This window comes from Triplophysa dalaica, chromosome 18 (assembly GCF_015846415.1).
Source record: "Triplophysa dalaica isolate WHDGS20190420 chromosome 18, ASM1584641v1, whole genome shotgun sequence".
Taxonomy (NCBI): Eukaryota; Metazoa; Chordata; class Actinopteri; order Cypriniformes; family Nemacheilidae; genus Triplophysa; species Triplophysa dalaica.
This window is the reverse complement of record NC_079559.1, coordinates 16,761,919-16,822,866: the sequence shown is the minus strand read 5'-3', so window position 1 is coordinate 16,822,866 and position 60,948 is coordinate 16,761,919. Positions and strand designations below refer to the sequence as shown.

General features: G+C 39.2%; 1 protein-coding gene and 1 long non-coding RNA gene across 4 annotated transcripts; one reads left to right on the top strand and one right to left on the bottom strand.

Moving 5' to 3' along the window:
• Positions 1 to 8,888: 8,888 nt before the first annotated feature.
• On the bottom strand, positions 8,889 to 40,376 carry adrb3a (adrenoceptor beta 3a). Of its 3 annotated transcripts, none has more exons than XR_008909505.1 (3): positions 38,535 to 40,376; positions 38,130 to 38,271; positions 8,889 to 9,977 (listed from the first exon to the last, which is right to left on the bottom strand). XR_008909505.1 is itself a non-coding variant. In XM_056772419.1 (3 exons), the coding sequence occupies exons 1-2, from the start codon at positions 39,821 to 39,823 to the stop codon at positions 38,208 to 38,210; spliced, it is 1,353 nt and encodes a 450-aa protein (XP_056628397.1). In that variant the 5' UTR covers positions 39,824 to 40,376; the 3' UTR covers positions 8,889 to 9,977; positions 38,168 to 38,207. The 3 variants fall into 3 exon arrangements, 2 of the variants coding, with proteins under 2 accessions (XP_056628397.1, XP_056628398.1); XM_056772419.1 differs by having other exon boundaries at positions 38,168 to 38,271; XM_056772420.1 differs by lacking the exon at positions 38,130 to 38,271 and having other exon boundaries at positions 38,535 to 40,373.
• An 11,543-nt stretch (positions 40,377 to 51,919) lies between these two features.
• LOC130439833 (uncharacterized) lies at positions 51,920 to 57,654 on the top strand. The gene is made up of 4 exons (XR_008909506.1): positions 51,920 to 52,306; positions 52,552 to 52,654; positions 52,866 to 52,988; positions 53,148 to 57,654. It is a non-coding gene; the product is annotated as an uncharacterized LOC130439833 (long non-coding RNA).
• The last annotated feature ends 3,294 nt before the right edge of the window (positions 57,655 to 60,948 follow it).

Genomic DNA, 60,948 nt, shown 5'->3' with positions numbered 1-60,948 from the left:
TACGACGTGCTTCAAAAGCTAAATTCCACAAATTACGAGATCTCCATGCCTGATCGTAGGAAAAAGACTCAGATTTTTCATATTAATCTTTTGAGGCCTTGGAAAGAGAGAGTGCAGGCGCTTGGTCTGAACAGTTATGGGCAAGGACAGTGGAAGACGAAGAGGAATTGGAGGAACAATATTTTCGTGTTAGTCCTAAGTCTACTTTCATCCTTGAAAGGAGAGGTGCAAATGATGCTAGAAGCAGACATTATAGAACCGTCAATAAGTGAATGGTGCAGTCCAGTGGTACTAGTGCCTAAGAAAGATGGTTCGTTAAGATTCTGTGTGGACTTTTTAAAACTGAATGCAGTGTCAGCTTTTGACCCATACCCAATGCCGAGAATAGATGAGTTGATCGAGTGTCTGGGCAAAGCTAAGTACCTTACAACTTTAGATCTGTGTAAAGGATTTTGGCAAGTGCCATTGACTGAGTCAGCGAAGAACTTGACAGCTTTTCGTGTCTCTTCAGGATTGTAACATTTCAAGTATATGCCATTCGGCCTGCACGGAGCAGCGGCGACCTTCCAACGCTTGGTGGATCAAGTACTACGAGGTCTGGAAAACTGTGCGGCAGCGTATATCGATTATATCGTCATCTTCAGTGAGACATGGGATATTTGTCCTTAAAAATAGCCTGTAGTATACTATACCTTAGTATTAACTACAGCAAACTGCAATAAAATGTCTAGGTACTAAAGTGTTTTTGAACCTTACTTTAGTAAATATTAAAGTGTACTATAGTGTTTACTACAGGTTATCAATTTACTACAAGTAAATTGTTTTTTCATCTGCTTCAAATTTACCTAACTTTTGAGGGTTGTCGCTAAGACGCTGTTTGTTTGACGACAGCTTTTCAAATAGTGAAATGTTCCTTAAATAAACTTTTTGAACAGTTCTTGAGATGTAGCATGGTCGTTCATGTCCTCATACAGTGATATGCAGACAAATCCACGAGGGAAACGGCTGTTGTATTTAAAACTGAGCAATTTATTCACTCACACGCAAAACAGGGAGATGCATATTTAAATAGGAGGCTTTCGGGATTCCTTCCACTTATTCAAACAAATCATCACATCAAACAAAGCATAGGGCTCCAGATATATGGACTCAATTCAGCCAGAAAACTAAAATAAATAGCTGTGCGCCATCAGTTAACCTTACATACCAACAAGCACAAAGTTAAACAATTAGACTTCACATTACAAGGAGCTCCTCCTAACGCCCCGTTCAGACCGCCAGAAAGTAGCAGTGGCAGAGCGACACGATCTCATTAATTTCAAAGGAGGGCTGGTGACCGTTGGCGACAGAAAGTGGGCGTTTCCAGCGACGGGAGTCAAGTGACAAAATTTGAGAATTGTTCAACTTTATGCAAACAATGACCGACTTTCGCAATTTGACTACAAAAAGGAGTAAATCAGTTGAGCTTACGTCATCCGTCTCTCGGCAGTTACTGCAGGGTTTATTCAAACTGTTACTAGAACAACCTATCATATGCTTACATTGTCCTCCTATATATATATATATATATATGGTACATTAACGTCCATTCAGACTGTTGCTGAATATTACTTACAACGGCAGTTTTGTCTGGTTCAGTCGGTCTCGATCACTCTTGAGGAACAACTTTGATTGTGCTGTCCCAGATAGATTGAGGGGCTGTAACATTATAATAAAATCCGCTTTGAACATCACAACCGGAGTGAAATCTGAACGGCTCAATTTCTCACATGCTTGCAGGCAAAGGCCAGCCCCGGATTGGCTAATCGGGACCACCGGGAGAATTCCCGGTGGGCCGGTCTATTTTTTTGGCCGCGAGGGCCGGTGTTGTCAAGGCACGGTTGAAATGTGGATGCTGCTGTCCCTAGGCTGCCTGCACTCACAGCAGCCCTTATCTTTTTATTTATTATTTTACTGCAGCCCCACTCTTTTTTATTTAATATTTTTTCGCAGCCCCACTCAGAGTGCAGCCTGCAGGTTAATGATGACGTGATTCTCTTTTGACTCCCTGGCCCCGCCCCCGACAGCGGCACTGCAAGTTGCTCAAAATAAAAAACGTCAGAAATAAAGATGAATAACAGAAAGCGCAAAGGTGGCGCTGAAAAGGCCAGAATAAAAAAGAAGAAAGCTCTGGAAACTGACGCGGCCAAATGTTCTAAACTGACCACATTTTTTCTCAAAACAAATGAAGACGACGAGACGGCCGGTAAGCTCACATTAAGGTAGTTAGGAATAGGAGCACTGCATAGGATGCTAGCGGCTGTGCAAAACAAAGTTGTCTGCAAACCACCGTTCATGTATCAAACTTTTTCTTGTAGCTCTTCAGCAGCAGCCGCCTCTAGTCCAGTTTGCTGATAACAGTGATGAAGAGCCAGGCCCAGTAACATTACCAAGCTCCAGTCATGAGCCCAATACACCAGAATGGGCAGGTAGGATTGTCATTCAGAAGAACTAGTAATGAAGAGCCCTGAAAAATGCCCTGAGATAATTAATGATATTTGTGGTAACAGAAATAAATGTTTAAAATTGTATTTAGTGTCAGAAACAGAGCCAGGACCCAGTTGTATAATGCCAGAGACTCTCACTGTGAAAGATACAGCAGGTAAGCTGTTATTGTACCACAGTCACATGATCACTGCAAAAAATGATTTTCTTACTTATTATTTTTGTCTTGTTTCCAGTTCAAATATCTAAATATTCTTAATTCAAGATACATTTACTAGACAAGTGAAATGGCATAAGAAATTGTATTGTTTTTCAAAAAAAAACACCTAAAAAGGTTTTTGCTTAAAACAAGCTAAATCTTAATTCAAATGGAAACACAATTATTTTTCTTCCCCATTGGCAGATAATGTAGGGTAGCTTGTTTTAAGCAAAAAATGTTTTTTTCAGAAAACAAGACTTTTTACTTGTTTTGTAAATGATATAAGATTTTTTTGATATTTGGACTGGAAATGAGACAAAAATTCTAAGTAAGAAAAGCATTTTTTTTTTGCAGTGATCACATTAGTTACAATATAACAACTCTCTATGCCCAAGTGTTACTAATGACCCTTTATGTTTTTAATCAAACGATAGTTACAAAGCCCACAATTGAAAGGGAATAGAATAAAAGCCATATGAATTAAGCCTGCATATTTTGACATTTGGAAATTTTAATTTGCTTTGATTTTATTTAATTTCATTTGAACGTGCTTTCCATGTCAAATATGTAAAAGATTATAGATTGCTTTTATTGTAATTAAATACAGGTGCACTTGAGTCTAGGGATACAGAAGGAAGTGTGAAAGTAATAATTATCATTATTTTAATATAGTCAGTCGTAAACTAAAGTGGGCCGGCCTAAGGCATGAAACTCCAGGGCTGAAAATGAGTCCCAATCCGGCCCTGGCAAAGGCACACCAAAACAAATTTACTGGGTTCCTATTTTTCACGTTTTCTGGGTGCTAGATGGACCGGGATTATAGCACTTAATCACAGAAAAAGTGGGGTTTTCATAAAATGTCACCTTTAACAAATATGTTTATGGACAAGCTAATGCTTTCTCCATCGGGTTCTTACATTTCTGACTGTGTGTGTGATTATTGTGTGTCTGTCAATAAGATGTATAAAACCCCACACTCTGTTAAAAACATATTAACCTTTACATGACCTCTAAAGATTTTTTATTGCCTTATGATTCTCACATTTGCGAGGGGCGGAATTTGTGTAAGCATAGTTGTACTGGGCGAGTTGAACTGGTGACTGTTGCTTATCAGATGGCTAACCAATCTAGCCTGCTTTATGACATTTTAATCTCTGTTTACGTGTAAAATTATCTACATTCTGTTTTTATTCATTTTCAAAAGAACACACTCGCGCTGCAGTCATGCTACTCTTGTTTTCACCTGTGCTGCTGTTATCCGGGGTTTCATCATCTTGACCGAACCCGCAGTTTATTTGAGGAAGATAAATAAATAAAAAATGTTTTATTATTATAAAAATTAACAATTCAAAATATTGTTTAAAAATAAAAAGAATAAATTGAATTAGCTTTCATTCCATTTTTAAGTTACACTTAAGTTTTTTTTTTGTATAGTATAGTTAAAGCACATCTGCAACCGTTTCATTTTGGGCATCGATAGTTGAATCCTTAGCTGAATCCCGAATCCCCTTCATTCAACCATTTATTTGTTTTAAAGATCCTGACCAGCTCTGTGTTCAAGCATGATCTGATAGACCTCTTTAGGAAAACTCCTAAACTTGTCCTCCCTCCTGACTTGACGCTGTTTATTATGGCTTTGAGCTGCATGGGAGGTTTGAAGATCAGTATCTGCAGAGATGAAATGTTTTTTCACTGCTTAGACTGGACAGGGTGAAGGTCAATGACCCATAGCAGTTTGCCGTGGATGTAGCAACACTCTGAAGCTAACGTTTTTAGTAATTGATCCCGTTGTAGAAATACACAAGATGTGTTTATTTAGGAAGCAAATGTGTCAAATAATGGACTGGTTACAGAGATAAAGTGAGAATTATTCAAGTGGTCAAATGATGTCAACATGAGATGAAAATCTCCATGTAGAATTAATCAGCTTTATTTAGGCTTCTGATATAAATTCATAACATGTGAGGGTATGTAATCTTAAACATAGTAACATTAAGTTCCCTTTCTGTCGGTCTCTCGACGTTGTGTCGAGCCGACAGAGGTTCGCCCTTGAGAACCAATCAACTCTGACTACTATAGAAAAGGCCAATGAAATTTGGCGAATGAAATTTGCATGCCGGTCTCTGCCCCCGGATATCCGGTGTAAAAGGAAGACGGCGTGCAGCATTCACTTACCGTTTGTTCTTCAGAGCCTTCGCTCATGACTATGAATAAGACAAATTCAAGCGGTTCGTCCCAACCTGCAGCGACCTTCCCCTGGGCGTCTCGGCGGTTCCAGAGATGTTAGAGATATTTTCCAAAAGGTCCTTTTCAGGGCTGAGCATTCTCCAGTGTGGCATGTCCCGCTGTTCTCTTAGGTGTGGTACCCTCATCGAGGAGGGGGATTGACACGATAGCTATGTCAAGTGTCCAGCATGCTGAGGCAGCTTTCGTTTACACATCTTGCCGCACTGCGGTGCGGTCACGGTTGGCTGTCTTCCTCCGGGAACCAGCCACCATTTCGTCTGCTTCCCGGGCTGTGACGTCGGCAGCTTAGGCCCCGATGTCCGCCAGTGTTAGCAGCATTAGTGATGTGGGGACCTCTGCGAACGTAAACCTGCCAGACAAGTGCTCCCGGCCACACATGGGCCCCTCACACGCCGACTCGCTCTTCTGACTGTTCCCCATCAGGCGGTGGCATACCGTCAGAATCCTCAGGCACACACTCGGAAACGATGCGTGACGTAGATGAGATGTCGCTCGCAGCATCGGAGGGACCCTTTCTGGCATCCAACACTGACGACTCCGAGCTCCCTCCGCCAGGGGGTTTGAGCTCAGGAGGACGCAGGAGGAAGCAGAGGTGATGCAAACCAGCTCCGGCTCCCTCACTTTCAGTTTCTCCCTGTGAGCCACGCACATCCCAGGCGAACTGAACCAGACAGCCGACGAACTTTCTCATCAGTATACGCCTCGCGGAGAGTGGCCAACTCATTGGGGTGCTGTTCAGGCAGGCACAGGTAGACCGGTTCACCTTCCACGACACCACCCGTTGCCCGCTTTGGTACTTCCTGTCCGAGCCCAACCCTCGACACCGATGCCCTGGCGCACAGCTGGCCGCGGGACAAGCGGAAGTACGCCTCCCCCCCCAGTGAGCCTCCTTGCACAGACACTGTGCAAGGTCAGGGAAGAGGAGCATCAAGTGTTACTGGTTGCGCCTGACTGGCCCAACCGCACTTGATTCTCGTAGCTAATGCTCCTGACAATGACTTCCCCCTGGCCCATTCCCCTGAGAGAGGACCTGCTCTCTCAGGGGAAGGGCACGTTCTGGCATCCCAGACCAGACCTATGGAACCTCCATGTCTGGACTCTAGATGGGACAAGAAAACCTGAGTAGGCTACTCCCCCTCTGTGGCGGAGACCATCACCCAGGCTAGGGCCCCATCTACTAGGCGGTTATACGTCTCTAGATGGCCCCTCTTCTCCTCCTGTTTCTCTCACAGAGAAGACCCACTGAGGTGCTCAATCGGGATTGTGTTGTCCTTCTTAAGAAACTCGAGGCTAAGATCTCCCCTCCACACTCAATGTGTATGTAGTTCCCCATCGGGAAGGAAGACCCAAACCCATCCTTGTTGTGTCCAGTACGCGCACTGCACCTCTACTTGGACCGCACGCAGAGCCTCAGGAGCTCTGACCAGCTCTTTGTCTGTTTTGGAGGACTGCAGAAGGGGAAGGCTGTCCCCAAGCAGAGACTGGCGCACTGGATCGTGGATGCTGTCACACTGTCCTGGGCACTGGCTAGAGGCGCCTCTCTGGCAGACATTGTAGAGCTGCGGGTTAGCCAACACCAAACACCTTCGCAAGGTTTCACAACCTTTGTGTAAACCCAGTGTCAGCCCACGACCTGCGTGACGACATGTAGGACTAGCATCCGCCGGGGCGTATGCCTGCGAAAGCACCTCCCCACCCTCCAGCAGGTCGGGTCAGTGTGCTATCTGCCTCTCTTCTTACCAAAACACATGGCTAAGAACAGGTATCCCATCTACCTTCCTACCTACCCAAACACTGGTTAAGAACATGCATTCCATCCATCACTAAGCAAGCACCCCCTGAGGGTCGGCTGGGCAGAGCAGCCTTCCCCCTTAGACCTTCACCTCGCGGTTAACTACTCAGTCCGCACGTTCCATGCGATCTCCCCCAAGGGCGAGACCATACCTATATCAATTGTATTCCTCCCCCCGGGTAGGAAGTGGCCTCTGCAGCGCATCCCTAATTAAAGAAAGTCGCCAGTAGAGAGCCAAGGCCTCCATCCGTGAAAAGTTACCGGTCAAGGCTGTACCCTTAGGAACCCCATCTGTCGACGTCACGAGACCGACAAAAAAGGGAACATCTTTGGTTATGTCCGTAACCTTGGTTCCCTGATGGAGGGAACGAGACGTTGTGTCCCTTATGCCACTACACGTATCATCCTCTGCTGTAGTCGTGAGAGGCTTTCAGGCTCTTCAGAACAAAAGGTAAGTGAATGCTGCATGCCGTCTTGCTTTTATACCGGATTTCCGGGGGCGGAGACTGGCATGCAAATTTCATTGGACGGTCCTAAATGTAGTTCTTGCTCTCTTCAACTCAACTTTATTTATATAGCGCTTTTTACAATTTTCATTGTTACAAAGCAATGAAAATTGCTTTGTAACAAAGCAATTATATACAATCTTATACAATCACTGACACACATTTTGAGACCCACACCAGTGTCTTTAAAAGCTTTTTATTGTATCGTTTCGAGCCCTTCTGCAGCTCAATTTTTTTTGCCCCACACACATACAATGAAACGCATTAAGGAGGATATATTGTGCAGAGCTCAACAGACAGATTCTAAACTGTTTTTTTACATGTCTAGTTAGGACAAGCGATGGTTCACCCAAAGCTGAAAATTCTGTCATCGATTACTTAAAAGTGATATTTTGATGCTGTTTTTAAATCTCTACCAGTATCTAATTATAAAGTGTACCTTAAATCTCTCACATTTGTCCTGTCAACATCGCATCAGAACTCTATCATTAAATCAACATTTTCGATCATCATATTTCAAAGCAACACAGTCTCAAGGGAATTTGTGACATTGTCACAAACTGTAATGTCAAGTCAAGGACAAACATTTTCCCCCTTTTTTCATGTCAGTCAGCACGACTTCCAATAAAGGATTTTAATACACAATATCTTTCATATATATAAATGTATATCAACACAAACTGATGGGAATACTCACCTTTTTAACAAGGTGGGTACCTCCTATCTCATATATGTTTTGTTATGATTTGACTTTTCCCCTGTGACATTAGGTTTAGGGGCAGGGTTAGGGTAGCCATTTATCCTCGCTTTGCTACCTCGCGAAACTCACGTTTTTAGCTTAATTTGCATTTGCAGTTGTGATTTTAGGGTTTGTGGTGAGGTAAGGAGTTGGTTAGCACACTCCTAAAATATTTGCAACTTCTTCTGATATCAGGTAGAAATATATCAAGTTAAAGTTGTTGTGCTGTTTGACACAAAAAAAATGGAAAAAAATTACACAAATTAATAGATTTCAAATTCCATGCCTACGCCACAAACTGCCTTGACACTTGGTTGTTCGATAGTTCTCGCACCGTGCTGTTAGAATCTAGAATGCAAATAAAACCTGCTAAATAAGTAAACCTGCTAAATTTCGTTCTCCCCAGTGAAGTGAAGGAGGGAGTGTTTCTAATTTATAAGAAAAGGATGAGATGGAATTGCAATCAGTAGAAACATGAAAAATACTAAAATTAGTTTTTGATTTTCAATTTTTGTTTGTAAAGAAGCTAGACTGTACTACAACAACTTACTGGATGCGATACCACACGGTTAAAATATAGCTTTCCTGTGGCTCAGTGGTAAGAGCATGGAGTTAACAACGCCAAGGTCATGGGTTTGATCCCAGGGGATTGCACATACTTAGAAACAAATGAATGGGATAATGCAATGTATGACACTTTGGATAAAAGCGAGTGACAAATACATTCTAGCATATTTGGCTTCAACTGTTTGCTTGTAAGCCTACATTAGTGCAATACAAAGCAGTATGTGCTTCATGTACATAAGAATGGATGAAGGGGCGTAGTCATTTTTTCAAAGAAACTTAAAAAATAGCAGCAACAAAAAACATGAACACGAATACACATCAGATGTAAGATGTAAAAGAGGATTTTTGAGTATATAATTTGACTTCTTTTTATTATCTGCTGGATTTTTTGACACGTCTACACAGCAAGCAAAATGTCTTGTGACCAACCCAAATGCTACATTTAACTATACTACTGAAGATGGCTACATACACTTCGATTATCGTTCACAGTGCTCTCAAGAGCTTTCAAATTTTGTCATACCTCTTTGCAGTATCGACGGGGTGACCCAGAAGTCTTGTAGCTTATACTGTTGATAGACGGTTGATAGACTGCTTAAAGTGATAGTTCACCCCAAAATGAAAATTCTGTTATCGTTTACTCACACTCATGTCATTTCAAACCTGTATGACTTCTATTCTTATTAAGAAAGTAAGATATTTTGAAGAATGTTGGTAACAAAAAACGTTGGTCCCATTCAATAGAAGTGAATTAGGACCAACGGTTTCTGTTTAATAACATTCTTCAAAATATCTTCTTTTGTGCTTTGCAGAAGAAAGAAAGTAATACAGGTTTGAAATTATGAGAGGGTGGATAAATGATGACAGAATTTTCATCTCGGGGAGAACTTTCCTTTTTAAATGAACAATGGTATTTGAAAAAACACAGATATGTTAATGTGGTAAGATTTTCGTACATTCACAGCTAAAATGTGGGGAGTAAAATAAATAGAAAATAATTTAATATATTGTACAAAATCTGTCTAATTCCTATATTTGAAATCATCAACAACATATGTGTGCATAAACTAACAAAGTCTTTCAAAATTAAGTCCTACAGGTTGGATTCATTGTTTGCCATACAGACTGGACCAACCAAGGCCAACGCCTGTACTCCTCGCCTTAATGGAATGTAACCAGTACGGATCACTCCATTATTCCTAGTAAGCAGTACCAGTTCAGGCTCTTTCTCTTGGGCCAGCGCTTGTTTGTAGTTTGCCTCCTTCTGATCTTTCTGTCATTTTTTAGAGGAGGCTCCCCTTATTGCTTTATTGGGTATTTCTCTGGTCCCTTGTGGTCCCTGCTGGGGAAGGTCAGCCAACTGTGACCGAGGTCTTCATATCCTCCTCAGCTTCTTTCAACCATTTTTGATGAGCTCAGGCATCCTGCTCTTGTAGGTTACAGCTAAGGGTAACAAACACAAAATTTATGTTAAAAAGAACATTTCTAATATGCAAAAATTAAATTCACAGTTGAAATCTGTCATTGTAGATGATGGATTTTAAGGAACCCTCCAGCTACAACTACACTATATAGTACTATAGATGAAATTAAAGTGGTGTGAAAAGGAATTTGCCTCCTTCCTGATTTTTTGTTTTTTTGCATATTTGTCATGCTTAAATCCAGATCATCAAACACATTTTTATATTACACAAAGAAAACCAGAGTAAACCCAAAATGAAGTTTTTAAATTATGGTTTTATTTATTAAGGGAAATAACAACCCAAACATTTCTGACCCTATGTGAAAACGTAATTACCCCCTAAACCTAAAAACTAGTTGTGCCTCCCACTGCGGCAACAACTGCAATCCAGTGTTTGCAAAAGTCCTTTACATCGCTGTGGAGGAATTTTGGCCCACTCTTTTTGGAAGAATTGGAGGGTCTTTGAGCATGACCAGCCTTTTTAAGGTCATGCCTCCAAAACCTTTATTTTGGGTTTTTTAGCCATTCAGAGGTGGAATTGCTGGTGTGTTGGATAATTGTCATGCTGCATAACCCAAGTGCGTTTAAGCTTGAGGTCACAAACCAATGGCCAGACATTCTCTTTTAGGAATTTCTGGTAGAGCGCAGAATTCATGGTTCCATCAATTATGGTCAGTCATCCAGGTCCTGATGCTGCAAAGCAGTATCACACTACCTCCGCCATGTTTGACTGTTGGTATGATGTTCTTTTTATGAATACTGTGTTAGTTTTATGGCAGATGTAAAGGGACGCACACCTTCCAAAAAGTTCCACCTTTGTCTCATCTGTCATGAGTTTGAGGCAGAAGATCCCACTTGCAGGCAGACACAGGGATGAAGCGGTTAACACAAATTTATTAAGACAAAACCCAAAGCAAAAACCCACAAGTGGATAAAACAGGAACGAGATTAATGATAAACACAGGCAACACAGGAACAGAAACTGACTACACTTACATTAGACTAAAACACTAGACAGGATTACAATGACCTAACACCAACTACACTTTCTTGAGAGGAAGACACCACAGGCAGGAGCAATACTAGAAAATCCAAGAAATGGACTAAATCATGGACTGGATACAAACACGTTCAGATACATACAGATACAATGCACGAGCACAGGACAAAAGACATGATGATTATATAGGCCTATAGGGAGACAAAGGATATTTAACGAAGGGTAGGTGTGGGTAATGAAACACTCGGGGAGAGTTAATGAGGAAACGAGATGGCAGGAACAGAGACGCAGACCGGAGAGAGAGTATAGAAGTGGCTAGGTAAACTATCTCTCCCTCCGCAAAAAACCTAAGGGTATGCCATGACTCCACTGCAAGAACAAGATTAAACATGACATGATGGCAGAATCATGACACTCATCAGTCCACAGAATATTTGCCCAAAAGTTTTGGGGATCATCTAGATGTTTTTAGCAAATGTGAGACGAGCCTTTGTGTTCTTTTTGGTCAGCAGTGGTTTTCACCTTGGAACTCGCCCATGGATGGTATATTCTTATTGTAGAATCATGAACACTGACCTTAACTGAAGCAAGAGAGGCCTGCAGTTCTTTAGATGTCGTTCTGGGATCTTTTATGACCTTTTGGACGAGTCGTCGTTGTGCTCTTGGAGTAATTTTGGTAGGCCGGCCACTCCTGGGACAGTTTACCACTGATTCATGTTTTCTTCATTTGTGGATTATGGCTCTCAATGTGGAATTTCTTTAGATCGCGGCATGATGTGTTGCTATTTGAAATCTTTAAGACTACTTCAGTTTGTCAGACAGGTTCTACTTAAGTGATTTCTTGATTCAACAGATCTGGCATTATTAATGCTTGAGTGTGGCTAGTGAAATTTAACTCAATTTTATTCAATTCATCACAGTTAATTCATGATTTACAAAGGGGGGCAATTACTTTTTCACATAGGGTCAGGAATGTTTGGATTGTCTTAATAAATAAAACCATCATTTAAAAAATGCATTTTGTATTTACTCTGTTTGTGTTTGAGGAATACAAAAATTTGTTTGATGAACTGAGTCTTTTAAGCATGACAAATATGCAAAAAATGAAATAGTTATTCACACCACTGTATGTAAATGTTTGATTAACGTGTCCAGCTATTTCATCTACACTCATTAGTAACAGGTGCCTAAGCTCAAGCATACGTGCAATTTTAAACAAATAATTTAGTACAAAGGAGGGCCTTTTCCATTCCAGTAAGATAATGCACAGTCCATGAAGAAATTAATTAATGAGTGAAAAGAATTGAGTGATTGGTCTGCACAATACAGACCTGGACCTCTGGGATACGCAGAATTGGTATGCAGAGTATGAGCCAGTATCCAACATTACTGGTGCAATGAATGTATTGTAAGAAAATCCCCACAGACATTTTCTAGTGGAAAGGTCTTCCCAGAAGAGCAAAGGCTGAACAGAACTTAATGCCAATTATTTTGAAATGAAAATGTTCGGTGTGCACGTACGGCTGTGGTAATTGGGTGTCCACATACTTTGGCAATGAATAGTGCTTCAGCAGCTGATACTATAGAAGTCAAGACTACACTTGTTGCACAAGTAATCCTTTTGCTTTTACAAGTGATGAAGTATTAAGTCATAATTTGCCTATTTTACCCAAACTAACTTGACGTGTAGTAAGCCAACAACTTGATTGATCTCTCTTTAGGAATCTGGGTAATATTTGGTTAAGTCATAATTTGCCTATTTTACCCAAACTAACTTGACGTGTAGTAAGCCAACAACTTGATTGATCTCTCTTTAGGAATCTGGGTAATATTTGGTTGCCCAAGGGTAGAGTCGTGATGGTTTATGGCTCGGTAGTTTATGACTCGCTCCTTGACCTTTTACCTCTTCACCACCCTATGAAGAAACTGAGCAAATGTCAAAAATCTGTTGTTTTCAGTGTGCTGAATGGAAAGTACAGTACTCAAACGTAGTTTCATGTATTCAAATCTACCAAAAAACTATAGTATGGGTATTGTATTTATACATTTAGTTTGAGATATTTAAAAAAATCTGTTTTCTATAATGTATTTCGGTTGCAAAAAGAGAATAACAGTAAAATGCGTTAGGGGGGAAATTAATGCTTCTGCAGATGTTGGGTTTGTTTGCATTTTAGGATCTCTTTTAGTTTTACTACTTGAAAGGACGGTCAAACTATGTAATCTCCAAATTTACAAAAATTCCCATGTTGGATGGGATGATCAAGTTTATGGCCACAGCGTCAATGTTGGTCCTATAAGTTTGAGACCACTAGAGAAATTCTGTCTATTTTCCAAATATTATCAGCATAAAAAGGGCACAGTTTACTTTAAAAAAAAAACTGCCATAATTTACATTTCAAAATCTTTTTATGACACTTTTTTCTTCGGAACACAAAAGATGATGTTTTAAAAAATGTCTCCGGGGTTTTTGAACGGAAGTCAAGGATGTCCCAATGTTCACCAACATTCTTTAAACGATCTTGTATGGTGTTCTGCATGAGAAAGAAAGTTCCACAGCTTTGGAATGACATGAGGGTGAACAAATAATGACAGGATTTTGTTGCAGCCTTATTTGTCAGCCTGGGGAATCCTATCCTTTCAATATATGACAAATTTCACCTTCACATTACTTTTCATCTCTCTGAGTGTCCCTCGTGCCACACCACCCACCCGTGACCCCTGCCTCTCCTTCTCCACTATTTTCTTTCACTTTAAATGCCTGACATTCTGATCCTATCACAGCTACTGTACATGTCTCCACAGGAACACATAAACAATACGGTGCATTTATGCGCTATCTGGCAGAAGAGGAAAAAACAAAATGTGAAATGTTCTGAGAGTGCCAGGCGCACCGCTCAACCCTCAGGGGATCAACATGAAGACAAAAGATGACACATTTCCAAGGTAAAGACTCTCTCTGTCTCCAAAATCAAATACTTCCACACTATATAGTAGGCAAAAATGAGTATAAGACATGACTAGTATGTCGGTAACATCAGAATGCAAAAAAACAGTAGGCAAGAAATACCCGGTCTACTAGTTCCACCGAGATTTGTCAGTGTGAATCGAATGGAAACTTCTCTATCCCATAATGTCATGGGAGCTGGGCAACGGCCAAATTTCAAACGTAAATCAAATAAATATAGCAGAAAACTTAAAGGTGGGCGTCCTTTTTTTAAATAGTAAGTAGCATATGATTTTTAAGGTCCTATTTTGTTTTATGGAGTGTCCAAAAACAAGTTTATCAACATAGAAGGTGTAAAAACACTATTATGTCATAATAATTGGTAATTATTCTTACCTTACTTCTTGACTGACTCTCAAATGATTCGTTCCACGATTCATCTGTTATATTCCCTCCTTTCCACTAGCCTAGTGTCATGTGATTGGTCAGATGGTGTAGTCTGTTGTGATTGGTCAAACACATTTGTAACGAGCAAGGCGGGACGAGAGCCCTGAGGGAATGAAGCGAGTGATGATAATGAGTGTCAGCTGTGTTACACGGGTATCTCATCTCTTTGGAGGAGATCGGAAGCATAAAGGACGAGCAACCGGAGTGTACAACGAGAGAGGACCAGCCCTAGATTTTATGTTATGGTTTATTATATTTGTGTGGCCGGCAGTCTATTAAATTTGTGTGGCCGGCAGTCGACTGTCACGGATCTACGTCACTTTGTCTGCATTCCTGTAGCCCAGTGGTAAGAGCATTGCGTTAACAACGCAAGGCTGTGGGTTCGATCCCAGGAGATTGCAGATACCTAAGTATAAATGTATAGAATAATGCAATGTACGTTGCTTTGGATAAAAGCGTCTGCCAAAATGCATAAATGTAAATGTACTAGTTCACGTCTCGTTTGCGTGATTTAGAGTCGACTCCCTTTTTACAAGCCAATAACTTTCTTATTTATTCACCTTCAGGCTTAAAACTTGGCAGACTGCTTACTTTCAAACACGGTAACATAACATACTGGATGAAATGTAATTTTCATGATCTAATGCTACTTACTCTTTAATGCAAGTGCCAATCAATGAATTCTCATGACTAAATTATGTTTTTATCAACGTTCACGTATAGGTTGTTGTAAATATGTCCTAGGTCAAAGAACATACGGGTCATATGACCCTAAAAAATGTATTTGTGACCAAAATCTAGTCATACTACTTCCACTCATACTACAAAGAACAGTAATATGTACTGTTTAAACTGCCAATAGGTACTTATTCAAAATCAGAACGTACTGCCACAGTATGCGGTTTCGGACGCAGCTTCTCTGTTTTAAAGAATTGATCAACCAATGAAGTTTGACAAAACTATATGCTGTCTTTTGCCACTTCAGCTTAAATTTTGGTTTATTCTGTTTGTTCATTTAGACCAGTGACCAACAGTTTGCAGGTTTAACATTTTTGGCTTTCCGTTTCAATGCACATGAAATATGCATTGTCCACACTTGAGGTCAGTAGCGCCCTAGCCTTGCTTCTGTTTTTGAATTTGGCTGATCCTCTAGAGTTAGTCCGTGAAAACATGTTAAGTGCAAAACACATGATGATTTTCACAGCATTTTATATGCTGTGTATTTAGTTTAAAATGTCTTTCCCTCAGTATAGTTTGGCTAGTTTGTAGAAGCAGTATTGGCTGGCGCTTTATTTGGGAAAATGGTCCAGTGAAATGTCAGATTTTCAACATAAAACATTGTCAACCTCAGTGATTGATGAGCTGAAAATATTTAAATCGCGTCTGGCCTCGCCGCCATGCCCAGAAAGGCCACCTGGAACTTGTATAGCGTTTCTTCATTTTGAGATCTCGCTAACTCAGCGTGCGCCTATCCCTCTTGTCATGTTTCCACTGCTGTTTTTCTTACAAACCTATTCATTAAAACGGAGAGCTTTGAGGGCTAACCGACACCGTAAGGGTCAAAGGGGTCTGTTATGTTATAATTTTAAATTGGAGGTGGGCTTTTCCCAGTGTAATTGTTCAAATTAATCGTCAAACCTATGTCACGACAGGACTGCAGAATTTTCCATTCCGATAAACTTTACATTACATATAGCTACATCCGCCTATCAAGAATTGTTTCGTGGTGACACTTCATTCTGTATCTCATTCATCTCTTTCTTTATCTCTGTCGGTCTCTCTCTCTGAGTTGTTATGAATTCATTGGCGATTACATCATAAAGGAATTTAAAGGGGTATTTTTAACCTTTGTTTTTGATCTGATGTGGCATCTATTTGTCTGCCGCCATCCGTGTAAATGCAAGGACAGTGAAAACCTCCACCTCAGAATAGCAGGAGTCTGTTCATTTCCGTTTAACAGTCGATTTAAATGTGTCGATTTAAAGGGATAGGTCACCCAAAAACGAAAATTCTGTCCTCATTTACTCACCTTGGAGTTGTTTCAAATCTGTATAAATGTCTTTGTTCTGATGAACTCTGAGAAAGATACTTGGAAGAATGCTTTCTTTCAAATATCTTTCTCTGAGTTCATCAGAACAAAGAATTGTATACAGATTTTGAACAACTCGAAGGTGAGTAAATAATGACAGAATTTTAATTTTTAGGTGAACTATTCCTTTAAAGTGGCAGTCCCGTAAGTTATTTTGAGTAAAAATGAGGTAAAACCAATTATTGAGCAAGTACATGAAAGAACGGTGTTTAAAACTGTGTCACTACCCTTGCGGGATTCACCACGGCAAGCTTGTAATAATGGTTTGTAATTTGCCCTGTCGGGTCATCTTTCCCAAAGATCCTTATTTGGTGTCTTTCGTCTATGTGTCATTTCGTCACATTTATACACAGAACAAACAAAGAGGATCAATGATTCATGACCATATTTGTCAGCATTTAAGACCTGTGTTCGGGGATCTTCTGTCCAGTTTGCATTACGGGAGTTTACATGAGAGATAATAGAACTGGTGACTCCCGGCCAAAACGGCAGGTTTGGAAATGACCCAGCCCCTGAAATAATATCAAAACACTTCAACCCAACTTCCATTTGCACTATTTGGGTATATTTATGTTCTTATTTGTTCCATGTTATATCATCTGCCATGTTATCTGTGTTTATTATGGCCATCATTGCCATTATCGTGTTCACACTTTTTTAAAGCCTTTGTATTAAAGGGATACTCCTCCCAAAAATAAATTCTGTCATCATTTACTCAAGTTGAGCCAAACCTGTATAAATTTCTTCTACCGAACACAAAGAAAGATTTTTGGAAGAATCTCAGTAACCAAACAGATGTCATTAGATTGTTTATCTCTCACTTTTAATCTTGCTTTTGTATTCTATTCTTAAGTCAAATAATCTAGGTCTTGGTTAATGGTGGCTCTTAACAGCCTCCATAAATTGAGGCACTTCACTGAATGTTCCATGTGTCCAAAAAATTCTCCTTTGATATTATGTTTGATCTGTCTCAACACAGTATTTTATTCCATGATTTTAGGACTAAAGCTTGCTTTTTCTAATGCTTTGCCCTTCATACATAAGCGTGCACAAAGACAATTAGCATTTTTGATGGGTACAGTATGGTAAAATGCAAATAGTCATAATGTGCTGGGACCATGAGGAATAAAATCATACTTAAAAGAGCCATTTTGACGGCACCTATAACGACAAACACACTTTATAAAGTATAATGCAGTGTCATAATTTACAGACGAATTGCTCCACATATCTTGCTCTACTTTTATTTATGGCATTCAGCTTTCACTTGCTATTATGTTCACAGTAGATGAATTAGTCTTTTATTTAGTACAATACAACTGTCACACACACTGCCCGACAGGAAGTGAGGTCTCCATTGTTATAAAATGTGTTCCAACCGTGAAAAAGCATGATTTATATAAAGCTAAATGAAAGGATTAGCTTGTACTGCATGTGGAATATCAGTATCTGGTTTGACATTAGGTCATTTATCAAGTCAGTTATTGGATATGCAGGAAGCATTTTATGTACATGAAATTTATCCGAAAGGAGGTTGCATAATACTGTTTATTACAATTGACAATCTTCATTTGTATTTTTTCACCATTTGGTTTCTCATGAGAAAAATGACTATGCTTGCTGACAAGCGAGAGACCAGTGACATTGTCCAGTTTCAGTTACTGGGCGGAAAAGGCTTTCTTAAAATATCAAGGATGTGTCCACTACTCTTGGAACTAAGTCGTGACAGGATTTGGTGACAATTCTGTTGAGCATTCCATCTAAATAGGGTTCTCTCCCAAAAAGTGATCCTCATGATTTGGCAGTACTTTAGCCCAATAATACGTTCCATCAGCAATTCCGAATTCGCTTGTTTGGTTTTTGTCACGGACAAATCCATCTCTTTTGTCAGGGAAGTTTAGTGGCATTTAATGTGTATGTGAATGTTTGTGCAGTCATATTGACTAAAACATTGTCTCATTTTCAGCAGAATGGACCTCTTCCAGCTCTGTTTACAGTACAAACAATTACAGTACATGTCCAGAACGTCTCTCACACAGTGTGTTACAGCATTATAACATGTCTGTTGTCCTTCTCCTCTATGCAGTTCAATCTTTGACTTTTTTCACTTCAGGTCAGAGTTCAGAACAACAATATAATTCAGTCCAGTTGGTTAAACCAGGGGGTTTTCAAACTTTTCCCATGCTAATGACCCCCAAATATGGTAACCTTTTGCGAGGGACCTCCTTTCTTAAATACATATTCATTTTTTGCATAAAAAAGCATTTAAACTGTTAAACCAGGGGATCTCTCCCTTTTTGACTGAAAGGCCCCCGATTATATTCAACAATATTCACTCAGAAAACCGACAATTTCTACCCCATAAATATTTTAGAGCTAGTCATGAACTGAAATCATTATATTTCATTATAAAAATGGCCAAATAATGAGAAATATATTGATTTTGTTTTTTTCTAAATGTATTTCAATTCTCATTTTGTCTAATTTAAGTCATCTGTCGAGAGCCACTTTATTAGACAAATAGTAAGTGTGATATTATATAGACAACATATTGTTTGTACAAATCTAATCTTCAGTAGAATTTTAAAACTTTTGATATCTTTTGTCACTCAAAACATTTCTAGGGACCCCTTAAAACAGTTTGAAACCCCGGAGTTAAACCACAGCATTGGCATGGGTGAGAAACCTACAAACAATGTGCTTTAACACTTTTACCATTAAAGGTCTTGCACAGAGCCGATATGACTTGAACAAAGGTTAGATTTTAGGTGATATAAACATTTGTGAAAAATATTCCTGTAAATTTGTATTTGTCACAACTGTCAGAGAATATGTTCATCAAGTAGTATTCCATGAGAGCAAATAAAAAAAAAAGAAGTGCTTAGAAATTAATCTAGCCCACATAGCTTTGTTTAATTCGTTGGCAAAGCCAAGACCGAGTGCAAAGATTATCTCTCATTTTTTTCATTCTCAGTTCTGAATCGAATGAGGCTAAACTGATTTGATGTACATTTACATCTGAGACAGCCATCAAGGGCCAAACTATTTAAAAAGACACAAACACCATATAAAAATTCTCGGCCGCTTGATGTTTAACTTCGAAAAGTACAAAAATGAAAACAACCATGTCTGTACTTGTCTGTAAGAGATGTTCCTAAGCAAATAACCAAATGTTCTGTGCTTTTAAAACAAACCACCATGGTTTGGAGTAATATAAGATGAGAGAAAGAGAGAGAGAGGGTGGGAGTGAGAGTGAGAGAAACTAAGGTGCGTGTAGATTGTGAGTTGTGAGTGTCAATATCCTCACCCCATAAACCGTCTATAAGCTGCCACTGAGTCAGTGGCCAGCATTGGCCCCGCAGTCAAAGCTCACACTGTCTCATAACCATTAAAACTGTGGCAAGGCACTCCAAAAGACGGCTGCTCCTCTTCACTTTTGATCTGAAAGCAGCATAGTTCTTGCCTCTCATGAGAAATATCTAGAAATGCCAAGATATTGACTTTATTACGCAGCTGTTTTGGCTGAATGAGACTGAGAGAGCGTTGCACAGTTGAGCAAGAGAGCTATGTGATGTCACATTAATATAATTATGCACTGAGGCCTTGATAGTTTAAACTGATTTTGGTTAGTTTATTTTCAGTGCCATGGGAGATGGAGTATAGCACACAAGAATCACTACAAAGAAGTCTATAAACTGATCAAACATATAATAAAAATTATTTTGTGGGACACATGGGAGAATGATGATAGTCCTGAATATTCAGCCATTGAAAAAATTAAGAGACCATTCCAATTTTTTTATTTAATCGTCATGTGTAGTGGCAGTTTTAGTCAAGTGTCTGTTATAAAAATGTTAAATTATAATAAAATCAAACATCAGGAGTGACAAAGTCATCTAACAGCAATGTGAAAGACTGACATAATAATGAGAAACATAAAAACTGTGATATTAATCCAGGTTATCAGATAAAAAAATGTTTTTTTACTTTTCCAAAACATGTTCAAATATTATTGTCGTATAGGTAAACTTAAAGGTGAATATCATATTGTTTTGCATTATTTGAGGTCTGAAAAAATACAGAGCATCATTTCCGTTATTTTGTCCGTTTTTTATTTTCTGCAAATAAATTGAATATTGCATTGTGACGAGAAGCGGGACGAGAGCCGTGAGGGAATGAGGCGGGGCCCGGGTAGCGACTGATAATGAGTGTGAGCTGCGCGTTGCACTGGCTCCGTATCTCTCACAGTGAAGATCAGAAGCATAAAAGGACGAGCGGCAGAATGTACGACAATGGAGGACCGGGCCCGGACATGTGTTTAGTTTGTATTTATGTTCTTGGGGAAGTCAACCGTGAGGTGGCTGCTGGCTTTTTACTTTCCTTGTTATTGTTTGTTTACCGCCTGCTTCCTTCCCTACTTTGAACTGTATTACATTGGTGCCGAAACCCGGGAGGAAGAAGAGACATGCTGTCGGAGAGCCCCTCGCTGCTGAGGGGCATCGCGGTGCTGAAGAGTTCGGGCAGCGCGGACGAGGGACTACCGCCAGCGGCTGCCGGAGGTGGGGTGGCGGCCGTCCAGGAAGGAGCGGAGGAGTCGTCGCCGTTGGCCGTGAGCCGGAATCGTGCTGCCAATAGACATGAAGGTGAGGAGCAGGAAACAGGGGACTCGCTACCAGCTGCCCTAAGCTGCAGCAGCCATTATCGGCCGCCAGTGGTCCGAGGAGAATTGAGCCGTATGATAGTACCACCGCATGAGCCTCTCGGCTGGCTGAGAACCAAGCGACACTGTGTCAGGGAACTGGACCAGATTTTTTTTTTCTCTCTCCCCCTCTTGTCGCTTTCACTCCTTGTGCTTCCGTCTCCTTTTCTCGTAGGTGCTAGGGCCATCAAGACTGGCCCCAGGGGGGACGGTTCACGCATCCTTCCTTCCCTACTTTGAACTGTATTACATCCATATTGGAACAATATTTTTATTTGAAATTTGGGAGAAGTAATGTCAGTAGTACACTGAATGAAAAAAAAATCTCATTTTACATAAACACACAAGTAAAAATAGTAAAAAAAGTCTAAGTCATCAGCGACTTCAGATTCTGGATATCACCTTAATAGTGATTCATTTATAAACTACTTCACAAGTGAAATCCAAGACATAAGAGAAAAAATTATAAAAATGCAACCAGAGGTGAAACCAGCTGAACAAACTAACTACAGTGCCCCTAAGGTGAAATCGCAATAATTTTCTACTGTAGATCACGATGAACTGTCTAAAATCATTAGATCATCTAAATCAACAACATGGATGCTAACCCTATACCTACAAAATTAATGAAAGAGATGCTCCCAGAAATTATAGAACCTCTTCTTCGTATTATTAACTCATCTCTGACATTAGGACATATGCCTAAAGCATATAAGGTGGCTGTTATTAGGCCCCTTGCCAAAAAAACCCAACTCGACCCTAGAGAACTAGGGAATTACAGGCCTATATCGTATCTACCTTTCATATCTAAAGTTCTGGAAAAATCCAGGACCAGGCCTGGATTTTAGTTGTGGTTTGTTTTATTCCCCGGCAGTTGCCCGTGAGTGGCTGTGTTATTATTTGATTAAAACTTTATTTAAATGTTCGCCGTTTCCTGTCTCCTTCCTTCCTTTTATTGGAGGAAGGAGAGACATGCTGTCGGAGAGTCCTTGCTGCCGAGTGGCCGCGCTGTGACGGAGAGTTCGGCAGTGCCAGTGGCTGCCCAAAGTGGTGGTTCTGGAGAAGAGTAGGAGCCATTGTATGCCGCCAAAGCTTCGGTGTGACGGCAACCTTTGCTGCCGTGCTCCTGGGTCGAGTTGGGGTGGCTATCGTCCAAGTGGGAGTGGGGGAGTTGCCACCGTCCGCCAGAGGCCGGAGCCTGCGTCCGTCCGCCCAAGGGGGAGATGCAGGGAGCGGAAGTCCCGAGGACGGCCACCGCCTGCCAGAGGCCGAAGCCTGCGTCCGTCCGCCCAAGGGGGAGGAGCAGGGGACGGGGAACTCGCCGCAGCCCACTAAACCAGGAGCCACCGCCGGCCGCCAGGGGGCGGACTGCCGAGCCGTCCACCGAGAACCCAGGGCCACCACAAGGCACCGCGAAGGAGAGTACCCCGGCTGGTTGAGGACCAAGCGGCAATATGTCGGGGAAGCGGACTATACTTTTTTTTCCTCTCTCCCCTCTCTCTTTCCGGGCGGTCCGAGGGCTCCCGTCTCTGTTGTCTCGTCTCGTCGCTGCATACCCCAGGGGAAAGGTACTCGAGGCCCCCCCAGGGAGGGAGCAAATAGAGTCTCGGGGGTAGTCTCGGGGGTACCCCCGGCCTGTGAGGGGCGATAGGTGTATGTAGTGGAGTAGGCGGGGCGAGAACGTGAATCGAGGCCGGTGAGTGAGTGTCAATGAACGCCAGCTGTGCGCGCACCGTTCTCGTATCACGGAGGAAATCAGGACCAGGCATGGATTTTAGTTGTGGTTTGTTTTATTTCGCCGGCAGTCGTCCGTTAGGGGCTGCCGGCTGTTTATGTTCCGTTTTATTATTTGATTAAAACTTTATTTAAATGTTCGCCGGTTCCCGTCTCCTTCCTTCCTTTTATTGAACAGTATGACACAAATGATCAGCGTTTTTTTCTGTCTGACCGAGGTTGTATTTTGTTATTGGTGCTGCTCGACCTTAGTGCTGCAATAATACCAGCGCACACTCCTACACAGACTCGAAAATGACGTTGGCATTAATGGAATAGCATTGAATTGTTTTAAGTCTTATTTATCCGGCTGTTTTCAATTTGTTAAACAATAAGGTCCAGTACGCAATAAGGTCCAGTCGCAAGTCCAGTACGGTGTACCGCCTCTGCTTTTCGCATTATACATGCTACCTCTAGGAGATATAATAAAGTGACACGAAAGTAGCTTTCACTGATATGCTGATGATACTCAACCATTTATTTCCTCAAAGCCTCATGAAACACAGCAGTTCCATCGAATAATGGAATGCATAGTCGATATAAAAAACTGGATGAGCAACAATTACTGAACTCGGACAAAACAGAAGTGTTACTTATTGGGCCGAAAACCACCGTATGTAACAACCACGCATACTGCTTAACTATTGATGGATGCTCCATGAAACCCTTGTCGTCAGCTAAGAATCTTGCCGTTCTATTCGATAATTATCTATAATTTGAGAACCATGTCGGCCACACCAGTAAAATTGTGTTTTTCCATTTTAAGAATATATCTAAACTATGTCATATGCTGTCAATGTCAGATGCAGGGAAGTTAATTATGCATTCATTACATCAAGACTAGATTACTATAATGCACTGTTAGGTGGTTGCCCTGCAGGCGTACTACAAAAACTCCAACTGGTCCAAAACGTGGCAGCTCGAGTTCTTACACATACAAAAAAAGTATAAGCATATTTGCCGGTTCTGTCAACCTTGCACTGGTTACCTATAAAGCATCACATTCACTTTAAAATCTAGCTTATTACCTATAAAGCCCTACATGGTTTAACCACCACTCGCACCACCAGTCAGAGTCAGGTCTAGTTGTATTTTACCCAAGTTATACTCACTCCTAGATACCCTGTTTATGTCTTCTCTGAGTTCCCTTTGATGTTCTATGTTCTCCTTGGATTGTTCAATGTTTCCTGTGGATGTTTGTCATTACCTCCATTAATACCATTAAAGTTACCTCGTTAAATCAGCTTCACTTACTACCGGTCTTGGATCGTGTCTGTCTTCAGTGTGTGGATTGTTACAATTAGATTATTACTGAATATCTTGAATCTATAATTTACCTTGTTATTATGTTTATTTATTTTTTATTTAGCATTGTTGTGCAAGCACTGTCGAGCTTGTGCAGAGGCAGCAGCTTTTGCCAGAGGGGAACTGGAATCCCCTGGTTGGGCCTTGGTTCTCTTGAGTATTTTTCTAGAATTCTGAAGTTTTACATAATAAATATTGCATTTAGAAATATAGTCTGTTTAATATTTGACCTGTGTTTCTCTCTCCTTTATCTGAAATGTGTGCTTTCACTGTGAGTTTGTGGGTGCTTGTCTGTGTGGCCGTCCGTGTTTGTGTGTCCATGTCGATGTGTGCATATTGTGTGTGTGGAGTGTTTGTAAGTGGGTATGTCTGTCTTCTGTGTTTTCACCTTTTTCTTGTTTTACAGGTATATGACTTTAGCTTATAGTCAATATATCTCATGTACAGCTGCTTTGTAACAATTGAAATTGTAAAAAGCGCTATATAAATTAAGTTGAGTTGAGTTGTAAATAACAATTGTTTTGGCATTAGTGTGGAACATTTTTAGAATTTCTTGTTTTAAGAGGGATAAATCCATTTCAACAAATAGAAGTGTCCTCTCTTGTGGAAATACATGTTTGTAACTGATTTAGTTTTTCTTTTTTACAATTTGCAGTGTTGTTAGTCACAAATGTTTTACATTTTCTGCTCAGATTTGAAAAGTAATTCTGTATGCATATATTCTTTCAAATTACCGTTCTTGAATTGATTTGACTGTTTTGATATCCAATCTGCATATAAACACGCATAGGTGCTAGTTTTCGAACGTCATAATGTTATTGGCCCAAAGTCAAAACGATATAGCTGCGTGCTGTCTTGAGCTACTTTCTGAATGTATCATTACAGGAAGTCGCTTTGGATAAACGTGTCTTGTCAAATGAATACATGTAAATGTAGGAACACTGTTTGTTAACATGATTTAAAGAATCTGCACTGGACCGATCTACAGTGACTTTATTACTTTTATTGGTCATTTTGGGTAATTTCATGACTTACCAGCTGACAACGTAGCTGGCACGTCCCATGCACGTAATTTCATAATCATTAATTGACCATTCATGACGTCGCCTACACGAACTCATGACGTTACAAGATAACCAAGGATGGTCCAGTTACGTAAAATATTCGTACTATTTTGGTAATAACATGACCTCAGTAATAACATGATGCAATTTTTTGATTTACATTAATGATTACATGTCGATTACTTTTTAAATATGCGTTTTTATAAAGTTTTTAGTTAGGATATTGTACATCTGTTGATTAAATAATCCAAGCGATATTTAACACGCCACATGCAGGCAGCTCTCTGTTGTGGGAATGTATGTAACAGTACGCGCCTCCTGCACACTCAAGTTCATAACTGGCGCGCGACTCTTGCGCGCTCAAGTTCAGAACAGCGCGTGTCCAGCAGAGCTGCGTCCAACAGGAGTAGGCCAACCGATAATTAGAAGACATGTTTTAATTTCTCATTTGTCGTTTAATATTTGTAGAAACTGAAGTTCTATTGATTTTATTACTTACATTCTGACAGAATGTCCTCTGACAGCAGTAGCAACGCTTTTTTGAAGGGCTTTCGTACTGACAGGAATTAAAGTTCCTCTCACCTCAACTCAACTCAACTTTATTTATATAGCGCTTTTTACAATTTTCATTGTTACAAAGCAGCTGTACATGAGACACATTGAATACAAGAAAAACAACTAAAGGCATATACCTGTAAAAGCAAGAAAAAGGTGAAAACAACAAAAGACAGACATACAAATGATCCACACACACAATATGCATACATAGTTACACACATTGACATAGACACACACACACGCAAACACACTCGCACACACGCACAGTGAAAGCACACATAGGCGAGAGAACCACAGGTCAAATATTAAACGGACTAAAAAATCTTATATGCAATATTAATCATGTCTAACTTCTAAATTCTAACAGGAAATCTGACAGGAAATTTCTTTTATCAGGTAATACTCATTACTGCTCAATGAATAAACGTCTTTTCCGAAACTACATGAGAGTATACGTGCAAAAAAAGAACATTGCTTTAGGTTTCAATTTATTATTTTTCAGGTACACAGCAATGGTGGCAGTTAAGAGTAACCACGGAGTCTTAAATATAGGCAAAGATGATATATCACGAAGTGTAAGGGGTAACGAGTTCCATAATTTAGGAGCATTAACAATAAATGACTTACCACCTAGTGGACAGCTGAAAACGGGGAATGGACAAAATACCAATCTCAGTTGATCTGAGGGACCGGGCAGGAGAGTTGGAGTAGATTAGATCAAACAGATATGGAGTCACAAGACCATGCCATAAATGTTAGCAGTAATATCTTAAAGTGAATACGTGATGCCACAGGTAGCCAGTGTAGATCATGCAGTGGAGGAGTAATGTGAGGAGAACGCCTGGTGGAGGTGAGAACTCTTGCTGCTGAGTTTAGAACAAACTGTAACCTTGCTATGTGTTTTTTAGGCAGACCAAGAAATAGAGCAATGCAATAATCTTGTTGTGATGTGATTAATGCATGGATTTAGATTTAACCATCAAATAGAGTGAGAGAAGATCGAAGACGTGCAATACTACAAAGATGGAAATAAGAATTTTTAATGACAAAAGAAATACGAGAGGCAAAAGATACAGATGACAACAAGATTACAGACAGATGAATCACTATTTCAGTTTTGTTTTTATTTAGTTCAAGAAAATTCAAGGACATCCAATGCTTGATATGCCTGATGCATGCAATAAGTGAGTCAGGCAGGGACAGTGGCGGCGCTAGGGGGGTCTTGCAGGGGCTATAGCCCTTTCAGAAAACTGCTTAGGCCCAGCAAAGCACCCCCAGGGATTTCCTAATATCTTTTACGAAGTGTCTATTTACACTGATCGCAAATAGTCCTTCTTGTAAGCAGAGGCTATTCACCAGTTGCAAATTGGATTAGAGATGTAAAAATGACGCTTGCCGGCTGACGTCTTCCGTGGCGTAGAAATGTTAATATTCTGATCATTGCAGGTCCGATGCCGCCTCCTGACTACTTTTTTCCCACCACTTATCAGATCATGTAACCATTTATTCTTAATAAAATTTATAAAAGGTTGAAAAGTGGCTAACGAGTGTTTAATAATGAAGTTGAGGGGTAAGGTTGGGGTGAACAACTGGCAACTTACTGTAACTAAACAGACCTGACAGCATATTGTCCTTCCCACCAATGATGAATAGTCCCAATGATATGTGATATAAATATTTTATTTCTTAAAAAATTATTACTTTATTGTTTTTAATATAAATGCAAACAAGCTGACATCATCCGAAATCAATAAAAAAAAAAAAACGTATTTTTGGATGTTATATATTCGCATCCGTTATCAAGACTAAGCCTGTGAGTTGGTGCTTGGCTGCTCAGTCGAACTTTTCCAGTACTTTAGTGTAAGAAAATTAAACTCATAAATTGCATTTACCTGGAAGAGAAGCTCTCCATTTTACAGCAAAGAGAAGAGCATGTTAAGAGCAGGTAATGCGGATTGTTATGCCTGCCGTGGCAAATCAGATGTTGTGTTGTTTTTATACATGAAGCTTGGGTGCTATCTAAGTTTACATTATAGTTACAGAAACATAAAACTACAACAGAGAAGGCTATATGGAGTTCGGGCCAATTGTGAATATATTCAACGTTCTGATTAGCAGTGGTGAAAGTAACAAATTACAAATACTCAAATAACTGTAATTGAGTAGTTTTTTTCAGGAATTAATGTTCATGTGATTGGTTAAGGAGAATAATCAGTCCTAACACGTGACCCGGTCCACTCAAATCGCAAAAGATACAGATGACACCAAGATTACGACCACAGATGAATCACTATTTCAGTTTTGTTATTATTTAGTTCAAGAAAATTCAAGGACATCCAATGCTTGATATCCCTGATGCATGAAATAAGTGAGTCAGGCAGGGACAGTGGCGGCGCTGGGGGGGCTTGCTGGGGCTATAGCCCCATCAGAAAACTGCTTAGGCCACGTGACGGAACTAATTATTCTTCATAGCCAATCACATCAATATTGAGGTCCTGTATCACTCCATTCGCCAAGTTTCATCCAAACAGCTATTTCATGAGATAAATTCTCCATCTCCCCAAAGTCTATACATTAAGTTCTCTGCGCTTATAAGTGAGTAGGGAACATATGCGATTGGAACAGTTGCGAAGCAGTTTTGCAAACTGTGAATTTCCAGTTATAATGTTGTAAATAAAGTTGAGTATCTTGTACAGTTCGATCCATTCACTTAAATAAGACGTCATTACATTGAAAGGAGCCGCAGCATTTATTTTATGTTGCCTCTCTCTGTACTTTGAACTTTTAAAGACATGAATCATGAAAACCATGGACCACAACTCCATGTAAAAATCTTTATTGTTCTACCTAAGAGATAATGTCACATACATCTTGGATGGCTTGAAGATGAGTAATTGATCAGCCAGCTCCTCCACAGATATGACTGTTAATGCTAATCTAATGTAATTTAGGTTAAAAAAATTTTGCATACAGTATTTGGGGCTCTTATTTATTAATTTCTGCATTGTGGGGGCTATTACAAATGATTGAACAGTGTTGGAAGTGCATATATGGTTTTAATTGGAAAACTGAGCTCATAATAGACAGACCGACGGACAGAACAACACATTGAATGGTTATTTTGTATGAGTTGTATCCAGTTATATGCTTTATCAGTAAGGTAAATATGTGTTTGGTTAAAAGTAGCTGTTTTCTACATAAATCTCTAAATTTGATTATTAATAATTATTCTTAATTCATTATATGACACCGCATAAAAAGTAACGAGTAACTAGTTGTCTGAGTAATTTTTACTTTTACTCAATTACTGTTTTAACACCAGTGCTTTTATTTGTAATTGAGTACAATTTCAGCAATGTAACAGTACTTGTAATTAAGAACAAATTTCCAGTACTCTTTCCACCACTGCTGATTAGTCTGGGAACACTTTGTGGTCTGAAATAAGCGCGTTTTCTGCAAAAAATAATAATTACAAAAAAACAGAAGAGTATAGCATTGATTAGTTTGCTTTTGGTAATAAGGTTAGAAGGAATAATTAGGCTAGTGTAGGATCCGTAGTGAAAGGACTCGAACCTTGTGCTTGTGGATATTCTATTTTTTCTTTACAGAAACTTGTGAAGTAATAACAAAACCATGCGCCGATTGGACGCTTCAGTAGCCTACGTGTAGGTTCATTGCTGTATTCTGTTTCATTCGTTTTTTCTGGTAATTTAGTTCATAAATACATTTGTTGTAGGCTATTTTATACATCGTATAATGTTTTTATAAACGCACAGCATACAGTGTTGCTTGTTCTGAAATGTAAATTAATTAACAATAACAATTACTAAGTGCACCCATGGGAGAAGTGAAGGCTAATGCGTTACAACAATATAATAAAGATGCTGTTCTGTATTTAAATGGCAAAATTACATGTTGTCTAGCTAAGGAATTTATTAATTTAATAATTTTATTAGCACACCATCTAAACTGTCAAGCACTCCCATAGCCTCATCAGCATAGCAATGATATTGAAGTCCATGCATGCGTATGATGTCACCAAGTGGAGAAATATAAGTGAAGAACAGAAGTGGACCAAGAACTCAACCTTGAGGAACACCCTGTAAGACTGGAGCAGTGGCAGATGTATACCCTTGTATAATGATATAATATAAATTCTGTCGCTGATGTAGGAAATGAGCCAGGAAAGAGCTGAACCAGTAATACCGAATGACGAGAAATGAGTTTTCAAGAAAGATTGTGTCAAATGCAGATCTTAGATCGAGAAGAATCCGGATGTTTATTAGCCAAGAATCCATGGACAGAAGAATGTCATTTAACCACACGAAGAAGAGCAGTTTCAGTGCTATGTGATAAGCGAAATCCTGACTGAAAAGGTTCAAAGAGGCCATAAGCATTTAAGAAAGATCTCAATTGATCTAACGTAAGATCTTAAGTGTCCTATTGTGTGACAAAAATTTTGAAAAAAAAACGAACAGTGAAGATAAATCGCTCTTATGCTATTTTATATTATAAATATGAATAATATAAATAAATATTTATATAATAATTTTTTGCCATCACACCATGGTACACACGTATGGTTTATTTGTCAACTCCCCATATACAGTTGTATTCCATCACAATAGATTTTTACAGCTTACATGTACTGTATGATACTTATGCAATTTAAGCAATTGTTGGTGTCTGCAAAAGCTCTAGACTCGGAGATTACGTATTTTTGTTGGCTAACCCAGAAGTTAGCGCTGTGCTGGTTCCCTTGACAGAAAGCCCATGCATTTTTCCCAAAGACTTAAGGAAGATTGCAAAAAAATAAATTCTATGATTAACAAATGTTCAAGATGTTAACATGTTTTTTTTCTATCAAGATCATTTTTACAGATTTACACAATATAAGCTATTTTTGAAGAGTAAATATAATAAGGCAGAAGTAAAAAGATAACGCGAGGCTATAAACAGACTTCACAACGGTCGCTCGATATCAACGTCATCAACCCCAAACTTTCTCAACCTTTATTTAAAAACGTGTTCCCTGGTAAATAATTACTCTTTGAATGAATCCCCAAACAATGATTTTAGAGATTTGTGCCAATGTTGCATTATTTATGTGATTTACATGTGCAATGACGTCTAATGTCCCTGCCAAATTGTTAGCAACCACCAGTTTAAAGATACAATATAGGTTTTAAAAATCACAAGCGGGTTATAACTGGTGCGTTTTATGTCATAGATTTAAACATGAAAATATTTGGAGGTTTTGTTTGCCACAGAGCACAGACCTTATTTCAGGCGATTTACCAAAAACCCATAGACTTTGGGGCGATGGAACCGGAAGTCTTTAAATGCTTACTTGCCTCCAGGGTTTGCATACAAAGTACCTCACTTCTAAGGCACTCAATAAAGCTTCTCTTGTGTCTCATTTTCTTTAAATTCCTTTCTTCCAAACTTGTTAAAAGACTAATGATTAGATTGATGGAACTTACTATGTGAAGTACCCCATCCTATAGTCTACCAACACACTGAGTACATTTTGAATAATTGATGGCAATTAATTTAAGCTTATAAGAAGTCTTGAGTGAAAAAGATATCTGTTTGTTACTGCACCACAGGAAACATTTACCCCATTCCCCCCCCGCCCTCCACACTCTTCAATTTGGTGTATACGTGACAGGCTTGCAATGCTTCGTTATGTGTTGATGTTGGTTTGGGTTCAAATCTACATCTCTTCCCTGAAAAAAAATAACTTTCCAGGTTACAACATACTCTTTAACACACCAAGACACAGCTTTAAGGCATTTTACGCATTTTATTTTTTCGCATTTGGCTCTCACCAGCTTGTCCACACAATAAAGCGATCTGTGATCTCAGCACATCCAAAACAAGTGAAACCACGTCTTGGCGACGCTCGGCAGAACCTTTTTTCCAACAACCTGAATCAATATCCATTTAACTCTAAATCCCCATTTTTTCATTTGCAGGCCATTTTACTCAAATTTTGGCGCTTTCATCCTCCAGCTTCAACAAATAATAGTTAACCAAGGCGGCGTGCAGAGTTTCAGATGAGTTTTCAGAACATGCTTCTGTGACATTTTGTACATAATCAGCTTTAATGGATCTATACCCATATATATCTATATTTGGAGATTTGCAATCTTCAAATCACTCATCTGCTACCGAAATCACAGAGTGCGGTGCCAAATAAAAGTGCACGTTTGCTTTCCAAACTAAAGACATCAACAAGATTGGCCAATGTAATAAGTACATACATATTTTGTGTCAAAAAAGTGAGAAGCATGTAGGATTCTGAATTCAAAAGATACATTTTGAAAATGCTGAAATTTAAAATGCCTCCTCCATCATGAGCGTATTGGCTCCCTACTGCTTATTGGCTACAAGAGTGTTGGCCCAATACTTGTAAGGGGGTCACACAACGGATGTGGAAGCGCAGAGCCGTGTTGGGTAATGCCATTGTTTGTAAATATGAACATTTAGTACCGTGGCCGCTAGGTATCACTGCGCTGCAACAGAAGAAAACACATGCAAACACATGCAAACACAAGCAAATTCAGAAAGCATCTCCATTAGTTTGGCGACACATGCCCTGCAAATACTCGAAACACAAACAAACACAGAAACGCGCTGCAAACTCCACGGATGACAACGGAAGTGTTTCCGTGGGACCCCAAAAACTGATGCACCTGATTGGGACGCGCTTCATTTTGACTGTTCAAATTCGTTGTTGGAGTTGTCAGCCACACTGACTATGTCGACTAGAATAAGTAAAAAAAAAAAATGTAAACCTTTAAACATTTTTATAGTGACACATGTTTAAGTAAGTCAAGCAGTTACTACATCTCATTGTTTTTGTTAAACTGTTAAAATCGACAGGCTAATAATATCCTACGGACGTACGTTAAGAAAGTTAAAATAAAGTTATAAAGCAACTACCTTCAATGTGGCTGACAACTCCACTAACGAATTTGAACAGTCAAAGTGAAGCGCGTCCCAATCAGGTGCATCAGTTTTTGCGGTTCCCCCGGAAACACTCCCGTTGTCGTCTGTGCAGTTTGCAGTGCGTTTCTGTTTTTGTTTGTGTTTCCAGTATATGCAGCGTGTTTCTGTGTTTGTTTGTATTTCAAGTATTTGCAGGGCATGTGTCGTCAAACTATTGAAGATGCTTTCTGAATTTGCTTGTGTTTTTTGTGTTTGCATGTGTTTTCTTCTGTTGCAGCGCAGTGACACCTAGCGGCCACCGTAATTTAGTTTTGAGTGAACATTAAATGTTAAATAAACATTAAATTAGTTTTAACATTAAATAAGATGACTGAAAGCATCTTTAATGCAAAAAAACTGACTTCTACAAAAGCTGCAAGATGCATTTTTCTGTTTGGGAGTAACGGAAAAATACCACATTAATGAAGAAAATCTCTCTGTTCTACCAGATAAATAACAGAGTTGTCCTAGTTGCGATGCTATGCGGCTTGGCGCTTCCGGGTGTGCAATCCCCTTTAGACTCTCCTAATTACACAGTTAGGACTAAGCGGTGCAAACACAGTTTTCAACAATCACAAAACAGATTTCCAGTTAAAATTCACCAAAATTGTTGATTCATTTTTTTACAGTGTTTGCTAATTTCTAATTCCACCTTTGGGAGTTCTGAGAAATTAACAGTATGCCATTTTTGTGTAGTTAAAGCATCTACCAGCAGGGGATAATTAGGCACAGAGAAGATAATTTTACCAAAAAATTGAATCTTGTAGAATTTAAATTATTTGAATTCATATGCAGTAGAATTTTCTGACAAATGATGGTAGACCTTTGTGTCTGAGCAAATATGAGGTCAGTTTAAGACATTGTTGAACGGAGACATAAGAGATAAAGAAATTGAATAGTCTTTGAAAGGAGAAATATCTGAGAAGCAGGCCACTGTCTAATCTCATTTAGAGGTCAATGGTCCCTCTAAATTATTCTGCTTAAAATAGCCAAAAATAAAACTGATGACGGGTTTTAACCTACATAGCAAGACTCCTCTTCAGAAACAGAATCATCTCCTAACTTGAGAATAACAGTGAGGTCATATCGCATCTGGTTATTTGCTAAATCAGATCTCGATTTGTTTTATATAATGGCTAAAAAGATATTTTTCCATATTGAGTTCATTTCCTGTTCCAGATAATTATCTCACTGCTTATTCTGCCTGCACAATTCTACTTTTTCTTTCTTTCTTTCTTTCTTTCTTTCTTTCTTTCTTTCTTTTTTTTCTTTCTTTCTTTCTTTTTCTTCCCTGAGAATGATAGAGCGATCATTTGAATGCATGCATTTGCTGATGCACAGCATATGGTTCAATGCACATGTTCAGAGGGTCAACATTGGGGCATTATTTTGGACAGTGTAGAAATATTATCATTGTACATATTATGTATGATTTGTATGAGCTTAAATGACTGAAAAAAGAAAATTGCTATTTATCAATCAGGAGCCTGTCTTGGCTACCCTTTCTTGTGATGATCAACAGTAGCCATAGAGCGATACCAGTAGCTGATGGTGGCGATAACCGTCTGTTATGTTGAAATATGGTGCCCCACCGTTACAGCAGTGAAGGTGATGAGAGTTGATAAGCTATTATATAAGCCTAAGCTTGTCAACTGTATTGTGTTCAACCCCAAAAACCTATTCAGTGATTAAGCACCTGTCTGTAAAATCAGGCTTCTGGAAAATGTCCATGCAGGTGTACGAAAGCCAGTTCAATAAATAGTAAATATATATAAAAAATAAATAGGTACTCAAGTAACTATTAAGTCATGATTCAATGAAACTGAGATCCTAATTTATAAAATGTCACACCGCATAACACATCATTTCAATGCAGAAAATGGAAATTACTCTTGCCCGTAATTAAAGAATTTCCCGATTTAAAGCCGTTCCATTTTCAAAGGTTATTAAGCTAAGATGTGTTGAGTTTTAACCTAGCACATTGTAATCCTATGGAATAATGCAGAGGGAACGAGATGAAATGATGTGCTCGGTCTGGTATCCATCTACATTAACTCATTTGATTATTATTTCTATTTAAAATGTACTTTTGATGTGTCCGTCTAACTCCAGCGTGCATGGAAAGGTGAAGGCAATCTATTGCTTTTGGCCAATGGTCTGGAGGGGAACAACTGGACATGCTCCAGTAAAACTGAAGTCGTTGACCTCAGTAAGCAAATGTATTGGAAGAGTAGAATCTTTGATACTGTATTTGCTATGCATGAATCAATAAAACAATTAAAAAAATGAATAAAGCCCAAATAGGAATTAAAAAGGGCCAACTTTTCTTTTTTCCAAAGAATACATGCTTTTGATTTTTTTTTTATCTAGTATTTGCAGCTCATACAAGGAACTAAATAAGTAATCTGTTATTTACATGCAAATTATAAAAACCCATGGCTTTGAACGTTTGCTTTGCTCGCTGTCTTTAGCTGGTAAACAGTTTCTCAGAGGCGGAAGTGTTGCGTTTTGTTGATAAGGTTTATCAGCTGTTGGGGTCTTTGAAAAGCACCAGAGGGGCCCTTAAAACACGGAAACCCTACAAAAAACACCCCATTCCCTCCCACGCAAGTCCAATAAGATTCACACTTATACACAGATAAATCAACAGACAACAATCAATCCATATAGCTTTTACAGCAGCTATACAAAAGTGACTTCATTCTGCCAAAATACAAATTGCTTTCAAAAGCATGTTTGTCTAGGGAAAACCACCACTAACCTTTTTCCTCATCACTTAATCACTCCAGCAATTTCAACAAGTGTCCTTTCAAAAACTCCCTCTCTCCGACTTAATCGATACACATAAACAGCATTTCACCACTTCATTAAAGCTGTTATTCTCTCACTGAAACACAAAGGAATCGTTGTGTCTTCATTTGCTAGTTTCTGCCAGAGCTCTAAAATGTGCCCAGCAGTACATAATGGCAAAATGTTGACTTCTTGTGAAACAAAACACGCTGTCATTATCTGCCATCCATCATTATTTATAAAGGGGGCACTTTCATAATGCGTGCCGGCTAAAACGCATCTTTGTTCATTTCGTCTTTTTGACTGTGTCATTGCACGTTGTGACATGATGTTTGTGCTGAGGCGTTTCTATAAAAACCCGCTAGAGACCAGGTCATGCTGTGCGAAGCCTGAGGTACACAGTTTACGTAAGATGGCTTTACAGTCATCACAGGTCTGATCAAATTTTACTGGGTGTACTAGTGGATGGGCCCTGTGGTGGTGAGCTATACGCCGAATAATGTGATTTGTTTGTTGAAATAGGCCACCTGACACAAGTGAACTCGATGCTTCAGACGTTTTCGGGATCGCATTTACTCACAGAATGATCCAGAAGAACAAAGAAAAAATTTATTGTGTTCTGTCTCCATCTGTGAAAGTCGGTTCTTTCTATGTACTTTGCTCCTTTTGGTCTCTACTACAAATGTTTTATCCCTGACTTTACTTCTGTGGTTTCATCTTTTCGTAGCTCGTAGATTATCTTCATGAGAAAGCTAAGCTTTATATTGGTTGTATGTTTATCGTTTATACTGTAAATATAACCTACGTTGTGTAGAATAAAATACAAACTACATAAATCTGGGTATATTGACTTCAGGCTAGATTGATTTGACAGTAGGTAATGTAATGATAATATTTATTAGCAAACAAAAAGGTGATTGTTTTAAAAAAATGACTAAAATCTGCAATAGAGCATATAAGGTCAAATGGTATTGTTATTATGTTCCAATCTATTTCAATAGACTCACCTGGTTTGATGTTTAAATCATAAATGTGGTTTCCACTAAAAGAGAGAATATATGTAACCAAGGAAGCATATCATGTTAACAGTAATAAGTTATTTAGATGAGAGTATGAAGTCATTGATTGCGTTTCGTTTTTACTTCCGCAGAACTCCAAAGGTATTTTTTCTCTGCCCAGGCGTCTGGTGTACATGAATTTAAATGTGAGAGGCATATGTGTGTGCATTGTTTCCACTACATTGTGGGCAAGATGCGTCTCCCAGGCCGGCCCAGCCAGCCCCCTGTAACAGCTGCTGTGAATCCTGTATTGAGATAGTAAAGTGTATCTCCCCCTCCTAGGAAAAGTCTTTCCTAAAAAGTCTCGACACAGATCAAAATCATTGGAACCCTTAGGCAGTTCTTAATATTTATGCATTAAAATCCTGCTTTGAATGTCATTATTTGTTCCATTTTAATTTTAGAGCACTGAAATTAAAATATGTATGTTAATATGCTGAGCTAAAATATTTATTTAGTGTATTTTAGTATGTAGGCGTTGTGTGGCAGAAGCTTTGAGTTTTACAAATGAGAACACAATTGCTTTGCAAGCAAGAGAATCATTCAAATAATTTTTTCGTACAAACACCCACAATTACAGGATGGCTATTTAGATAGAAAATCCGCAGGACAGCTGGAAAATTATGCCTTATATTGAGCATTCCATTGCATTTAACACTACAGCAAATGCAAAAGCAATTGAAAACAAAACATTAAGTGTTCGGATGTCCCTCCGGGCACATTTGTTTCACTAGCATTTGGTCCAGATGTGCACGCAAAGCCTGAATTATAAGACTGTAATTTTAGTTATTAGGTTGTGTGTGTTGGGGGTTAAATCAACATTTGATTAAACTCAACTTGTGTTCTTTTACGTTTTAAAGAAAAGAAAGACTAGAAAGTGGAATTATTGTGAGCTTATAATTGTTAAATATAATTAAAAAATATAATAGAATTATTATTGCTCGCTATTTTTCAGTAACGTAGTTTTTACTTAAATAAAATATAAAACTAATATATATTAACTTGCATGTTTGCTTATTTTCTCTTAAGCTAAATCTAGAAACTTTTTTTACAGCTTTCATTTAGAAGATGTAAATAATTTTCACAACTAATCTGACTGTACAGACACACACACATGCATAAATCAGTCCCCCAAGCCTAAGAAATAGCCAGAAATGTATTTTTCATTTATATCCAAGTCCGTTGCACATGCCTATCTTCTGACATACTGTTAAAAAAATCTGTATCATGCCAATTTTGCTGAAGTTTTGCTCAATTTTGAATGTTTTTCTAGCTTGTGAAGGAAGCTTTATCCTCATGAAATATGCCTGGCTCTAGCGGCACTCTGTTTGCACCACACTTCAGGATATCAGCGTTAAAAAACACCAGTGATTATGAGCTTAAGACTTGTATTTGTTTTTCCCTAAACTTCACCTGAATGAAAGTCCCTTTTACGTTCCAAAGAGTCGTACCATGACTGCTAATTCATTTTTACGTGAAATGTTGAACAAGTTAAGTCCCTCTGCAATCCGAGAAGACTTCAACACAGCCCTGCTCAACCTGGAGCTTTATCCCCCTGAGAAAAAACACCACAAGCGCATTCAGAACTGTGGGACATCTGATCGCAGCAGGTCTGAAGTTCAGCTGATATGTTATAGTGCAAACCGTGTACTGGCCTGCATTGATTCACTCCTTTATTAATAAGTAGTAAATACAGTTTTTCAAAAAAAGTTTTACATTCACATTGTGTGTACTGAAAAACATTGGCTAGTGAAATAAAGCTGAAGTGCTTGCACCTTACACCACTGATGTCACAACAAAAGAAAGAGTAAAACTTACAACTCTGCCTCTGTTTCACTGAAGTACGTGCTGCCATTGGAGTGAGGGGGTCCCGGCGACGTCTCCTCGCTCCTGCAGCTGCTTTGACTGCTCCCCATGCTTCCATCCCCAGACAGTGTCCCTGTCAACGTGGGGGGCTTATGGAAAGATTCCGCCATTCCCCGCTCTGCAGACCCCAAAAAGCAGGGGCACCGAGTCCGAAGCTCCTTGTAGAGGATGTTCATTCTCAGCAAGGATATCCAGGGACAGCCAAGAATATTTTTAAAGGCCGCACGAAACTCGGGGCTCCGACAGTAGATGATGGGGTTCAGGCCTGAGTTAATGTAGCCCAGCCAGTTTAACCAGCGAAAAATCTCCTTCGTTGGCACATCTCGATTAAACACTTTGATGATGTTCGCCACGAAAAAGGGCAGCCAACAAAGTGTGAAGATCCCCATGATGATGCCCAGAGTCTTTAGAGCCTTGTGCTCTTTGACGACGGTGAGTCTCGAGGATCGTCTGCGAGAACCCTTGCGCATGGACGCCGAGCCCCCACCGTTGTTACACGACGGGAGGTTGTTGTTGCCTTGCAGCGATGGTTGTGCCTGATTGCCCATGCATTCATTTTGGAACCTCAGGCGGTTCTTGTCAATTAACTGTACCTGTCGCGTGGCAATGAGGAAGACCCGAGCGTAGACGAATATCATGACGAGTAGTGGGACGTAGAATGAAACGATGGAGGATATAATTGCGTAGGGCTTGTTTGTTACAAAGTCACAGCAGTTTTCGTCAATGTAACAACAATATGCTTCCTTGTCTTCCATTGCCCTCGAGTACTGGTTCATGATGGGCACGAAGGAGATCAGAGCAGAGACCCCCCACACGACACACACGATAAATCGAGCCCTGCACTTATTCAGAAGCACTTTGTATCGCAGCGGGCGCGCGATGGCGATAAACCGATCCACCGCAATTACACATAGGGTCTCTATGCTGGCAGTAACACATAACACGTCCACTGATGTCCATAACTCGCACATAGTATGATCGAGCTGCCATTTACCCGTTATGACAATCGTGGCACCCATCGGCACCACCAGTACCCCCATGATGAGGTCAGCACATGCCAAAGACATGATGAAGATGTTTGTCGTAGTCTGCAGCTGTGAGGTGCGAGCTATTGCGATGATGACCAGAAGGTTACCCATGACGATAATGATGATCACCATGACAACCAGCACCAGAGTTTTGAATCCTTGTTGTTCAATGGCTTGTGTCCCGTTAGGACATATGGTGCTGTTTGAGCTCATTTTGCGTTTTTTAAATGTGCCCAAGTCAAGGTGAGTTTGTCAGTTGGAAAAGGAGAAACAAGCAACAGCTAAGAGACGCATAACTTCTGTAAGTACAAGACACGTCTGTTAACTTAAGACTCGTCGTTTTTTATAGTGCTGACTGAAATACAATGGATTTAAACTTGCATTTTATACCACCGTATGTCCAAATCTTGAACAACACCATCAATGACTCCTTTTCACCTCTCCCTCGGTTATCCTAAAAACAATCATATCCAACAGCTTGGAAGTTTCTCAAGGTCCACACAGCTGAACAGCAGATGTGAAGCATTAAAAGAAAGTTCCCATTAAAACAAATACAGTAAAAAAGCTCTCCAAATCACAAAGAGAAGGGAAGATAAGCACATGTCCTGTCGAAGTAGTCCGCTGGAGTGGAGTTTGATCTGCTGTGTGTGACGTTCAGTGAGCGTTGTGTGTGTGGAGCAAGTGGAGGTGTGTCTCCTGCCAAACGTTCAAATGACACTTCAGCAGGGACCAGACAAGTCAACAGTGCTCAAGCACCCTCCCTCTCTGATAACCTCTCTCTCTTTTTCTCCCTCACTCGCTCGCTTACTCACTTGGTCTGTGTGAGTTGAGCGCTCAGCGTGCTGTAGTTGCAGTCACACTTCACCCTAGGGGTGGAGCTGTGAAGAGCACCTCACTCCAAAAGTTTTCAAGACTGCCTCTCCCTCTTTCGGTCTAACTCACAAATTCACAATCAACAAGCATGAAGCACCTTTGACATGTATGTGTCATACACCGCCGTAACAGGTAAGGCCTGTCTACAATAGACTGACCTATAACTGATACTTATCTCCTTCTGTATCACCCTTATTTAACATGTTTAAAGAAAGTAAAAAAATTAGTCATACACCAAAAGTCCAGCCACGAGTTTCTGTCTTTTGTGCTGTGCCTAGTTCAACACTGTATTGGTGATAAAAGTGAATGTTTACCTATTAGGCATTTTGCTTTGGATTGAGAAAAATACCCTTACACTGCCTTCCACAGCTGCCATGTTTTTCATTAACTTTAAATAAGTATGATGTCACCTCAAAAATATGTTCTATCGGATGTGCCTGCTTAGATTTTTAAAAACGTTGCACGATTGTTGTTGGGGGTGGAAAAGCACTAAATGATGAATATCATCCTGTTAGGATCTACACAGTGTCTTCTCACCCATCCCTTGCAGGATGTTTCTCCTGCGGAACAAAGGCTTGGTTCACAGAGTGTTTAGTCTTGACACCAGTAGGTGTGAGTAAGGAAATGTCCTCTTCACACAGCAGCTTCCTGTGCCACCTCAGAAATATTTTTATAGTTTACTTGGCAGATGAATAAATTAGAAGATATAAAAGTACATTGTCGCAACCAACAGTTTTCTTTAAAGACAATTATTTGCAGTGTTTGATAAATAAAAGCATGTGATAATGAACTGCCGTCTTTTGGGTGTTAAAAAATCATTTTTAATACATTTTTAATAAATAACTTTTTTGTGTCTTGAAATCAAAATGTTCAAATCGGTGAACACACAAACAAAAATTTTCACATACTATCCACTTTTTCCCCGTTACGAAGTCGATTCTCTCATAAAACAAAAAACAGTATATGGGAATATACTGAAAGGTTTTGCGTAATATTTTATATTAAACAATACAGTACATTTCAGTATTCATTTTTTCAATATATGAAATGCAGCAATTTCTAATATAATATTGTTTTATATATGAACAATGTATTATTTTGTATGTTTTTAAATATATATTACATTTTTAAAATATGTTATAAACAGTTTCCCAGAGGCCAGTGTTCAGCACAAAAAATAATAGATGCTTATCTGGCCTGCGACTCACGCCAACCCAGGCACAACCAGGAAGAACAATCAAGACAAATGCCTGGCATGCCATTCAACTGCGAAAAGCTGGGTTGAGTAGTCGCCAAGGTCTTTGTCATCAAGTACTTCCTCCCCCAACTCCCTTCTCTCTCTCTCTATCTCTCTGTATCTCTGTCTGTTAGTTATTTCGTTCCATTTTTGGAATAGCTGTCTGCCTTTATCTCTGTACGCCTATAACTTAAAATGTTTCTTCTTTCCTAATCCCCTCCCACACACACACACTACAATTCAAAGCGTTGACTAACGTTGTCCTATCTACAATTCAAAGCGTTGTCCTATCTATCTGCTACACAGTAACGCAATAAGCGATAAAACTAACTAGTTTTTGTAACTAGTTGACACCATGACAAGTGTCAAGTGATGAGACATTTTGTCAATTGCTTGTTGTTTATTTCAGTGGTGCCGTGCTAGTAGTTCCACCCACTTCCCCAGCCCAAATGTCATTGTCCAATATCCTGCTCCTCATTACATCAAGTCCTAACCAGAAATTAGATAAATCTGTCTATTCTATGTTAATCCGTTTTTGTTGTAACCTTCGAAGAAAAGGGACAGGGCATTTCGTCGATTGTTTGCCTACCACTTCTGACTACTTCTGTGGCAATTGGCAGCTTCGATTATCTAATTTGTCCAAAACCCTGCTCACTGTCACTGAGCATTGACACATATGTTATTAAGCATTTCAATGTGGAGCAGCTCAGTAAAGGCAGACAAATTGCTTGCCACTAGAAATTTGTATTGCTTCTGGTTGAACCTTAACGTTAGCTTACTGGCCGTCTCGTCGTCTTCATTTGTTTTGAGAAAAAATGTGGTCAGCTTAGAACATTTGGCCGCGTCAGTTTCCAGAGCTTTCTTCTTTTTTATTCTGGCCTTTTCTGGCCGTACGTAAATCTCAGATGATTCGTATGATTGGTTTTCCAATACACAATGCTTTTGGGAAACGTATCTCAGGATAATTGTGTTTACTTGACGCTATTAAGGCAGTTTGAGCAAGTAAATTTATTATATAATTTTTGTTATTTAATAATAAATATAATAATAAATTGTACATCTGGGATCCGGTGAACACAGACGTTCAAAAACTGCCGCCAAAAAGAAAGCATTACGTTATTTTCGTTTGTGCACTGGCATTGGATCTGGTGTGTCTCGTCACCGATTGTGTTATTACTGTACGTCTGCTTGGCGGTATTGGCTCCTGTTATAGACTGCGTCATGCTTACTTTCTGATTTATGTATGATCGGGAGCTGCTGACTGCATGCATTCTTGGACACAGAGTTCTGCGAAAGGGTTTCTTGCTTTGACTCTCTCACGTCTGCTCTTCTCTCCCTCTTTGTCTATGTTCCTGTCGCAAAGTGCCCTGAGAAACAACAATAAAATAATTTCCACCACATCTAAAATTACCATTCACATCTTAAAAAAATTTGGCTGTCTTAATTATTTCTTTATATTTGTTTAAAGATTGTTGTTAGAATATATCAAAATTAGTGTATATGTATTACGTTTACATTTATTTATAATGTTATGTATTTATTTAGTTCTATGTAAAGATCATCATGTCATATTTATTTGACAATTTTTTTAAATAAAATAATGTAAAAATTCTGGTACTATACGTGAAGTGGATTTTTAAACATGTTCTCCCTGCTCAATCTGTCCATTTTTAGAGATCGGTGGGCACTCCCTTTAAAGGAAACCGTAGAGTAAAAAGTCTGGAGGAGGAGCTAATTTCTCCGTATCCGAGAGTCAGTAGGGATTTCCTTTGTGCGTCCATGTGAATTATGTTTTGTGAGAGCGAACATTTTTCTCATTTGTGGGCAATATATCGAACCAGCAGAGATTGGTGAATGTGTTCTCATGCATCAATCTTTTTTTTTGTTCTTTGTGTTTTTTTAAGGCTATCATAAGGAACCATAGCAGTAAGTATTGGAGCTGACAGACTTGGCAGGTGGTGATTAGTTTGTGTGTGAGAATGTGCCATAGCTGGCTAAGGTGGTAGTATGGCGGGCTTAAGAGAACACTGGAACATTTTGAGTTGCTGATGGGCAGTGGCCCTATAAAGAGTTCACCATTCACGTTTCCTGCCCAAATGGGGTATTATTTCGGTAATTCAGACTTGGAAGCATGTTTGGCTTGTTGAGCAACCCATTGAAATGGGCAAACTTTTGCATTCCTTTATATTTATTGGTCAAAGCTAAACACTTTTGGGGATTAAAACTGATACTGATCGGCTTAGTGAAGCGAAGAGTGACAGTTTTGTTACAATATCGTGAGCCAATATTTTCTCTCATTTTGTTTATGACTGCGTCGAGGGAAGTTGGATGCGGTTGGGGAAATACCTCCCTTTTGATCTGCTGCTTGTAAGTTATAGATTGTTAATTCCATCTCAATAGGTGTGTTTGAATACCAGAATTCCAAAAAAAAAAGACTTCTGATGATTAGCCGATGGACTTGACCACTTGAGAACCGCCCTTCTAGGACATTCACATCATCTCAGTAATGACTCAGGAAAAGCTCTTTATCACTGAGTTCAAACTCCAAGCTGTAATCTCCTCAGGATCCACACAGTCTGAATGCATCGTAAAAAATGTTTTGCTCCGTTTCCTTAACCCTTTTCACATCTGTCTGCCTTCAATGTCTCTGAGCGTTGCCTAAGAAGAGCCTTTGAGAACTGCAAGAAGTTTACAAGACTGCAACTCTGTCCTTCAGGGGTTGAAATGCCGTTTACAAAGAGAATGCCTCCTCAAATTAACTAGATGCTATCTACCTCAGCCTTTAGTTATGAGAGTTGTCGGAATGTTGCCTGCCTGTTTGTTTTACAACCATCACAAATTTGTTTAATTGTTTCAGTAATTACTATAGAGACCATCGGTCTACATTGGGATGGAATCAGAGATGGGCGCTGGGGCACACGCTGATCCCATTCTTTGAGCGGACAGTGTGAGAAATTTTTTATTGAAGATGAAAGAAAAGTTAAATTCCAATTTAGATGGATAGATTGCTTAACTTGAGTCGATAAATGTTTGGCATAGTCAACAGAGGAGAGCAAAAACAGCTGTGGAATGGGAAATGCAAATAGGGCCGAATGATTTGAAAAGCAGATGACAACAGAAGAATTACTGAAGTACACTGCATAAAACAGTTTTTTTATTCCAACTTTTTTTTCTTGTTTTCTAGTACAAATACCTAAAAATTCTTAATTCCAGACACATTTCTTGACAATGAAAGTAATATAAAATATTTCATCTCCTTTTATGAAAGAAAAAATCTCCCAGCAGGGTAAGAAAAATAAACTTGAATTTTTAGTTACTTAGTTACTTAAGAAAAGGTCAAACAAAAATGCTGTGTAAGACATTCACTTTTGCAGTGTAAACTAAAATTATGTTTATAAAAAGCATTTACATTTCAATGTCCATTTAAACCCATATGACTTTCTTGATAAAAAATGCACGGGTCACCGAGGCATCATAACTTTATTCTGAGTCTTCTGAAGCCATACAATTGCTTTTTGTGTTAAATAACCCAAATTTAAGGCATTCACACTCACTCCAACCAGTTTTATGAATCAGAATAATTTATTGAAAATATATGACTAAGTTTAATATTGATATAGAACAAATATTGCTCTGGTTCTTGTAATAGACCTCATGGGGTTTGACTGGCATGTAGCCTCTCCAGAAATCTTCAAGCAAACATTCCAAGATCATGTATATTTATTTGAATAAAAAACAGTCTCAGATTTCACGAAGAACTGGGCTGTTAGATTTTTACGCAAAAATTTCAAGAATGCAGACTAATCCAGACCCAGCAAACCACACAAAGCAATTCAATCTGAAGTAATAAAAATGTGGAGAATATTCAGGTTAGTGTCAAAAGGAACTTGGCGGCAAGTGATTTCGAAGGGATTGTTTGTATAAAATACTTTCTAACATTCCCACATGTTGCCGTTCTGAAAATCTAATGTGTTATCAAAAGCAAGTATATTATGTATATTAATCCATGTTAAAAAATAAAAAGTTCTCAGACGGTTAAAATCTTTGAAGATGTTTCCATATGACATATGTTGAGGCTGCATTCTATGTTAATATTTCTCATTTTTCGTCATTGAAAGCCTGTCGTGACTAGCCTGTTTATGTGTAATTTAGCATTGCGCTGTCTCCGTTTGTTCTTAACAGGAAATTCTCCATTAGCAATGGAGGCTAATCAAGAGCACTGAAGGAAATAGGAAACATTCAGAGCAAAACAGTGTGTCCCTCCCATTTCACCTAAGAAAAAACACTTTAAATAACTTTTCTTTAGTATATGATGTTACTTGCAAAATAAAATTATGTGTAATTCAAAGTGTTTATTAAAAGTAAATCTTGACTAATATAACATTATAATTCACTCTGGACCTCTGGCGTATTGGTTGTCGAATAGATAAATTATAAAATTTAAACAGAACTTTACAATACTTTACAGTACTAATTATATTCCAATAGTAGCAAAAATAAGAATGTTGTCACATAAACTGATTGACATAGATTTAAACTAAAGCATAACTAAGCACTATGAGATTACCACCTAAAATCATATGGCACCAACACTACATTTTGGAAATAGCATTAACACATTACTTTTCAATAATAATCAATACAATGCATTAACTCTTTCAACTCGTGAAAGAGGTGGTTGTTACGCATAGCAGTTTTCGGTCCAGTTAGTAACACTTCTGTTTTGTCCGAGTTTAGTAGTAAAAAATTGTTACTCATCCACATTTTTAAGTCAACTATGCAATCCTTTATTCGATGAAACTGCTGGGTTTCATGAGGCATCGAGGAAATATAAAGTTGAGTATCATCAGCATAACAGTGTAAGCTAATTCCGTGTCGCTTTATTATATCTCCTAGAGGTAGCATGTATAATGCGAAGAGCAGGGGTCCCAAGACTGAGCCCTGTGGTACACCGTACTGGACTTGTGATTTGCGGGACACCTCATTGTTTATTGCTACAAATTGAAAACGGTCGGATAAATAAGACTTAAACCATTTCAATGCTATTCCGTTAATGCCGACGTAATTTTCGAGTCTATGTAGAAGTATGCTGTGGTCAATGGTGTCAAATGCAGCACTGAGGTCTAGCAGCACCAATAACGAAATACAGCCACGGTCAGACGCTAAAAGCAGATCATTTGTAACTCTGATCAAAGCAGTCTCTGTACTGTGACATGCTCGAAATCCAGACTGGAATTCATCATTAATGTCATTCCTTTGGAGGAAGGAGCATAATTGAGTTGAAACTACTTTTTCCAGAACTTTAGATATAAAAGGTAAATTCGATATAGGCCTGTAATTCCCTAGTTCTTTAGGGTCGAGTTTTTTTTTTTTTAAAAGAGGCCTTATAACAGCCACCTTAAATGCTTTAGGCACATGTCCTAATGTCAGAGATGAGTTAATAATACTAAGAAGAGGATCTATAATTTCTGGGAGCATTTCTTTCAGTAGTTTTGTAGGTATAGGGTCTAGCATGCATGTTGTTGATTTAGATGATCTAATGATTTTAGACAGTTCATCGTGATCTACTGTAGAAAATAATTGCAATTTCTCCTTAGGGGTGCTGTAGTTAGTTTGTTCAGCGGATTTCACTACAGGTTGCATTGTTATAATTTTTTCTCTTATATCTTGGATTTTACTCGTGAAGTAGTTCATAAATTCATCACTGTTATGCTGATAATTAGAATCTGACGTCGATGACGACTTATTTTTTGTTAATTTAGCCACGTGGTTAAATAAGAACCTAGGGTTGTGATGGTTTTCCTCTATTAGTGTTGAAAAGTAGGCGGATCTAGACGTTTTTATGGCATTCCTGTAATTTCGAGTACTATCCTTCCATGCTATACGAAATACCTCTAAATTTGTTTTCTTAAAGTTGCGCTCCATATTACGGGATGCTTTTTTTAGAGTCTGAGTGTGTTCATTATACCACGGTGTTGGGCTGCTATTTTTAATTTTCTTTAAACGCAGAGGAGCAACTGTGTCTAATATTTCCGAGAAAGTAGAGTTAAAATTTTCAATAGTAGTGTCAAAATCGTCAACGTTATTACTCATGCTAGATATTTTAGACAATTCAGGCAGATTATCGAGAAACGCATCTTTGGTAGTTGAAGTAATCGTTCTACCATATTTGTAACAAGGAGTTTGATTTGCAGCCGTAGGCCATTGAAGCAAACATAATATCAGATAATGATCCGAAATATCTTTACTCTGCTGAACGATTTTAACATCGTCCACATTTATACAATAAGAAAGTATTAAATCTAAAGTATGATTACGAAGGTGAGTGGGTCCTGACACATGTTGACTAACGTTTCACCGCCATTGACGAGTTATCTCGTCATTTAAAAAAAAGATGTTCCCCGCCAAAGACGAGTTATAACGGCAATCAGTGTTTGTACTGTTGTACAGCAGGTGGCGCAGTTACACACCTTTGGAAAACGCACAGAAGCTCTGGACCTAGAATGTATATAATTTTTGTGTTTTTATGATTTTTTTTGTGTAATCTGGGTGGAGCCTTTGAACAAAAAATGTTAATTATCTCAGCTGTTTAATCAAAGTGATGCATTTTTGAAGAAAACTACACACATCTAAGGGGTAATAAAAAAAGATAAAATGAAGATAGAAGAATTCTTTCATTTGAAAGCAGAGACTCGGTTCTTTCATTTGATACATTGTTTGTCCATAAATTAATTACAGAAAATGTAATGTGAGCCATCAAAATTTTGTGAAAATGTTATAAACATTTTTAAAGGCTGGCAGGGAAAGAGTTTAAGAATGTATGTTGTGCATACATCATCCACGAGATATTCTGAGACATTTGGAAAAAAATGTTCTCTTGTTTTTCAATGACAGATCTAACAACTGTAGCTTGGCAGAAGACAATTGTGTATTTCAAAGTTAAACACAGCACCTCTCCCCTCATTGCATAATAGAGCTTTTTGGAATGATGTCCAATGCATCTATAAGCACTGAGCAAATCCATCCTGTAATAGTTCGGAGACGTGCTAGAGTCTAAATCCAAATGATTTATGAAGCTCTGTTGGTCAATTTGTCTATGAATTTCAACACAGCAAGGAAGAATGCTGTTTCAACACAAGTCAAACATGTTGTTTGTGGTTCACTCCTTAAAGAAGAGCATAATTAACTGTACAAGGCATGATGTCATCTTAGAAAGAAAACACACATTGGAAAACTCTTTACAGCCCATTTGTACTTGAAAGCATGCGAAAAAGCCTTAGAATGTTTTGACTTTATTCAGAAACAAAGGAATATCCTGTCCTTTTTTCTGTCAATCTTTGTTAGAGATCACGTTTTTCCTTGGCGAGGGAAATGAAACCGGACCGAATGGCTTCAGACTGGTTATCACGAATAACAGAGTTGGATAATAAAACAAGCAGATTGACAAGGAGACTGCAAGCAGGACTTCATAGGATGTTTCATGGAAGTGTTTTAGACAGAGGTATGCGCACACACACACATTATCAGTGTATTACACAGAACATCTTTCACAGCCAATGTTAAAGTCATAGAAGCTGTTATTTGACCGTTGGTTATCTTAAAATGTGTGTAGCTGAATTCTTATTAACAGCTGTAGAATTTTCCTTTTATTTCCTATTTGTGTTTCACTGAAGAAAAAAATAAGTTTTTTTCTCGAATGAACTATTCGTCTGTGACCATTTCATAGTTTTATGAACATGCTTTTCCTTTGAGGTCAATCTGCTGATTAGGCACTTTTGTACTTTTGGTTTATGTCTCCTGAGCAAAAATAAAGCATACTTCATCAGGTTTTGGGATGTAAGATTATATTATTTGCAGGGTACTTTGCTTAGCACCTAGATATTTTACCATGTTGAAGATCCGTAACCTAAAACTAAGAAAGAAAAACCTGGAAGAAAATGAGAAAAGAAGGCAAGAGTCATCCTGTTAAATCCCGCAAGTGTTTCTTCTTGTCTGTAGAAGAAAGGATGAGATCATAAGAATCAGGTTTAACACACTGTGCAGTTTTGAGCGATACAACCTGAGGTTCGAGGCGGAATTTGCTGTCATCATGTAGAGAGTGGAACTACATGATGTTTTTGCACTTTTTTTCAGATTCCTACTAATGAGGTTGTGAAAACCTACAATATGAGAATGTGTACAATTTTAATTGTATAGATGAGTTCTTAAGTGCCCTCATATGGTTCCTCCCTGTATGTGAAAAAGCAGAGTCATTATAAACTTCCAACATCTAACTCTTAAAAATAATAATTTATTGAACTCAAAACAAAGACCCACAATGGGGTAAAACAGGATAATACAAACTCAAACATGACAGAACATAGACTAACTGAAACTGGACTAAACTAAAACATACTTGACATTAACCATAACTTAACAACTTACTAAGACTGACTTGACAATCCACAGAGCAGAAACAGTACCTTAAAAAATAACCAAAAGAGTGACAATAGAGATGTGTAAACCAGTAATTAACTCTATAGAGTTAGTGAAGGAGGCTAACCATGTGTGTGTGCAGACAGAGCCCACATATTTTCATACAGTACTGTACAGTATATTCCTTGTTTGGTAAACAGTGGCCATCATGAACAGAAAGGTGGCAGCTTTGATCAATCGGCATGGTGCAAAGTGTTGGTTTTGATTTCTTTGAGCTGCAATGTTTGTTTATGTAAATAAGTTTCCCTTCAGATTTCTACCACAGAATCTGTTTATTAGTCCTGGATTAACAAGAATGTACAACACTGATTTTGGGGACTAAAAAGGACACTGGGTTATTTTGAGAATGTAGTTACATTTCATTTGCAGCAAAATTCTGAGGACAGGAAGCACAAAGCAAATTTACAAGCAATATCTATTTTCACAGTTTCCTTTGGGCAATAAAGATAGCGTGTTTTAGCAGTGTGTAAAAACAAAGGAAAAAAGGAAATTCACTCATTCTCGTGCTGTTCCAAATATGTGACACGTATGACCTTTGAAGATGGATGGATGTTTTCACACAATGCTACTCTAGCAAATTGAATGTATTATTAATTTATTCAAATTCCGGATTATTTTAATCTACATAAAATTGTAAAACCTATATTCTTAGGGGCAATTTCCCGGAAAGGGTTTAAGTCTCGTCCTAGACTACACTGTAAAAAAAATGCTGTTAAAAAACGGGCAATTTCCAACTGTAAAATACTGTTATTACAATTGACAGTTTATTCCTGTCGGTTAACAGACCAAGGCCCTTAGATTAATCGCTTTTGTGTAAATTTGCAGCATTTAACTGTACAGCCGTTGGCGCCTGAAAAGGCTTTCTTACGCTGTTAAAAGCAGCATGTGGGGGTGGGGATTTTTTAACACATCCCACTTTTTCAAATCTGTGCGGTAATCAAGATCACATCACCGCTCGTCTTTGTGTGAAAAAGAATTAGGGTCGTTTATGTCTGGTTAGCCATAAGCTACATCCTGGTTTGAGTTAGGTTTGCCATAAAAAGGACGTAGTTTGTTCAGATTTTGGTCCGTTTGGATTAGCCACAAAGTAAAAAGCAAAAAAACTGCCAATAATAATATCTAATAATATGATACTATTATTACTATCATGAAATGTCATGGTTCCTTATTTTTGTTCCCATCATCTCGTTCCTTGTCAGCCTCTCCTTAGTGTCTAATCCCCAGCACCTGTTCCTCGTTATGATCCTGTGTTTGTCATCCTTTAAAACATCCTCGTGTGCATTGTCCTGTGCTTGTTCATTGTTCGCTGTCGTATGCTGTCGTGTTGTAAACTGCAAGCTGTAGCTGTTTCTTGTCCTGCCTTGTCTAGCCCTTGTCCTGCCCTGCCCTGCCCTGCCCTGCCTTGTTCCCGTACCACGTGTCTTGTAAGTCTAGTTTACTCAGTGTGTTAATATTTAAGTGTTTGTTTTCTTAGTTTAGTGAGTCTGTGTCTTCTGAGTTCTGTTAAATTTGTCCTGTACTGTTTTCCCCATTGTGGGTTTTGTTTTGCCTTTTTGAATAGTTTTGTATTTTTTATAATAATTATCCGTGTAACCCCTTCACGTCTGTCCTGTGCCTGCAATTGGGTTCTCCTGCCATATCTTCCCTGAAAGTCCATGACAATGAAAACCCTTAGCAGGAACATCAAAACCAATTTATATCAAATGAGAAATACAACAGTTAATTTTAAGAGGGGAAATATTTATATTATGTTATATTATATAAACATTTATATCATTACAAACGATTTTATATTATTTGTATTGGTGTTTTCTATGACAGAATGGTATAGTTTGAGCATTGAGAGCCGACTGCTTTGCCTATTTTTAAATCATGGATCCAGTATTCGCACAGCTTCATGAAATCGAGCAAGACTGATGTCTTTGTAGACACGATGATGTAATTTGCCATGCATCTTGGAAGTTGTAGTCGATTTAAGACTACAGTGTTAAATGCGACCAATGAAAAAGACTTCATTTCCCAGAATGCTTCCTCTCCCTAGAAGAACCAGATGTCTGTAATTCAAATTCTACCACAGAAGCATCCTTCGTGTTGATCTTCAATACAGTTTGGTAAATTGAAACTTTTATTTAAATCTAAGCTAACATGTTTTGCTACCTACTGGATTGGCTTTTTTGTTCATATGCAATAATTGTTTTTCAAAGATTATCCATGATTGAGTCTTGTTTGTAGAAAACATTGTCAGCTTTGTTGGCACTAAATAAGATGTTGTGCTTGCAGTCTGGGTACAGAGTAATGTTTGTTTTCATTTAAAAGCCATGTGTGTGTTTTGATTTTTTAATTATGTCATTGACAGAGTAAAATGAAAAAAAAAACACGATAGTAGCGCATTTTGTGGAACAGCAGACTCATCTCCAGTCAAAGACTGACTCCCTGAGGCCACCAAAAAGGAAAACAAAGTAAGGCTGTACATTATTTCATTCTTTAACATTTTTCTAACAGGTCATTGTACTTTTGTACAATTTCAACTGAATCTGTACCCATTTGAAAATGATATGTCTCTAATTGGTCTTGTATGTACTGTAATTTGCCTAATATCAGTATTAGTTCCAAAAGCATGTTGTAGTAATTTGGCTTAATACTGACAGCATGTTTTATCAAACATTCAAGGTACTTGATCTTGGATTATTTGGTGGAGTGGATCTGAAATAGTGGAAATAAAAAACCCAGGCCAAAACTGTGAACTGGAGAGCTGTACATGGGAAAATAGGATTCCCAATTTTGTTGTGATTGGTAAGCGCTTGCATTAAGAGCCTGGAACTCTTAAATATTAAAAAAACATGTATTAAATGTAAAACTCTTAGGCCTGTATTATATTGTGAAATGTCTCAAGTTATTATGCAACTCATTTAATCACATTTTTAACTCTGTATTTGTATGCTTTTATTCTAGAGGCAGTAAGAAGTCCTTAATGTGCACAGATGAGTGAGCTGGAGGTCAAAAAAAGGCTGTAAAATTACAGTATATGGCTGGAATCAGTGCTGCCATTAATTAACTGTAAATTTACAGGGACATTTTTTTAATTGTAATTTAAATGTTAGAGGTGTCTTGATCGAAAACAACTTGCACTGACATAACTTAAAATATACATCTGATATACATACAGTAACATCTGACTAATAACATTTATTTAAACTCTTAAAAAAATTGGGTTATTTTCAACCCATAGTTGGGTCAAAAAGGGGGGTTGTGTTGTGTTCAATTAACTCAGAAAATGTTTATATTTGACCCAATTATGAGTTGAAACAACCCAGCCTAAGTTACTTAAGCAATAAGGTACAAGAGGCTGTGCTTTATCATGAATAAGGTACAGCTTTTAACTAATCGGAATCAAGGACTGGTAAGAACTACTGTTGGTCACCATTCACTTCCATTCTAGGCATAACAGCAATGTCAACATTCAGTGAACTTTTCCTTTTGTATTCCATAAAATAAAGTAATATTTAGAGTCAAAATGACATGTGACATGATAAATGACAATGGGTAAAACTATAAAAGAGAAATTTGGTCTAATAATGATCAAAATTTTCTTTAATCTGTAGTCTTCCAGAACTTCCTCTACACGAGTGAACATGTCACCATTGAGGAACTGGAGTGATGAGAATAATGATACGCTGTGACAGATGAAAGTGAAATACTGTTTGTGGAAACAAAAGAAGACGTTGTAAAGAAAGATGAAAGAACTAGTGGAATGAAAAGAGGCGCCATAGTAAGATTATTATTCAGTTAAACCTTATTGAATTATAAATAATAATGTTTAAATATAATAATATTTGCATGGGCAACGTGGGAAACATTTTTGTCTCATACACTCAACAAAATAAAAACACAATATATCTTATATGCATTATTTAGGACTATTATAAATGTAAAAATAGCACGGTACGACCATTTGATACCATCACTGTATTGTAGTCCTGACACAATGCTATAATGCAAAAAAGGAAATAAGTTTGAGATATATTAGTGGTACCATGCATGTTTGTATCTTCTCTTTGCCCGCCTCTCTGAATTGCACAGATTTTTACAAAGCTCATCGTTCTGAAAAGGGAGTTGTTCTATGATTGGCCAGTTACCCAGTGCTTAGTGATTGGTCGAATACTGCAAGCGTGTGATGGAAATGTAACGCCTCTTTACATATTCGGAACATTGTGTTCCCAAGCAATCATACTGACAGGTTATAAAATGTCATCAGTGCTTTCCTTATCAATTCGAACCAGAATCTGATCTGGAAAATGAAGATGATCATCCCGATACATCAACTTTGGCAGTGTAATTTGAGCAGGATGTTAAGGATTGGTTTTAAAAAATATATATGTTAAATAGTTAAAAACTATAGCTAACTGTTTTACCTTTTATGTACGATGTTATAATGATTTGCCAATAATGATCAACCAGTGTTATGCCATGTCTCGTCGCATCTCTACAAAGACAATAAGCCCCATTATAAACACAAAATTTGTTGCCTCTAGTTTGAACATAATTACTGATTATTAGGACTTATGTTGTTTTTTTTTCACGTTGCTCACGTGTCTGCATTTAAAGATCACACAAAGAAACAAACTAAACTTGCGTTAGTCTGTAACAAAGTATTTTACAATCAAAATATACTTACAGGCTGCAAATCTGAAGTACCAGACGGTCCTTGCAAAGTTGTAATGTTTGCAATTGCCCCACATTAACAAAAGCTTTCGTGCACAGCCGGCCTTGATCTCTCCTAGGTTCATGAAGAGATCATCTGTGAAATGTGCTGCACACACTTGAATATTTGGATTGTACTGTTCTGGAACAGTATTGTAAATAAAATGTAACCATTCGTTTTTAGATGTCTCATCTTTTGGAAGGGCAAACAAAGGCTTTCTTTTCGCAACAAAACATACAGCGTCTCCACAACATGGCTGCGGTGGCGACGATACAATGAGATTTACAAGTACGCCCACCTTACTTGCGTATAGATTTGGGCAGTCTTAGTCAAGTCATACCACAAAATCATGTACATTCGTGAGAGTGTGGTTACACGAGGCGTTTCGGCAGGTTTGGGTGAGCATACGCTTTTAGATGGAATGCATCTTTATGCATGCATGGGTAACTTATGACACACCAAAGAGACAGAAAAACACAGAAAAGTCAGAAAAAGTTTTGGTCAGAAAAGTCAAATAGGTTCTGAGAAGGTGTCTTGTATTTTTTTGTTTTGAATCATTTGGTTTGATATTATGTACCATTTAAATGTGTCTTCAATACCAACTACTCCTCATGGCTGTTGGCAGCAGGATTCCGGCTCACGGCCAACGACGATGACTCCTCCGCTCCCCACCTCGGCCCAGGTGCATGGCAGCGAGCTGTCCCAGCCGATTCATCTCGTTCCAGCACCACTGCCTCGGGCAGCTGCTGGCGGACATCCCTTGTCCACGCTGACTGAACTCCTCAGCACCGCAATGCCCCTTAGCAGCGAGGGCTCTCAGACAGAATGTCTCTCCTTCCTCCCGGGTTTCGGCACCACAGTTCACAGTGGGGAAGGAAGGAGGCGGGAACCGGGTAACATTTAACAAACTTTTATCAAAATAAACAAACAATAACACCAAAGCCAAAAGAACATAAATACAAACTTAAAACATATGTCCGGGCCCGGTCCCCTCTCATCAGCAGTCCCGTCGCTCGTCGTCTTACGCTCACAATTTCCTCCGTGAGATATGCAGGACCACTGTGCGCACAGCTGATTCCAACTATAACTCACGCCCCCGGTTCCCACCTAACGGCTCCCGTCCTGCCTTCCTCACCACAGTTACCGTTATCTTAAGTAAGGTTTATGGTTTAAATTGAATAATTTAATAAAATAAAAATAAAAATTCCTGACATTATTTAGATAAAAATCAATTAAGACGCTGGATACATTGGTTAACTATTCAATTATATGCCTGATTAAACAATTTAGAGGATATCTGTGACAAAATAGTGGCACATCGATGAGAAACGTTTGAATAGGGGTGTCAACAACAATAATGACGTAAGTATTCTGCAAACAGTTTCCAAGATGCAAAAATAGAGCTTGAATAAAAGCTAACAGGTAACACTGCATTAACATTAATCCTAGACTTAAATTTTGAATTCAACTGTAGTGATACATAATGGCATTATTTATTCACATTTCTTTTTATTCAGCTGTATATTTTTATTTGTTCAATGTAACCTTAACATACATTTACTTTCATCCATTTGGCAAACACTTTTATCCAAACCGATTTATATTGGATTATACTATACATTTGTTTGTGCAATCCTTGGGATAGAACCCATGACCTAGGTGTTGCTAACGCAATGCTCTAACCACTGAGCTACAGGAAACAACAAATAATATAATTTCAGCTGGTGTGGATCAAGATCAGGGATATTAAAGATGTTTGTATGATGTTTGTAGTGACATTTTGCAGTAGTTTCATCCAGGTTGCTTTGCATTTTGGCTATTTTGACTTCAGGTTGATGATGATAAATGATGTGAGTGAGAAGGTTTCGAAGGTAATGCGAGGAGGAGAATATAATTTCCTTATGCGATATGACCTTGTTGAAACTGAAGTTGTTTCATGTTATGGGTACAGCTGGCTTTGTGATTAAAGTTATTGCGGTCAATACATGTCTGCTCGTGGAGATCCGGGTTACTGACCAGGATGGCTCTGTGAAGTTGCCGCGGTGGCAAGAAGATAAATATGTGGATTTTCTTGGAAAACAATTAAAAGATTTTCCCCCCCAATTTTTTTTTTTAAAGAACAATATGGACTCTGTACTTTTCACCACCAACAATCCACAGCTTTTGCAGCTCACAGATGCCCTATGCTAGGATGACTTAAACTGGTTTAATACTCTGGTTTTAATTTTCTTTATGGGTCTGGTTTTACTTAATGCATAGTTAATGAACAGCAGCTACGCTAATTATTCTCTTTATTCTCTTTCTGCCTCTGCCTCGGGATGCCCATTTCCCCAATTTGAGATTACGCCAGCTACAGCTGCAGACTGACTGACCATCCCAGCTCCATCTAAGGCAATTCCACCACCAGCAAAGAGAAATATGACCATCGGACCATCCAAGCTCAGACCACTACATCCCCAACCAATGGCAAAGACGGACTATTTGTCTTATTAATGCTGAAGTTACAATATGTGGTATTAAATGCTAAACTAAAATCACATGTCACCAGTTTGAGTGCAGCTATGACACGTCAGAGGGGATCTGGCCCTCCTGGTTGAGCCTGGTTTCTCCCGAGGTTTTTTTCTCCATTAATCATTCATTGGAGTTTGGGTTCCTCGCCACAGTAGGGCAGTGTTGGCCTGCTCACTGGGAGACTGCATTCATTCATTTATTTAATTAGATTTATTTATTTATTTATTTGATCTTGGCCAAAACACAGCCAGTTGTTACAGTACATTTAAAATACATAATATTGTTTTAAGTAATTACATTTTTCTTTAAATCAAATGTCACCTTGAAACTGTTTTCTTTGATTAATAAAAACTGTTCAGAGAACATAAATGAGAAAACAGATTATGGAACCAAAAAGTGAGTCACTGCTTTTTGCTGAACGCTGTAAGAAGGACCAGATAAATTCTGTTGCACTCCTAATATCTCAAAGTCAGAATTGAATGCCCAGATGAAGTTAGAGGTCTACGTTTTTCTTCTGTTTCCTGTTGTAAAAAGCTGTTTAATTCGGTTGCTTTAAAAAGGTAATTTTCTTGTGTCAGTTTGGACAAACTGGAGTTCAGCAGGTCTAGCAGGTCTCTTAACATGACCACCTAAGTGAAACTTTCCACAAACCACCTTTGGGCTCTCATTTAAAATGGTTTCCCTTTCTCTTGTGTCGAACCGACAGATGGGTTTGACTTGAGAGCCTATTATCTTCTGACTAGATTTGAAAAGGCCAATGAAACTGGGGAATTAAATTTGCATGCTGGACTTCCTTAGAATATCCAGGTATAAAAGGGAGACAGCGTGCTCAACCCGTATTCGGAAATGGTGTGCGATGATGATGAGATGTCCCTTGCAGCATCGGAGGGTGTCCGACCCCAACGATTTCTCGGAGCTCCTTCCCTCGGGGGTCGAGCCCAGGAAGGAGCGAACGTTGAAATGTCAGCCATGCTTCCCGGGCCGCCATGAGCAGTGGGCTGCAGTACACCGCACTGCCCCTTCCTCAATGCTCAAGGCTGGATACATGGTACCTCAGGACTGAGCGTGGCTCCAAGCAGTGCCCGTTCCGGTGCCATATTTCCCTGAAGCGCATGAGGAACTTTGTGAGACCTAGAACGCCCCCTTCTCAGCGCGTTCCTGTCAAACGTTTGGGGGCATCCTCTCCACCTCAGTCAGAATCAAGGATGCTCCTGTGCATCGGGCCGAGGTCGCCACCCTTCTGGTGAAGGAAGCAATCAAACTCGTCCCTATAGTCCCTACTTCATCGTCCCCAAGAAAGACGGGGGGTTGCTCCCCATTCTAGATCTGCGTATCCTGAACAAGCACCTACACAAGCTGCCATTCAAGATGCTCATTTAGAAGCGCATCGTGACGTCTATCAAATGTCAGGATTGGTTCATGGCAATCGCCTTGAAGGACGCATACTTTCATGTCTCAATTCTCCCTCGTCAATGACCGTTCCTATCAGTACAGGGTCCTTCCTTTTAGTCTGTCCCTGTCCCCACGAGTCTTCACAAAGTTTGTGGAAGCCGCCCTCGCTACCCTCAGGGAGAAGGGCCTGCGCATACTCATCTATCTCGACGACTGGCTTGTCTTGGCACACCGGCAGCAGGCGTATGGTCATCATGCCTCTCTGCCAATGCACCTTAACCCCCCGGTCTTCAATGACCTTTCTGCGGACGGTGCGTCCCCCTTGGGGAGGTTTCACGGTGCATCGTGCTGATGAATGACGCTCCCCTGCAGGTTTGGGGTGCTGTGTCCAATGGGCACACATTGTCAGGGCGATGGACAGTCCCACGCATGCATTGAGTTTTCTAGAGTAGTTGGCTGTGCTACTTGCACTGAAGAGGCTGCAACCTCTCGTCCAGGACAGAATCAACCACCAGGGTGGCTTTCGCTCGTGGCAGTTAACACAACTCGCCCGACGCCTTCTCCTGTGGAGTCAACAGTTGACGAAGTACACCTTCCCACCACAACTCCCCCTGGCCTATTCCTCTGACGAAGGACCTTGTTTCGCAAGGGAAGGGCACGTTGCGGCATCCGAGTCCAGACCTCTGGAACCTCCATGTCTGGCTCCTGGATGGGACGAGGAAATCCTGAGTGGCCAACCGCCTGCGGTGGTTGAGACCATCACCCTGCCACTAGGCAGCTGTATGCCCTTTAAGTGGCGCCTCCTCTCGTCCAGGTGCTCTTCTCGAGGCGAAGACACGCAGAGTTGCTCGATCGGGAACGTGCTGTCCTTCCTACAAGAGAGACTTGAGAGTAATCTTTCACACCGAAGCTGGTATGTACCCGCCATTGTCGCTCATCACACACCAGTTGCTGGTAAGTCTCTGGGACAGCAAGACCTGGTCATTTGGTGCCTAAGGGGCGCGAGAAGGCAAAATTGGCCTCGTCCACGCTCTGTACCCCCTTGGGACCTCGATGTGGTCCTGGACGGCCTCCAGAGGCCCCCCTTCGAGCCTCTGGGAGATGCTGCTCTTTCTCATCTTACGATGAAGACGGCTCTCCTGGTGGCGCTTGCCTCCATCAAGAGGGCAGGGGACCTACAAGCATTCTCCGTGTCCACGGATCCTTCGGGCCTGGAAACTCTCACATTATCCCGGCTATGTGCCCAAAGTCCCACCACCTTTCGGGACCAGGTGGTGAAGAAACAACTCGCTTTTAGAGAAACAAGGCCTCCACCACGACAGCCGGTGGCAGGGGCTTCCCACCTTTCCAAAGTTCTGGGACCCCCTACCTCTCCACTGGATGGTTACAATTTCACACAACGTTGAGAGACCGATATAAAGGGAACCATCACTGTTCCCTGATGGAGGGAACGAGACGTTTTGTCCTTCATGCCCGCTGCAGCAGTCAGGAAATGCTCTCAGGCTCCTCAGCCCAAAAGGTGAATGAATACAGCATGCAGTCTCCCTTTTATACCCGGATATTCGGGGTGGAGTCCGGCATGCAAATGTCATTCACCAATTTCATTGGCCTTTTCAAATCTAGTCAGAAGATGATAGGTTCTCAAGTCAAACCCCATCTGTACATTCAACACAATGGCAACCCTCCATCAGGGAACAGAGGTTACATCCGTTACCAAGACGTTTTCACCAGGGTTCTGAGTATGGAAGCAAATAAGAGACATAATGTTTTGAGATTTAACAGCCTATGAATACTTGATTTTGAATTATTTTACTTTGGAAACCATGTATCTGGATTTATTTGTTTCGAATTTACCTCTATGAAATTTAAATATGAAAATTCTTGATTTCCAATTTAAAAACCTGAATTTAATGCTCACAAATTCAGATACAAAATAAAATCAACTTACAGAATTTCAGATAAAATACATTCAGATTTATCAAATTTGATTGCTCTTATTCAGATCTCAAATTTCAAGTTAATACTTTTCAAGGAAAACATCTGTCTAATTCGACTGCTCAAATTCAGATCGAAAAATTCAAGTTAAATATTCACATGGTAACATCCGGGCTACCCAGGATAGGAAAAACAGTTGAGCCCAGAGCCCGT

Coding starts and splice junctions, on each gene's coding strand:
- adrb3a (XM_056772419.1), bottom strand. CDS start 39,823: ATGAGCTCAAACAGCACCATATGTCCTAACGGGACACAAGCCATTGAA. Junction 38,272..38,534: donor AGTGAAACAGAGGCAGAGTT/GTAAGTTTTACT, acceptor GTTTTTTCTCAG/GGGGATAAAGCTCCAGGTTG.